Source organism: Streptopelia decaocto (assembly GCF_964273445.1).
Source record: "Streptopelia decaocto genome assembly, chromosome: 20".
In the NCBI taxonomy this organism is placed as follows: domain Eukaryota; kingdom Metazoa; phylum Chordata; class Aves; order Columbiformes; family Columbidae; genus Streptopelia; species Streptopelia decaocto.
Window position 1 is genome coordinate 3223480 of NC_138675.1, and position 66565 is coordinate 3290044.

A 66565-nucleotide genomic window follows, 5' to 3' on the forward strand; every position below is an offset into this window, starting at 1 on the left:
CATAAGGAAAGTTAAGTATAACAAAATCCCTCTCTCCACAGGGAAACCATCACAGCACAGTCAATCAGCACTGGGGCATTCCCAGGTAAATGGGCTCAACCAGGTTATAAAAGCTACAAGGGGAGGGGGAAAAAGAATAAAATTCCACACTAAAACCCCTTTCCTACTTATTAGGCAAAGCAGCAGGTTCAGTCTGCATTTGTGTTTTTATGTGGATAAATATAAATGTATTGTTGGCCACGCTTAAAGTATCGGACTTCCGGATGTATCTGGAATACACTAAACTGCTCAAGATCTGTAGAATAACTAGCATTAGATGGAATTAGGTTCATACAGTGAGATTCTCGAGAAGCTCATTTGTATTTCAAACTTTCCTGTGTGTACTTTGCCATCAAAGCTGGAGATTATGTTGCCTTTGGTATTTTCCACGTGGTGAACACCGTATTAAATGGGAAGAAGATCCACATGAAACCACAGCATTCATTTTGGCCACCTCTGAGTCCAAAGAACATCAAATTTCAAATAAACTGCCCCCTGAGGCACTGCACTAGATCCAGGCCTCAACTGGACTCTGCCCCATTGACCACGACTCTCTGGCTTCTTCCCTTCAGCCAGTTCACAGTCACCTCACTACCCGCTCATCCAGACCGCACTCCCTCAGTTCAGCTGTGAGGGTGCTGTGGGAGACTGTGTCAAATGCCTCACTCAAGTCAAGGTAGATCACGTCCACCGCTCTGCCATCATCCATCCATCTTGTTATGTCCTCATAAAAGTCAATGAGGTTGGTCAAGCACGACTTCCCCTTGGTGAAGCCATGTTGACTGCCCCTAATGACCCTCTTACCCCTGATATGCCTTGAGATGGCACCAAGGAGAAGTCGTTCCATCAGTCTCCCAGGGATGGAGGTGAGGCTGACCGGTCTTTACCTAAAAACAGGCTTTTGCTAGGAAAACAGGGTCCGTACAGAGGCTGCACTGCACAAGGAGACACCGGCACAGCAGCCACTGGGGGTCAGCAGCACAGCACAAAGGACATTTATTTCACAAATACCAGGTTTTCTAGGAGAGAAAACAAACAAACCAACCCCATCGATTTCTTCACGTTGTGGGTACCAGCCATAGCCGTGTACACATTGATGGAGAGCTGTGTCTGAGAGGCTGGATTATTTAATGAGATTTTTTAAAGTCACAGATGGAGCTATTTATTAAAAAGTCCTTTGGTATCATTACCTGCCTGCAGGTGAAAGAAAGAGGAGGAAGCCCAATTCCTTTGCACTCATAAAAACGACACATTGATGTAACCTGTTGTTTAACTGGAACCTTCCCAGACCAAACAGAGCCCTTGAAGCGGACTGGAGATCTTTAACACAGCAGGGAAAATCCCACAGCTCTCCTGGCGACCTGCTAATGCACTAGCCAGTGAAACTGGAAACCTCTTTAACAGTTACTGCAAGGAATAGCCCCCAAAAGTGCCTGGAAAGACCTTGCTACCTCAAAATCAGGACCAGTGGCATAAGGAAAATTTTGCAGACAAAATGTAATTTGCTCCAAGGGCAATTCACATGTCAGGGCAGGGTAAATACCTGGGCTAGGACGGGTGCCCAGAGCTCCACCTGCGGCAGCTGGGAAATGAGGATAAAAAACAGTAAATTAACCCACCCAGAGCTCTGTGCTGCCACAGCCAGGTCCCTCTTAATATTTCCAGTTCACTTAAGGGAACAGAAACATCTTTGCCCCAAACTACACGTGCCCCACAAAGCTTCCAGTCCATTCAGGAAAGCACTAAACCCTTATTTAAAACCTACAGAAATTACGTGTACACTCCCAGTAAAGCACACAATTGCTGTTTATCATTGAAACACGAGGTCTTTGTGTTAGCCGTTTGTCAAAGCAGCCTTGAATATTAAACAGAGACTAATAAAACCAAGGGATCCTCTACGTATAAGAGCAATCCTGGCAACTGCGGCTTTGGCAGATTTAAGCGGGGTTGGAGGGGTTTGGAGGGTTTGTCCTGCCCGGGCAAACTGCAGCTGGAGGATACAGCTCTTACCTGTAATTCCCAGCCCCTCCAGATATCTGATTTTGCAGCTCTTAACAACCATATAGTTACATTATTGCTCAAGACCAAGAAAACAAAATTGCTGTAATAGCTGTGTTTGAATCAAGCATTACAGAAAATACCATATAATTGGGTTCTGGAGCGACAGCACAGAAAAATGAAGTACATCCTCCGGAGGCGTGGAACAGATGGAGAATGGTATATGAACAGAGAAGAATCCATCGGAATTCTGCAGGTTTGCTTTCCTTGCCCTGCACAGCCCCAGCCAGGCTCATGTCTCTTTTCCTCCCCCCTCTCTGGCCGCACAGAACCCAACATCCCATGGCCCTTTTCCTTTTGCATTACCCACTCTTGCCGCTTCACCTTCCCGGAGGTGTCGCAGAGTCACGGCTCCATAAATCAGCAATCCCCAGCGCTATTTTTGGCAAATCTGAGGCTGAGCTGTCGAATTTCACAGCCACTGAAGCACACTGTACCTTTGTTTCGGTGCCTGCAAAAATCAAGCTAATAACAAGCACCTCTGTAAGATGATAACCTGAACAGCTCAAGTGAGGGGCAGCAACTATTTTTATCCATGCAGAAAGATGAAGTTTTATTTTGCTGCAAGCTCTGTGAACGCTCAGGGCATCAGATGCCCTTTGTTTCGCCTCTGAATTCCTGAGATTTAACTTATTTATATTCTAACCATTTAGTTGAGGGCAGGAGTTTCAGCCTCCTCAACAAACAACGGTTGGCACTGGCTCAGGAATATAACACATTGTGCTGCGGGCAGCAGGACAAGGGCACTTGGTCCCTGTAACCTGGACCCAGCAGCAGATCACAGCACATAAAGCTGGTGGATGTTGAGCACACGTACAGCAGATCATGTGGCATAATTGCATTGCTCAAGTAATTGGGTGATTAGGGGAAAAAAGGAATAGTAGAAATACAAATAAATTTAATTACCTGGAACTTACTCTCAAGACAACAGGCAGCAAAGCCCAGTTGGCAGAGCAGCACTAATGTAGAGCTTGTACCAGGATGGATGAATGGTGTCATTAACCAGGCTGGCGGCAATTTGCTGCAAGGTCATCATCTCCAGCTGCTTTACTGGGAGCTCTTAAAAGTGCTTTTTGGACCATGTCTTACAGAATGATATTGCAAAAATGCCCAGTGTATCAGCTGATAACACACTCCTCATTTGCAACCTGTGACCCTTGGGACACAGCAATATTTTCTCTCTCTTCTGCAGAAAAACCATCATTTTCTCTATCCTATCCTGTTTTCTCGTTACCACGCTTTCCTTCCCAAAATAAATGGAATTCAAATGCGGTTTCCTCATCTCATGTGTCTTCACATATTTTATTTCATTCAAAGCCAGGATAACATATAGGTATTTCAAGAGTATTGTATTTTGGCTCTGTAGGAATGATTTGGCTCGGAAAGGCTCAGTTTCATCATTCCAGCCATTGCATTAGTCTGGGTGATACAGCACAAAGGCAATACCCCAGCTTTGTTCATTTGGATATGTTCTAGTTGAATACTTCCACTATTTCACATCAGAATTTGGGCAACTTTAGAATATCCACTTCCACAATTCTAAAAAACCCCACCTTCCATAAAATAGGATAAAGCCACAGCAAAGGCAAATATATTGCTTAATGTCTTTTATTCCACTTTCCTTTTAACAATGCATGGTCTTAAAATTGCCTCAAAGACCTCCAAAGAAAGGAAGGATAACTAATTCATTTTCATAGCTGCAAATCTAATCATACACGTGTTTTCAGTTCATTATTTTGGTGTCATAAAGATCTGATGGTTTCTTTCATTTTGAAGGAATTATTATATCCTTATACTTTGCTACTCATGAACATTAATTGACAAAACCAAATTTGTCCATCAGGAATGCAGATGAACACTACCCATAATTTAATCAGGAGCAAATCAGCTGGCATGTGGCTAGTCCACAGATGCTGTAATCACTTGTTCTCTCTACTGAGATGGCAGGGAACACGTTATATTTAATTTATGCAAATAAAAATATTTTCAATATTTTCTTTCTGTTATCTGTCATTGGGGTTTTTTGTTTGTCAGATCCTTAATGGCATATGGCAGTCCTAACATTCTGGAAAAGCTTTTCCTCTCAGTTTGAAAAACAAACCCCTCCTGCTTTGTATTGTATGTGTAGATGTAGGTACATATACAGAATTTCAGACTTATTAGGATGCCACAGTCACTTGCCCCCTCTTTTGCGCACTGAAATGCAGTCTCCATTGACTTCCCATGCACTTCACATTAATATTTCTAAAGTACTTTAGAGAGCAGCGTAGGGAAAGGGACCTGGGGGTCCTGGGGACAGCAGGGTGACCATGAGCCAGCACTGGGCCCTCGTGGCCAGGAAGCCAATGGGACCTGGGGTGGGTTAGAAGGGGGTGGTCAGTAGGTCAGAGAGGTTCTCCTGCCCCTCTGCTCTGCCCTGGGGAGACCACACCTGGAATATTGTGTCCAGTTGTGGCCCCTCAGTTCCAGCAGGACAGGGAACTGCTGGAGAGAGTCCAGCGCAGCCACCAAGATGCTGCAGGGAGTGGAGCATCTCCCGTGTGAGGAAAGGCTGAGGGAGCTGGGGCTCTGGAGCTGGACAAGAGGAGACTGAGGGGGGACTCATTAATGTTTACAGATATCTAAAGGGGGAGTGTCAGGAGGATGGAGCCAGGCTCTTCTCGGTGACAACCAGTGATAGGACAAGGGGTAATGGGTTCAAACTGGAACACAAGAGGTTCCACTTAAACATGAGAAGAAACTTCGTCTCAGTAAGGGTGACAGACACTGGCCCAGGCTGCCCAGGGGGGTTGTGGAGTCTCCTTCTCTGCAGACATTCCAACCCGCCTGGACACCTTCCTGTGTAACCTCATCTGGGTGTTCCTGCTCCATGGGGGGATTGCACTGCATGAGCTTTCCAGGGCCCTTCAACCCCGACATTCTGGGATTCTGTGACTGTCACTGTCTTTTGTGCCCTGTGCAGCACCCACGTCACCCACAGCTTCCCAAGCAGAGTAGCAAAGGCACAATATTTGTGTGATTAAGAGGAGAATTTTGTAAAGCAATGAAAGATCTAAACAGCAAGTGAACTCCATCCACAAGGCCTGGATCGCTGTTTTCCCCCTGGGGATCACAGCGCTACCTAACAAAGTGAAGAGAGAGATAAATGTCACTTTTTTATATCCCTGTAACAGCTTATTCCACTGGGTGGAAAAGAAAAATATTAGTGATCTTCCCGTTTCATTTCTGTGGCCCCTTAATCTATTCAGCTCATGCAGGAGCACATCAGCTGTCAAGGAGGATTTTTAGTTATTGCTTTTCTGGGGAGAGGTAAATGACTTTTCCTCCTAGAGCCGGAGCTGGTCCCAGAGAGAATCACATTATCCTGCTCTCCCCTAAACCACAAAACTCAAAGGGCTTTTGGAGTAGTTTGTTTCTGATACATTTCTTGTCATCTCAGGAAAAAATAGAGGTTTGGTTTTGATAAAAAGAGACACCTTTTTCTACACCAACACACACGGTTATTTACCGTGACAATACCATGCACGAGAAGTTGGCAGAGATTGCGCCTCCACGTTCTCAAGGACCATAGGGATGGGTGCAGAGATTTATGCTGGTTTCTATCAAGTGGCTGAAACCTGCGATGGCAGGACGTACAGTCGGCTGACAGCTCCGGCCCAAGGGAGCAGACATCTCCAAGAGCAGGCGCATTTAGTTAAAGCAAAGAAAAAGCAACGTTCCCCCCCTTGCCACTGAATTTCTATGAAATAACAGGCCCAAATTTTGCAACGCTGCAGTAAATGATTTTCTGTTCCAGCTTTCTGCCAGCAGCCCAACAGCACCCAGTACCTGCACCAAGCATCACTGAGTTCACCTCACCTCCCTCACCTGATCCCTGCTCCTTATTTCCCCTAAAAACCCAAAATCCACTCCTGCACAGACCTAACCTGCGGCACGCTAATTAAACAAGACCGTTGCAATCATATTTGCAAACAAAGTCACTTTTTGCTACACATCATCTTCTCTCGGGAGAGCAAACGAAACAACTTGTTTCCATGAAAGATTTATTACTGACTAATGCACGTAGGAAACCTAATGCGCTAAGTAGCGAGGAACGCGCTCCCAGCCCCGACTCGGTGTGGCCTCAAACCAACCAACCCAAGCAGATTTTATGCTGACTTGTTTTCTCTTGTTGTCCACGGGAGTCAAGAAGAGCTGTCACAAAGGTCTGAGCTCGTGTTGTGCTTAAAGAAAGGCAGGACCAGCATACCAGGACACCAAGGAAAACTTCATCCAAATCACAAAGTACATAGCATATTGTTTTAAAAACCATATTCAGACACCAAAAAGAAGGAGTCTTATGTTGCACATACGATGCTTTATTTGCAGCAAGATGCTGGACCAGATGAAATTCCAGGGGTTTCACGCTGCAGGACAAATATATTGCCCTAGGTAATGCTTCGTGTCTCTCTCCTCACATTCCTCTTGAGAGGAACTGGATCAAGAGCTAAACTACAAATTGAGGGGACAAAGGCAAAAGCTTTGAGCTATGTTACATTGATTTCCATAGAACTACTGAGAACTTTACATCATGTCCTTAATTTTCTGCTTGGTAGCCAAACCAAACTCGCATCCATTTGTGGAGCGACCATCAGAGGGAGATACACATTACCCAGTATGTATATTTTGTATGTTAAGGAATGATAACATGTAAAAGTTTCAGTGCAATGTTTTAAAGTCTGGATGATTTTCAAATTACTTAAGCTTGCTTGTTCATAGCAGTCACATCTTGAACTGAGTTCCTTATTTCATAACCAACGGAAAATTAAATGGCAAGATATTAAAAATAAATGGAGAGTCTAACAAGTCAGCAGCATCTGTGAGCCAAAGATTTAATGAAAATGGCAGTTAATCTAATGGAGCAGTAAGGCAGAGAATAACACATGTCGATAAGTTCAGAAAACTGCATTATACCAAACAAATTGCTTGGAATTTGCCCACGTATAAAAATAGTGGTTTATGTTCTAATCCTAATTCTGCAAGAGAGCCCCCAACTCTCCTTGAGATCGGGTCTCGCTCCACATATTCAACACTTCACGGGAGGGCAGGGGGGAAATACCCTTCAAATTCACAGTCTCGCTCATTTTTAGGTCTAGTACTGCCAGTCGTAAATCTTTCAGACTTTTTTAATTCAGAAACTGTCAAAGGGAAAAAAATATAGAGCCTTTCATTTTGGTTTTAGCAAAATTGATAGCATGGATGTGTGCCAGATTCAATCCTATGCTTCAAGCAAGAAAGATCCTCCAGCACTGCCTGGCAGACAGGAATTTCAGCTGAGATCAGGGAGATTTAGGACCAGGTTCTGCAGCAAACCTCTTTCTCAATTACTCCTTTTGGAAATCTCCAGATGAAAAGCCAACCAGCCTACCCATGAAACACAAACCTTCTTCTCTGAGCAACCCCAGATAGGAATTACAGGCCCTCTTTGGAAATTGCCCTCCCCTGAAAGGTGACCGTGCCCCCAGCCAACACCCACACATCTTTTTGGGCACCAGGTAAATTTAATACCTGCAACCGCAAGGATTTACTGCCTTGGGAAACTGGAGCTTTGTCAGATTTATTACCTTGGTAAGGTAAACAGTAGCAGTATGGCAGGGTAAAATGAGAAGATAGAAAACTGATTTTGAAAAGAGCATCCTACATAACATACAGGTAAACCATGTTCCAGAGGTAAAATAAAGAACAGGTACTTGTGCAAAGGGCAAATCAGTTTTGGAGCAGGACTCCCATAGAACAACATACTCTTTACACTAATATTGCAAATACCGTAGTACATTCTAGAGTATTATGCAAATCTACTCAAACTTTGCATGAATAATCAGCCAATCAAGCAGAACCAGCTGAGAAGTCAACTTCCAATATATTCAATAGTGGTTTTTCAGGGCAAGTCACTGAAGAGCCGCGTTGGGCAAGAGGGGACACACGTTTGCACCAGGGTGGCACGGTCCCCCTGGGGACAGTTACTGCTACACGAAACCTAAGGCACATTCTGCAAGCAGCCCCCAGCTCTTCCTGCAAGTGCTTGGGAGGTAAAGAGTCCCTATAAAGAAGGCAGAAGCTATAAAAAACATGAGATCATTCCAGGTGGTACCTGGAAGTTGTGCTGTCAAGTCCGTGATTTATTTAGAGTTCGGCATTTCTCCAGGCACATAGTTTGACATTTAGTTAAGGGCAGGACTTCACCGTTCAAGCACATCGCGGTGTTGTCAAAAAAGCCCAAATGTCACCCACAACAGTGATGTGGTACAGGGTGTCTACAAGTCTTGTTCATGAAATTTGGAGCATATGGGTCAGAACTTGACTCCACAGAGCTCTTTAGAAATTGTTGTTGCAAAAGAATCACAGGGGGCATGATTTTATGGTTTGCAAGGGCACCTGCACAGACCTAAACGATGCAGAACCATTTTATTGCTCTGTCCCAAATACTGTTTATTCGGTGGCATGGGACATAACCAAGTAACCAGAGCCTGGTGTCCCCGAATGTCAGCGATGTTCATGGCAGCCACCCTTACATCGCACCACACCTTGTACCTGAAGGCTGAACACGCCTGAGACATCTAGAAAACCCTACTAAAATGATCCATCAGAAGGAAGAAAATCTTATGGTTGTGTTACTAAGGTGGGATTCACCAGACCCAGACTCATAGGCTTCCCCTCTGGCATCTCCCTGGGAGAAAGGGAAAGGAAAAGCAAACAACACTAAAATTACCACTTGTGTTTTCCCAGCTGGTTGGTCTTACGCATTTGGCAAACAAAATACTCGGGACTGGGGCTTTCTCACATGTCTCTTCTTGATGTAATATCTGACCTAATGGATCCACAGCCTTTGGACTGATCCCAGGCCATATAATATGAAACATTAATACCAAACCCTCTTAAAAAACTGCCTGACATTTCCTTGGAGGCAGCAGCATGATCGCAGGCTTGATTAACTGAGTAGTTGTCAGCTAACAAGTCGTTCTCCCAACTCAACGTACAAGAGACACAACAGAAGTCACAGAGATCTGCAGCAAAAAACTAATACATCGCACTTTGGATCTCACCACATAAATCAAAACACTACAATCCAAATATCATTAATTGCAGAACTGGCTGTGAAGAAGAGAAAGACAGGACAGAACACTTTGGTGCATGTATCTTAGCAAGTATGTTCTCATCACAGTAATAAGAAAGGCCCAAGTAAAACAAGCCCTCAAGATTCAGAGCAAGTGTTGTTACAGCATCTTCGCAAAAACTCAGGTTTTCTCCACAGCCACAAGTAAATAAATCCATCCATTCTCAGCCCTACTGTGAGCAGGGATAGGAAGAGACTGCAAGTCATGTGAAATTCATTACGCCAATCTATTAAACTTGGGAACTCAGGTATGAAGGAGGATGCTACTACAAAGCATTGGGCACTAAATGGCCTGGTGCTTCAGAGCACCTGTGCGGAGCAAATTAAAAGAAAAAGGCAAAATTGGAAAAATTGGGTGTAGTCATGTTACACTCCCCCTCCTTAATTCCCAAAAGGTGCAGGCAACAGATAATCAGGGACATCTGTAAGGATATTGCAAATGGACAAAAGCAGCTGGGAAAAGGAGCTTCTGGTGCTACAGTAACACAAACAGCCAGAAAAAGCAAAGGAAAAAGATATTAACACCTTGTGCTTCACAGAACTGAACACCAAAGCAGAGACCCCCATACCTAGAGATGCAACAGTCAACTCCAAATCAGCAAATCAACCTCCAGTTTGAATATCATTATTGTGAAATTGGAATAATTGCTATACATGTTGTGCATGCGTCTAAACGTAACGGCAACTTCCACTGTCAGGGGAAAAGCATCTTGTTCCAGTCCCGTTAACCCAAAACACACAATCATCCCAACCCTGGCCTGTCATTTGTAACTATGTGGACACAAAGCTTTTCAAGTGGATTTGGGAGAAGTTGAGGCAGCTGTGCAAACGCAAGAGGGGTCACTGCAGCTTTCCCTTTGGCCAACACGGGGCTTTGGGAAGGGCTTGGGAAACGAGGGCGGGAAGAGCCGAGGTCGTACACGCGTGTTCCGCTCTTACCTGCTTCCATCAGCTGGCACTGCTGCCCGAAAACCTGCGAGAAGGTGACGGGGCCTGGCGCGGAGCTGGAGGTCACCGGGGACGCCTCCATCGCGCTGGTGGCTCCGTGCTGTGGGTCATGGGTGGGGAACCGGCTGCGGGGAGACGCCTCCAGTGCCCCACAGGCCCTCAGAGGGCTGGAGACCCCACTGAGCTGCTCCCCAGCTCCAAAAATGCTCCTTTCCCTCTTTTCAAGGGTGAGTTACAGGTACATGGTCTCGGGTGGGCGTCGTTAGTATTCTCAGCGTGATCTGTCTCTTGCAGGAGTTTTGTGGGGTCCTGGGCAGGGCTGGAGACCTCGGGCTCTCGTTAGCACTTGGCAGGGATGTCTGACCCCCCCGGGGTCTCTGCCATAGTTACAGCAAAGGTAAGAGTCTTTTTTCTTCTCCTCAGGGCACTGAGATGTCTAAACGCAGCAGCCACCTTGTCCGTGAGCGTGGGCACATCCCCATTCGAGGAAACGGGGGAGTTTCCCCTGTGTGAGGTACCGGGGCCGCACGTCGGTCTGTCCGTCCGTCCGTCCGTCCCTCAGCCGGGGCCGCCCGGCGCACCGGGCAGATCTCTGCCTCTCGCCGCGGTTTGCAGCCCAAGGAGGTAAGAGGAGGTTTCCAGAGGGTGAAGCCGAGGGCTGAGCGGCTCCAAAACCTGCGGTCCTGTGCCCAAATGGTCCCCGCGGCCGTGGGGGCTGCGCGGTTTCCCACCCCCGCTGCTGCAGCCTCCGCTCCCGGGGGCTCTGCCGGGTCTCAGCATCAGCCCCCCCGCGGTTTATTCCTGCCTGCCAGCCCGCTCTCCCCTTCCCCCAGCAAAACAGGCGAGGGGGAGGAGACTGGAGCCGCCGTTAAATAACATTGCCCTGCTGCAGTGTCCCTCCCTCTGCCCCTGCCCCGATGCAGCGGCTGCTCCGGGAGCTCAGCTGGAGGCGCATGGAGCGCGGACTCAGCCCGGCGGCACCGAGGGGACTTAACCCCCTCAGTCCTGACACGGCCAAGGGAAGGGGGCGACCCCGGCCCCCGGACCCGCCGGGGTGATGCCCGTGGCTTTGCCGCCCATCGCGCTACGGTCACCACCTTGCTGTGACCCCTTCGGTGTCAACACCAGCCAGGGCTGTTTGCAGGGAAGAAAGGCCAAGAGTTAACTCTCAGGACTAAGCCTGACACAGCTGATTCATCTTCATTTTAAAAGCTCCCTCTGATGGAGATGCTGACTCCAGGCGCTCTGCATAATTTTGTCCTCTGTGAGTCATCGGCGGTTTCTTTGGGAAGCTGCTGGGAAGAAGGTCAGCCAGGCCCAGGAAAGCACACGCCGTGACCTGGGCGCAAATACAAAACTGCCAGATTATAGCAACAGAAAGCCCAGGGTACATCATACAGGTCACCTGCGGGTAGCTCAAAACCCAGGTGAGCCAGGGGGATGTTTTTAGCCCCTTTCTGCAGGCAGCTGAGGCCGAGAGAGGCAAAGGGACTTGCCCAGGGCCACCTGGAGAATGTTGAGCAGCAGGGAATTGAAGTCCCATTTCCCAATCTGTGCTGCAGGCTGAGCAGCTCCCCCAGCTCAACTGAGAACTGGTGATGCCCACATCATCTCAGATTTATCATTTTATTGTGTCTACTCCCTCCAGTCCAAAGAAATGGGTAGATTTAGCACTTTAACAGCTGCTAGATTGGTTCTGTGCTGTGAAAGCTTCGTCTCCTATGAGATTGCTCCTTCCTATGATGCTTTAAATGGCCACCTCTAGAAATGTTTTCCCCCTTACCTGTTTTTGAAGGTCGTCTCCTTCCAAAAAAGCCACAGCTCTCATAAAAAGGAGTAATTAGCGCTGCTACACGTGACAGCACAGACAGATGAAAGGGGGTGTGTAGCTATTTAGTTTGAGAATATTTCAGAAGATTCTTACGTGGGGAGAGAATTACAGTTCAGCAACATCTCGTCACTCAAAACTTGAGTGAAACTGAACGCTGTTTAATAAAACCAGGTGGGCCACAACACCGCCAGAGGAGGTTGGCATGGCAAGACAATGCCGTGCTATGGGGACAACAGCGATTTCTTATTAACAGGTCGGATTTATAATGCATAAGGAATCTTCAGATTTTCTGGGGCAAAAGAGCCATTTTTAGCCCGTGTGAAATTAATATTAATACCTATACTTCAGCTGTCCCCAAACCTGTTTGTTTCATCTGCTATTTTTAAAGAATGTGGCTGAATTAATGCACCAGTGATGAACGGCGGCCCATGGAGCTCCCTCAACAAACACGCCAAGTCCCGCAGCCCCGGACAAGGGATAAAACTCCCCCTCCAGGCTTTGTGATGGAGCATGTCCTGTAACAGCGATACATGAAACAGGGACCATTTCTAGGAAGATAAAACCCTCCCGTTCCGTGCCTTGCTCAAAATTTCTGCTGTAATTACCGTTAGTGTGCACAGAGCTTGATAGACCAAGGTGACATTTCCATCTCCTCTCCTGCAGAAAATCCCGAACCGTTCAGCCGTTTCAGAGCTCAGATATATTTGATTTCTACTTTGAAGGCTGCCTTTGCTGAAATAATAACAAATATCTCTCTTACGCGCTTTGTCACATTACTTTATTGTTGTTCTTTACATGGCGGACGGACAACAGAGCTTTCCAGAGCGACGTTGGGAACCCGAGCGCCAACCAGGTAACACCACATCTGCACACAGGTTATTTTTAATGAGCTTCTCGGCGTCGGCAGCATCAGGAGAGCACTGCAGAGCTACCGGTGTCAGCCTCGCAACATCCTACATGCAAAACCTGAGCTTCTTCCCCACCCTCTCCTCGAATTTTCACAAGAACTTGTGACATTAGTCAAGGGCAAAACTTCACGTTTCATCAGCAGGCACGGGGGAGGTTAAAAATTTGCTGCAAAACTGTGAAATTCTGCCTTGGAACAAAAAAAAAAATGGCATACTTTCCTGAATTGAGTGCGAATAAAATATCCTCATTGTTCCAGAGAAATGACACCATTTTGAATTGATTTTTTTCTGCAAGAAAAATCAACTCCCCCACCCTTCCAAACACTTGTTATTTGAGGGAAAATGATGCAACCATGGGTTATTTCTTGTCGGTGGTGTGGATATTCTTCTGCCACAGCTTGAACCATAAGGGATCCTTCAAACAGAGCGGTACAATATAAAGCTGTGTGCTGTGGTCTCTTGGCTTGAGTAACATGGTATAAAACTTTAAAAACGGAGCATTTACAACCAGGGACATTAAGACGTGCTTTTAAAATTGTAAATACATATTTACAGGCTTGTGTGATAAACCAGAGTTTCTCTGGGAAAAAAAACGTTCGTCTATCACAACAATTGACACACTTCTCTCCTTGAGTTTGTCAGTTATTATAGTTAATACCGCTCTAAAACAGAGCAGCGAAAATAAATTGCACAAAAGTGACCTTACTAACCTCATTGGTATGCCTTAAAGGCACTAAACTCAGCAGCATCCGTGCCAGAACCTCTGTGATTTAACTCACTGTCGCTGGAAGTCGAGTGGGTCTCAGCAGAACCGATTGTTTAGAGCAGGATTTGGGCTGCATGGCAAGAAAACTCTTCCTCAGCAACAATCCTCACGTGACCTGTGCAAATTTATACAGTAAGTGTCATTTTTGAGGGAACGCCTAACAAAGCTGCGCTGGGAAAATCAAGGGCATGTCATATCATACCGGTCCCTTAAGACAGAGTATATTGGGGCTGGTTTTTACTCGCGCTGTATATTCACCTTGCAAATGATGTCCAGACACGCAGGAAGATCATTCCTGTTTGAAAGAACAGGGTTTACCATACTGATGCTAGAGGATGAGAAGGAGGAGAAAACGTGGAGAGAACATAAAAAGATAACGCACAAAACTAAAGCGAGCCGAAGTGATTGGAGAGCTGTGTGCGCCCGCCGGCTCCTTCGAGATACGCGTAAGGCCAGGAAACTTCATTTCTGTGCTTTTTGATCACGATTTACCAAGCTGCCCAGCAGATTTGGATACTCACTCCCGACTAGTTTTAGTGAATCACGAGAATCTCAGTCTTCCAAGGCTGCTACGGAAAATTTCAGCCTTCACTTGGAATTAGTACATCGCATATTTCAAGAGGAAATTATTGCTAGCCAAAAGCTCGAGGGGGGACAAATGGAGACTCCTCGCTCTCGGTGGAGCAGCCGGCAACGGCACAAGTTCAGACCACAAACCTCCGTCTCGACGGTCTCGCCGTCTTGAACTGGAAGCATCGCTTCCAACTGAGGAGGACACGGCGTTTGTTATGGCTCAGCCAGTCCTCGGCATCTCAGCCTTTGCCCAAACCACAATTGCACTTAGAAAGACTCCAATAGGGGTTTATCCGAAAAATCTGTCGCTAGATAATACGAGATCCCAAAGACCTTCTCTTTCTAACTCGAACGACATGTAGCTAAAACATTTTGACAGTGAACAATACCTATGTTTTTATTTAAAGCTTCTGTATTCATTTTGAACAATTTGATTTTAATCAAAACTATAAAAAAATCAACTGTTTTCAGCAATTTCATACATATATATATTAATATATATGTCATATATATAGATATATATATAAAACTGATCCTTTTTTTGACTTTTGCAGGGTGGTGGGAAGCAGTATCAACTGGGCACTTGTTTCTTTCTCAACTAATGTGTGCGTACACAGATGTCTGCTGATCTGTGTGGAGTGCAAGACAAGGAGAGGAATTAATGGGCTGAAATAAAGGGGAAACAGGGCAATCCACCCCCGTGGCCTCCTTGAAAAATCCCAAACCCGGACGGTAAATTAGAAGCAATCTTGCGAAAACTTGCCTTGCCAGAAGGAAGCCTTGATCTTGGAGGTGAAATCTGCGGGGCCCCAAGGAGCACCCTGCCAGGTGATGCACCCATGTGTGATTGTCACCGTTTTGGGCCAAGAGGTAAGAGACCTTTCTGCACTGCATTTTACCAACCTGTTTCTTCAACTTGTCTTCACTGGCTGCCTTCACCGCTACCTTCATGATGTCCTGTCCACAGGACCGTGGAAACCAGGCAGGCTGGTATCGAGGGTCGCAAACACAAGGTTTGTATTTAAGGAAAGCGTTGCTCGATACTGCACAGCGACACGTGTGTTTGATCCTCTCGCTAAAGAAATCAAACCTGACCGTAACAAGAGTACCAGACTGGCAGCAAATGCCATGGCAGCTTTTGAGGAATGGATGCTGGTCCCTTTAGGGAACTGGGCTTTTTCACGGAGATGATGTAGCAGGTGGTCTTCAAAAAAACCATGGGTCCTGACACCCTTGGAAAGCAATGGCATCGTGCCCGTTAAAGCTAATGGTACGAAGTGAAGAGACTGGGGTACCCACAGGCTCTGGAAACCTCAGCCAAACCTACTGCTCCCTTCAGTGGATTTTTGCGGGATGCCCAGTTCTTTACCCGTTAGGATGTAAAGTAGAAACTAAAATGATGTAACAGTCTTTTCAGAATTTAATTGCATAGTATGTTAAACCCCTCTGTGTTCTACCAGGAAGAGGAGACTCATCCAGACCCATCAACCCTCTGGACATGGTTAATCTGCCTGCAATTGTCCCAACATTTCTCCACGCTATTCCACTGGCTGTTGATGCGTGGACTCCATGGGACCTCCAGATCCCCCTCTCACCAGCATCCCCAGCTCATTGCTCCTGGAGAAGGCAGGAGCCCTGCTCCACGTCTCTCCCTCTGGAAGGGAGGACAAGATGACACCGTTGCTTCCAGCAGAAGAAACCTCTGTCCCTGGCGTCTACGGAGGAACCGCTCTCACCTCATTCGAGACAAAGCAGGAGAGGATAATGCTTGAGGATCACTTCACCTCGTCTTTTCCAGTCAAAAGTTCCTAGTACCTGCAAATACACAGGGAATTGCGGTTAGTTGGAGTCAGCTTCGAGACGAAGCCGAGTACCAGCCCTGTGACAGCAAGCTGGAAGCGGGGCCATCAGCGAGTGCTGTGCAGGAGAAATGCCCACGATTCAACTTTTGCTTGGGTTTCCCACAACTCAATGGTCTGTGCTGCAGTCAGGGGTGTTTAACATTTCGTTAGCAACCACTCCCCTTATTCAGGAGATAGTAAACTTCAGAATTTTACTAACGTTTCCCTCAAATGTTATTGTTTTGAACATATTTAACAAAGAATGAATTCCACACTGCAGAGTGTTGATTTTGCTGGCACTCATTCTCACCTTTACCTTTATACACGTTAATTATAACGTCCATTAGCTTTACACTGGTATGAAGGAAGCGATTATTATAAGTGGGGAAATGAAGCAGCAGTAGACAGTATCTTGTTTAAAGTCAACCAACAGGAGATCAGTTCATTTTTACGAGTAACACTGGACCAGATCATTAACCTATCAAAGCCCAAATAGCTTCATTACCTCAGTTTATCTCGCCAAAACCCCAGAGAGGCAGAGACGCGCCAGCTCTGCGCGTCCTCCGGTGCCATCGCCGTACCTGGTTTGCTCGGCCATGTGGAAGAGTCTATTCCTTGAAGAACTGGGATGCTGCGCAGTTGGGTTTCTTACACTGCCTGGCGCTGGTGTTATGCGAGGAGGAGGAGGGACATCTAGAGGCCATGCGGAGCCTGTAACTGTACAAAGAGGCAGAAAACACTCAAAACGTGTTAGGGAACCGGGGCAAAAAATCCCCAGCCAAAGAAACCAAAACCAGAGACATGCTTTAGTGGCCCATAGGGGCTTTGGTAAGTGATGAGACACCCTTCACTCCACCCACTCTGCAAGCACTGAGAGCCACTTCTCAAGGCAAGAGGGGCTTTTTACCTTGTTCTGAACTTACCCTGCGAGTATTTAAGTAGGAAACAGACAATAGCAAGTGGGAGCAGCGTCCAGCCCCCCACCCCACGTCCCAGCCAGAGACCCTCCAACTGGGACAGACACACAAACCCAGATATGTGAAGAGCAACTAGAAGAGTTACCATCTGTTTCCTCAGGACACTCCGTATCGGGTTTTAAATCACATACTTAAGGGTAATACCCCATCTGCTCATTTTCCCCAGGGTCAAAGCCTGTGGGACACTTTTGCCGTGCAGCGAGCGCTGCAGTGTCTGTACATGATACGTTATTTCACTTAAAATTCTAAACTAAGTCCAAGAATGCCAAAGTGAAAAGCAGAGATTTTAACTGACAGTGTTACACCTCTGCCGATGGTGATTTCGAGAAGAAAACATCACTCAAAGCAAAGGCAGCAGAAAGACTCATGTCATGTTCTGAACATACAAACTGTAAATGTACACCCAGGCTAAACTTCCTTACACCGAAAGATTACAAAAAGTCCCTATTTGTTTTTAAATTCAGCCCCTTTGGGATCTTGCACGTACTTGTAGCTCCTTGGGGCGTTCAGACACGTCTGCTCCCCGCACCCCGTACGTGCGGTGATCACGTACCCACCTCTGCGCAAACCCTTCCCAAGTCCAACCAAACACAGCTACTCATGTTCTTCCAAGGGAACAGCTTTTGAAATATAATTTTATTACATAACAACACACCTACGACAAGCGAAAAGTTCGGGTTTCCTCCAGGTTCTTTTAAAAGTTCAATAATCCCCTTTTTCAAGGGGATTTCGGTTATTGTTCGCCCTCACATACAGATTTTGTTGTGCAGTGTAACTGCCGGTTAGACAAAGAAGTGCAAAGTTTTCCATTACAACAGAAAAACAAAACCACAGAAATGTAGAGAAGTAAGAAATTCGATTATTTCCCAATTAGAATTTGTGGTTGAAATCATCTGCTAAAGTTCTGCTATTGTTCTGTGTAAATCGTGCTCTCCAGCCGTTGTGAATTGAACACTGGAGCATCCGTCTCGTGCGCAAGATTCACAAAGTGCTGATGAGGGAGTCAACAAAAGCCACATTTTCTTGTCCCATATAAGGACTGTTACCAAGGGAAACTGAAGAACATCCAAAATAAGTTCAGTTTGTTTGGCTTCACTTCTTCACTACAACTAGAAGAGATAAATTTGAGTTTCTTTTTATTTAGAATGTTTCCATTTAAGCAACGCTTAACGTCAAAAAATTAATGATGACTTGCAAAGGTTCTTGGATAATGGGTAACATCTGCGTGTTATTGCAACGCGCCAATGCCTAGATCCTGTGGGAAACCTTAAAGCCTTGAATCCAAAGAGACGAAGTATCTGAGAAAATCTGACCAAACGCGCACCCCTCGTCCTCCCACGAAACAACACGCTCCCTCACCCCCTCATCTCATCTGGGTTTAAAGCTAATAGATCATTGGGTCGTTACGCAGAAGTTCAGGATTAGAGGACCAAGATAAAAAGGGATTGTTTTTCTAGCTAGAAATTGAAATCGAGTTCTTAATGGAGTTTTACTGTTGCTTGCTGCTCTCAATTAACCGCGCATGGAAACTGCGCAGCAAAGCAACGACAGCGACGTTTGCTCTACCAAAGTGGTTTAGAAATCAGTGCCCTCCTCCACACCGACATTAAACCGAAGTGGGTCGAGACTTGAATTTACAGAACCTGTTTCAAGAACTGCAGGGACGTCTGGGTGTTTGAGGAGGAACTCCCGGCGTTTGCCGCCTCGGAGGGGCCGGGGAGCTGGAACACCCCAGGAAGAGCTCTGGATGTTGCTATTCCTGGCGCTGTCACTTCGCACCTGCTCTCGCCATCACCCGTGCTGGGGTAACTGGAGACCAGCGAGAGAAAAGGAATCATTGAGCGGCCTGTGCTGACGCTGCTGTGCAATAAGGATTGAATAGGGGAGCCCAAGGGGGCTGCACCCCGGCCCCAGCGGACACCCAGCAAACCCCCCGTGCTTGCAAACCCCCCGTGCACATACTGCACTTGCAAGAAAAAAGCACAGGAATCAAACGGTAGGCAGCAGGAAGGACTCACACTGTTTTCTCTGTCAAGTAGGATTTTTAAATTAGGATAAACAGTTTTGGTAAATATTAGCTATTCTATAAATTCAAGCCAAACCGAAAGTTTCAACGATGCTATTTTTTCACATGTAGACGGGGCCCAAAGCGCTCGCTTTTGACTGAAAGCACAGCCCAACAAGAGACAAACCACTGAACTTGGTGAGACTTGCTGCAATAAATTCACTGAGGTCGTACAGCCTCCCATCCTTAGATCTGACGGTGGTTTATGGTGAGTCAGGACCAGAATCCCCGTTTTTCAGATGCAGAACTGAGTCAGAAAGAAAGTGATTTGCCCAGGAAATCCGCAGTCTGGAACTGGGGCAGGAGCCGAGACCAGCGTTCCCCTGTCAGACTGAGCCACTGTCCCCACGTTAAACTGAATACTTAAGAAATTTCACCTCGTTTGTCTAAATCCAATTCCTACGTCCAGACACCCTCCTAGGCCACCGAGCCTTGAAACGAGCAGCACAAACTAGAATGCAAGTGACAATTCCAGCTCCTGGCACACACCCTCCCCTCTGACATTCTCCAAATACATCAGGTATTTTTAATGCAAATTCCCTTGTCTCCTATCACACTTGTGCCATGAACATTCTTCCTGTGGTGAGTTTCACTCGCTAAAAATGCCCCAGAAAAGGCACGTTACTGTGGGAATGGACTGAACCGATACGGTCGTGGTCACGCCGGTGAAATTCAGTGAACAGTCATCCCAGCGCGTGATCAAACATTCGGGTAATTTAGGTTCACAGTTGAACCTCAATCAAAGCGTGTTTTTCTTGCAGGGCTTATACATCTATGCTCCTAACCTAAAAAACCCCCATGCATATGGTCCGAAATCTCAGCCCCAGGCACACACACTCCAACAGAGTTCGGAATAACAGGCACATTTTCTATCCAAAGTGTTTACTCCTCTTAAATAAAACACAGACTGAGTCCTAAAATAATTTACTGCCTGCAAAAAAAAAAAAAAAGAAGATAAAAAGGTGTGGATGATTAAAGGTAAATTCCTGGCTTTGCAGGACTAGGCGAGGTAACTTTACAGGCCAGAAGGCAAGTGAGAGCGCTTGGGGATAAATGAGACTGCTGGGCGCTCTGCTCCCAGGCAGAGCTAACCCATGTGTTGCTAACCTCAGCGGCATGTGCTCTCTTGCACCAGCATATTGCTTAATGAGAAAATAAATACACAAAACAAGGGCTTGGAAAAACATCAAGCACCAATTACATGTTGTTTTTTTTTTTTTTTTTAAGTGAAACAAAATATTTAGCAAAAAGGCTTGTGGATACAATGTTGTTGAGGAGGATGCAGAGTCCTGTCTCTCTGTATGAAAACTGGGGGAGCAGCAGAGAGCAAAAAGGATCTTAATGTGCTGGGCTATTGCAAGATTTAAGTGTGTTTATTTACGAAAGCAGTAAAAAAAGCTGAAACACGTCGGGATTTTATCTCGCAATCATGTGATGCTAAAGGACAGAATGTGAATATTATGATTTTATGGTCAGGCCTTTCATGAATCTAAACTGGAAAAACCTGTTGGTGCAACCCTTGGTGTTCTCGGCTTTCAAGGTGCTGAGCAGCACTGAATCACAGGGGTTCCAAGAACTTCAGAGCAGCATCGCTGCCCCGCAGTAACACGGAAACCGTTTCATGCACATGCTCTGGAGTTCAAGTTCCTTCATTGCCGACCTGGTTCCAGCCCCAGGAAATCCCGCTTCAGACCATGATTAACTGCAGTGACCAACGGCCGAATCACCACCGAGAACTGTTGGAAAAACTCTGACGCCGTGTCTGCAGCCCACCTGGGGAACTACCTCACGTTCAGGGATCAGTATCGCTCTACTTGATTAGATTTTCCAAAGCAACTGGTGACCTGAAGTAGCCACTTTAAAGGGATTCATCACTGATGGCTACTGAGCTCTTTTGGAAGATCAGTCTCCTGGATGCTGCTTCCAAATGGAGCTGGAAGAAATGATTAGTCACTTTAAGAAATCTTGGTCTAGATCTATACATTTAGATGTATAGTATCAGGTCAGCAATTAATCTTCCTGCCCTTTTAAGGAAGCCCAGAGCATCGTGCAAGCCAGAAGGTGCACAATGGTGCATTAAAACCAGCAGTACTTAAGGTCATTCACAAGCTATTTGTCTGTCACAGGTTATCACTTGCACCTCAGCTTCTTGAACCTGACTCGAGGAAGAGCTGGAACTGGCCCCTCGGTTTTGGAAATGAGGTCACAAAGCTCCGTAAGCAAAGGGAGAGCTACTCATTTCTACATTTGAAGTGGAAAATTGACACATCACGCTGCCAGGATCCAGCTTGCTATGATATCTCCCTCGAGAAAACCATCGGGAACAAAACCAGAACACTTTCAATAAAAGGATCACAATACGAAATGCCAATAAAACATCGTAGCAGACACAGCAGCATCAATCCCAGCGCAGGTGCTTCACACAAAGGGCAGAAACCAGCACACACGGGGCCTGGCCCATCACTGGACCTTCCTGCAACGCCTCAGGCCAAACACATGTAAGACAATCTCTGATATAAGCTGGTTTTAAACCCTTCTAGCAAACTGGATCATGGGGGAAAAGAAAAAAAAGATAATCAAAATCACAGAATCACAGAATGTCAGGGATTGGCACTCACCCTTTAGATATCTGTAAACATGAATGAGTCCCCCCTCAGTGTCCTCTTGTCCAGCTCCAGAGCCCCAGCTCCCTCAGCCTTTCCTCACACGGGAGATGCTCCACTCCCTTCAGCATCTTGGTGGCTGCGCTGGACTCTCTCCAGCAGTTCCCTGTCCTGCTGGAACTGAGGGGCCACAACTGGACACAAGATTCCAGGTGTGGTCTCCCCAGGGCAGAGCAGAGGGGCAGGAGAACCTCTCTGACCTACTGACCACCCCCTTCTAACCCACCCCAGGTCCCATTGGCTTCCTGGCCACAAGGGCCCAGTGCTGGCTCATGGTCACCCTGCTGTCCCCAGGACCCCCAGGTCCCTTTCCCCTACACTGCTCTCTAACAGGTCATTCCCCAACTTAGACTAGAACCTGGGGTTGTTCTGCCCAGATTCAAGACTCTACACTTGCCCTTGTTATATTTCATTACATTTTTCCCTGCCCAGCTCTCCAGCCTGTCCAGGTCTCTGGATGGCAGCACAGCTTCCAGTGTCAGCCACTCCTCCCAGCTTGGTGTCATCAGCAAACTTGCTGATAGTGCACTCTATTCCCTCGTCCAAATTGTTGATTAATATATGGAATAATACAGGCCCCAGCACTGCCCCCTGAGGCACTGCACTAGATCCAGGCCTCAACTGGACTCTGCCCCATTGACCACGACTCTCTGGCTTCTTCCCTTCAGCCGGTTCACAGTCACCTCACTACCCGGTCTATCACGCTGTGATAGATCTCATTGCAGTATTGCTGTTTTCATTAAACTGACATGGTGTTTGATCTTGACCAGCGTGTGTCAGCCTCTGTAAACAGGACAAGTTTAATTGTTTTCATTGCCTGTTTGGATGGGTTTCAAAAGATGTCAGCACTTTCTGGGCATCGTTACAGCTTTATTGTTGCATTTAGATCGTCAAGAGGCAGTTAGAAAAGCCACAGAGATTCAATTATGCAGATGAGATGCAATAGGAACTAGGAGAGCTGTACATTTTCTGCCTGTGGTGAGCAGCCTATTTAGGAAAGACACTTCTGTGATGATTAGGGCTCATTTTGGAACAGATCTGCATCCCATAGCACATCACCTGCAAACACGGGTGAACCAGGGTGGGGACACAACAGGATTTAACAGCCCAGCAGAGAAACAGTAAAGAAAACGGCAATAGGATTTCTGCCATAATATTAAGGAGCTAGGGAAGGAATAGGGTTTATTTATGTGCAGCTTTGCACCAGATTTTCCCTATCTGTTCCAATTCAGGGAAAACTTTGTTATGGAGAGAATAACAGCCAGGGAATGACCTATCACGTGAGAAAATACACAGGGAGCTCTTGTCAAAGAATCTTACTCAAACAGAAGCATTAATAGATAACTACATAAAATATTAAATGGCTACTGGATTAGTAGTGAATATGCTAAGAAATGGGTCACTGTAATAGCGCCAGTCGTAGCGATGGTGCATTGTTCCATCCGATGTCACACTAACATGGACACAGATGCCGCCAGCTCCACTGCAGGGGACAGAATGAACGTCTCAGTGCTGGATACAACACCCCAGAACTCTTTACATGTATTTGTTTACATTAAACTACTCCACAAGTTTAAAGCATATAAAATTAGAACATCATAATATCAGAAAAAAGTTGAAGACGTGTGCAATTTTAATTAAAATAGTTTAAATTTACTGTGTCCACAATTAAAAGAAACAAAAATATCTAAGACTAACTCCAAAGCGTCAAATTGGTACAAACTCGTTTCCATGAACTGGGTGTAGACATGGAGAGGATGCAAGCAGACTTAATTCCCTCTAGATGTACATTGTTCTGTTTGCCCTGGTACATCTGGTTTCCATACAAAAGGCGAGTTTCCCACAAGTTTTCCAAAAGTTTGCTTTATTGGTTACAGTTATAGAAAATGTGTCATGATGGTTCCATCTAGTTGGTCATTAAGTGCTTGCAACACCACAGAGACTCTAATACATCTCAGGCTTACGTGATATTTGAAGAGGGATTATTTTCTTCCAGCATGAAATACAGTTGCTTACCTGCATTTACAGGCTCTCCAGCAAGGCTACAGCGTTCAAAAGCAACGACAACCCCACTTTTATGTCAAATTGTAATTTTTAATGTTTGCATTAGAATAGTCTTTATATCACTCTCCAATAGAAGAAACAATATAACTAACAGCAAACTTTAATACAGGAACATGCTCCAAGATTAACAACCCAAAAGGAAAACAAAATGAAATTAATGTAAAATGTAAATCACATATAGTACAATTGAAGTGTCCAAAACAATTTAAATAATTTTAAATATTTTATTTTTTTTTTAAACTTGCTACAAATGCTTTATACAATATTTCAACAGAAAGTCCCCATAACAGAAATGTAACAAAATGGGAATGATAGTGAAAGTGAAAGTGGCACAAATTCACCAAACGAGTAATAAACTACAAATTTTAAGAGGTAGATTACTTTTTAAGTCAAGAACAAAAAAGAAAAGGGGTGGCTGGATAAAGAAACTAGTCACGTCCCATCAGTTCCGTCGTTAACCTTGAAAGCTCTATGAACACATGACAAACGGTATTTCCATTAAAACTGTTATGAACAACAGACCAATTTGCTGTCTTAAGTTATTAGAAGTGTACGACCTTTTAGAGTAATTATATATTTAACTTTCAAAATATACAGGTACGTAGTCCTGGTCTAGCCTTCTTATCGATAAAAAGATACACTGCATTCATTATATATATGGTATTTAGAAATCGATATCAGTATCTCACCGCTATATAAAGTTTCATTTGCATGTATAAATAGGAATTTGGAAAAATCCATAAAACATCCCAACAAGGCTTTTTCCCGCTGTGTGCTGGACATCTAAAAGACTCAGAAAGTGAGGAATAGGTGGGAAGAAATGAGGTTGGGCTCTACCCATTCGCTTCGACAAAAGGCTTTAAGGGACTTCATACGTGACAACAACACCGAGTGCAGCAACATCTGTTGTCCCTGAATCTCCACTGAGTTATTGACCAAACGAAGGAACCTGCTTTGCCACAGACAGCCGGGACAAACCAGGACCTGCGCAAACACCACAGCAAAAGGTTTGCTTGAGTTAATCGCACCATTTCTTTTGATGGTTTCACAGGTTTGGTTTTTAATAGTACCCTTTCTCTTTTATCTGAATCATCCCGTAGCCCAGTGCATGTGTCAGGCACGAAACAAAAAACCTCTACCCGCCACTGAATCTTAGCAAGAAGCCCGCAGGCAATTTTAGGATTCTGAGTCAGCTGCAGCTGGTTTCGCAAGCTTGCTGGATTTCACATCCATTGGCGTAGTGCTTATCCTAAGTGGAGCATGCAACAGCTCTACCATGGCATTAAAGGATTTGTTTGTTTGTTTGGTTTGGTTTTTACAGGAGATTCCTAGAAAATAAAAAACAAAAACTGAAGATAAATGACAAAACCAAGTCTTTGTGAACGGAGTATGCTTACACAGAGAAACGGAGAGGTGAGAAACAACCGTGGAGACAAGTATTACATGAAGCAAGGCTTAAAAAAATATGAAGATTTCCTGGGAAAAGATAAAACCAACAGTGCCGACATAGCACAGAACCAAAGTCAGCCTCATAGAATCCCAGAATGTCAGGGGTTGGAAGGGACCTCAAAAGCTCATCCAGTGCAATCCCCCCATGGAGCAGGAACACCCAGATGAGGTTACACAGGAAGGTGTCCAGGCGGACATCATCCATCCACCTCGTCATGTCCTCATAAAAGTCAATGGGGTTGGTCAAGCACGACTTCCCCTTGGTGAAGCCATGTTGACTGCCCCTAATGACCCTCTTATCCTTGATATGCCTTGAGATGGCACCAAGGAGAAGTCGTTCCATCAGTTTCTCAGGGATGGAGGTGAGGCTGACTGGTCTAGAGTTACCCAGGTCCTCCTACCTGTCCTTTTTGAAGACTGGAGTGACATTTGCTTTCCTCCAGTCCTCAGGCACCTCTCTCGTTTCCCAAGACTTGGCAAAGATGATGGAGAGCGGTCCAGCAACAACCTCAGCCAGCTCCATCAGCACCCGCGGGTGCTTCCCATGCAGACCATGGATTTATGGGTGTCCAGATTGCCTAACTGCTCCCTAACCCCGTCCTCATCAACCGAGGCAAACTCCTCCACTGTCCTGCCTTCCTCTGGGGCCGCAGGGGTACGGGGCTCCTCAGAACAGCCTCCAGCAGAGCAGACAGAGACAAAGAAGGTGTTCAGTAACTCTGCCTTCTCTGTATCTTCTGTCACCAGGGTACCCACCTCACTCATCAGTGGGCCTGCATTGCCTCTGGTGTTAGTTTTATCTGCCACGTACTGGAAAAAGCTCTTCCTGTTTTCCTCGACCCCTCTCACCAGGTTTAATTCTAAGGAGGCCTTTGATTTACAGTATCACAGTATGTTTAGGATTGGAAGGGACCTCAAAAGATCATCTAGTCCAATCCTCCTGCTGGAGCAGGAACACCTAGGTGAGGTCGCACAGGAACATGTCCAGGCGGGTTTTGAATGTCTCCAGAGAAGGAGACTCCACAACTTCCCTGGGCAGCCTGTTCCAGTGCTCCAGATTTCCCGGTTGCCTCCCTACACCCTCTGACAACAGCCTGATATTCTCCCCAAGTGGCCAGCCCCTCCTTCCACGATCTATAAACTCTCCTCTTCCACTTGAGCTTACCCAGCAGTTCCCTGTTTAACCACGCAGGTCTCCTGGCTCCCTTCCTTGACTTCCTACGTGTCGGGATGCTCCGATCTTGTGCCCGGTAGGAACAGTCCCTGAACACTGACCAACTATCTTGGGCCCCTTTACCTTCAAGCAGCCTTGCCCATGGGATTTCCCCCAGCAATTGCCTGAAAAGGCCAAAGTTTGCCTTGCTGAATTCCAGGGTTGCAATTCTGCTTGCTATCCTGCTCCTGCCACAGGAGATCCTGAACTCCAACATTTCGTGGTCGCTGCAACCAAGGCAGCCCTTGACCTTTACCGCTTCAACCAGACCCTCCTTGTCAGTGAGGATGAGGTCCAGCAGTGCACCTCTCCTAGTCGGCTCCTCCACCCTTTGCATCAGAAAGTTCTCGTCAAGGCACTGGAGGAACCTCCTAGACTGGGCTGGCCGGCCGAGTTGTCCTTCCAACAAACATCAGGGAAGTTAACTAACTCTTCATTACCAGTGAGCTTTGTGCAAGTTAATCAATAAATCAGACACCTATTTCTAAGACACTCTTGGAAAGCTCCATTTCAATATCACCACCGGGATCCTATGGGCAGACAGGGCAGGAATGTGCTAATAAAGTCATAAACAGTTTGCAAAATATCCTGTTGATTTGAGAGACTACATGAAGACAGAAGTGGGGACTCAGGCACGTAGATTAAGATTTTATTTATTTATTGAGGTATTACCCTTTCCTGTGATTAAAATGCTTCTTGTCAAAAAGAAACAGAACTTTAATTATAAAATTTGTTTATACTGAAACATAAGAGTGTGATACTTCTAACAAATTTACATGTTCATATATTTTTTCTTACAAGGCTATTTACCTTATATTAAGTATTTAATGATCTGACTCAATTAGTATGTACATACACTTCTGAAGTATTTGGTCATGGCTTTTTTTATATGATATGCAGAGCACGCTTTCTTGATAGAAAAACCAACAATGCGAGTTATTTTAGTGAGTAAAAAACGCAGTCACGATTTTTAGCTTAGCAAACCACCATAAACTAAACCAAGAATGATCTGGGGCCACCATACACATTAGATATCAAATACAAGGTTGCTGTCTCCAATAACATCAAGTTTAATGACGTTAAGTTTATTTGCACTTGGGCACTGACATTTTTTTCCAGAGTTTTCAATTCAGTTTATAGAGAAAGCCACTCTCTGTACAAACTACATATTATTTCATGACAAAATGCATCAAGTATGTACATCGTACCCCAGCATCACCGAGCTACTTAACCACGTTCGAGGAAACGCAACCTTTTTTTTTAATTTAAGTATGAGAAATTCAAAAACAAAGATCAAGAAAATCAGCAAAACAGCGAGCAACGCGCTCCTGTGTTGCTTCAACTTCAAATTAAACGCTTACCTGAAATCTTTTAGCTCTTGCTTTGTACTTTCGTCTCTTTTGTTTTCCGCCGCCTCTGCGTTTGCTGCCTGCTGCAGGCTCCGCGTGATCGGCCCCCCGATCCTCTCGTGAGACTTGACAGCGAACCTGTCTGCCTTTTTCTTACTCGCCACAGCAGATTTACTTGGCAAAACCGCTTTATTATTCCTTTGTATTCTGACGTGCAATTTGCGGGACACTTTGCTTGAGATTCCAGAGGAATTGTTCTTAGCAACCACCTTAGTTTTTTTCCCATCAACGTGGGACATTCTGGACACTCTCACAGGACTAGAGTTCCTCAACGACGAAGAGGAATTTGGCTTTTTAGAGCGAATCGAAGACACGAATTTCACGTTTTGTTTGGATTTGAAGGACGCGGAGGGCAGCTGGAGCTGCGCGGGTCCCGAGGTCCGCGCTCTGGTCTTGCCCAAGTGGGGCTGCGTGCTCTGCATTTTGATTTCTGCATCCGCCGTTCTCCTGCGCAGGCTGTTGCCTTTTTCGCTGCTTGCAGGTGAAGGAGAACTTGCACTTTTTTTTGAGTTCTTTTTAGAGGAGGGAGAGATGGGTTTTTTGGGACAGCTGTATGATGCGTGCTTATTCAAACTCCCGATATAAGTAAACTCTCTATTACAGTAGGGGCAGATGTGAGAGTCTGACTCGGACGGATTATTTTTCAGCTCTGCCTTCTGCTGGGCAGATTTCTTTTTTTGCAAGATAGCCTTCTGGACAAGCTGGTTTTTCTTTTTCAATGCACTTATTTTCAGTTTATTTGAAGACATTTTGCTAATCTCAACATTGAAATTAAGTCTTTTGGGCTGACCCATTCGCCTGAAGGCGTTCTTTCCAGGGCCGGCTATGACAACCATGCCATTCTTTGGCTGCACCGTTTGTTTCAGTGGTACTGGATTCTTTTTAGGTGTGTATCTCTTTTTGTCACTGGCAGATGCACAGGCCAATATGTGTTTGTGTAACTCAGGCATGTTATCAACACTCTTACCGCATTTTGTGCATCGAATGGCAGTAGTAAAAGTCTGTGGAATATTGTGGGTTGTGAAGTTTGTTGCAGTAACTCCAATACCCATAGGATTCCGGTGGTGATATTGAAATGGAGGTGGTTTAAAGCTTGGGTAGTGTTGATTGAGGCCCATACGAACATCTGGATCTTTCGATTTGACTCCAGATGCCATTATTTTTATAGTAGTATAAAGCTCTTCAGAGGAATCATTCAGATCTTCATCGTCCTCCTCTTTAGAAGGTTCCAAAGAATCTTTGGGCAGGCTCTGCATGTGCTCCACATTGGCCTTACTGGGGTCCGTAAAATTCTGGGGTCTCAAAGTCCCACTTTCAAACTGATGATGTGTGCACTCCTTGTCTGGATGGAGATCCCGCTGATGCTGTTGCAAATTGCACAAAAAAGCAAATTCCTTTTTACAGATGGAGCAAACAAAGATGTTTCCTACTCCGTGAAGCAGAAAGCGATGTTCCGACAAGTCCGTTTTATCCCTAAAAAGCTGTACACAGAATTCACATTTGAAGGGCCATTCTTCGGCATGAATGGATAAATGCTTCGTTAGGTCTTTAATAGAAAGAAAAGGTGATTCACAGACATTGCACACAAAGCTTTTATTGAATGTTTCCTGCACTACTGATTCACTTGAAGTATGAGGATCTTCTCTTGCTTTCTGTTGCTCGTTTTCAGCTTCTTCCTGTTTTATTATCGGCAGAGTATTTTCCAGATTATCAGCGGAGGAAACGACAGAAGAAACTACAGAGAGAGGAGGCGGAGACGGAGATGATGAAGATGAAGAGGAGGAGAAAGAGGAGGAAGAGGAGGACGAAGATGAGGAAGAGAGTGTGGGAGGACCAGGTGAAGCAGCAGAAATAAGAGGTTCAACAGAAGGAACGGGAGATGGAGAAGGAGAAACCGTGGGCGAAAGAACTGGCAGCGGGGACTGGGTAGTAGTGTTAGAAAGAGGAGATGGGCAGGAAGAAGTGTTAGTGGCACTGGCAGAGACATCTGGAATTGGTAACGGCATTGTTGGAAGAAGGGAAGGAGGCGATGTAGCAACGGTTAGAACAGGTGGGCAGGGCGGAGGGGAAGGAGGGTTGGTTGGCGTTAACAAAGGAGGCAGCTGGCACATGGAAGGCACAGCAGCCACCTGCGGCACAGGGGAAACTGAGGAACTGAGGGGCTGAGTGTCAAGAGAAGATGCAGAAAGAGCGGGATCCACGTCAGGGTCAGCCTGAGGCTCCAGGGGTTTGCTTGGGCTCGCGCTCCTGCTCACGCCAAGCGCGCTGTCTGCGGCTGCGTCCGTTCCGTTGTACTCATTCAGCAGAACCTTCTGTAACATGCAAGTGGTTGGTTTCTTCTTTTTAACACCACTACAGGTTGGTTGTATGGAATTTTCTTTGTATTCCCTAATTTCGGCATCACTGCAAGGCTTCTTATGCACACTTAAATCTAAAACAGATTCCCAGGGAACCTGATTCTTATTTTTGACATCGGACCTCTGTTTCATGCCACTAGATAAATCCAGCGGCTGCTGGTTGCACACGTTGCCAAAAGTCGGAGCTGCTGTCCAGTCTTTTGATATTTTATAGTCTTCAAAGCACAGAGTGCTCAAAGTCTCTTTTTCCTCCCTTCCAGTCAAGTTCCAAGCAGGTGAGTTGCTGTGGCTTTCTAACTTTGGCATTTTTGAACCCCGAATATTATCATTCCACACAGTTTTTCCCTCACCTGATTTGACAAAGTCTCGAAGAACTGGACTGTGCTGGGGAGAACTGGGAGGAGAGCTGGTCCTTCTTTTAAACCTGCTGGATACTGGAGGCAAAATAGGGGATGATGTAACAGAAGGTCCTAGTTTAGGGATTTCACTTGGAGTCATCTTCTTACTGTCCTGTGTCTGAAGAAGCTGTTTTAATTTTGATGACAAATAAACACCTTTTTCTTTATGAAAAGGCAGGCTTTCTGTTGAAATGCTAAGAGGAAGATTTAAAGAACTAGTAGGAGTTACGGGTTCTGGGTCTACTTCAGTTTTTATTTTTGGTATGAGAGGAGGGCTGGCAGTTCTTCTCTTTTTGGATTCATTGCTCCCACTGCTGGAGGGTTCCTTGGGAGGTTCATTCACATGTGTTTGTGTCACCTTTAAATTCGGGGAGATTTCCACCGTAACTGGACTGATTATACAATTAAGTCCATACAAGTCTGCAGAGTTGGACTCCATCTGAATCACATCACAATTGCTAGTGCTGCTGTTGGACTGAATTTTACCATCAATATAATAATTTAAATTTTCAGAGATATTGCTGGAAATATCCATGATATAAACATCATCTACTTCGCCTTCCTCTTCGATTTCTGTACTTGCTATGTACACGCTCTGGACTGGAGGGGCCTGCTCAGTCTGAAGCGGTGGCTCTTCAGTGAAGAATCCTTTTCTTCTGACACCTTTGGGAATAAGATGACGCTCGTGAACCCTACGCTGGTGCCTCCGCATGTTGGTGTGAGTTCCAAAAACCTTTTTGCAGTATTTGCATGGGTGCAATTCTTTGGGTTCCTTATTTTCCTCAGCAAAAGCAGAGTTTGACATTTCTTGGGAAACTTTCTCAGAATCCAAGGCAACAGAGTCTTGCACAAGACTGGAAACATTCAGATCATCTTTCAGACCATCATCCACAATCACTTGGTTATCAGCAACATTATCCAAGTGTTGTGATGACGTCAGTGTTAGGAACGGTTTCCTTTTTGGCCCTGCCTCGTGGCGTCGCTCATGTCTTCGCCTGTTAATTTGAGTACCAAAGGCTTTCCCGCAGTATCGACACCTGAAGGCATGGTTGAAAGTAGAGATGTGGATGTGCATGTGGCGCTCAAGTCCTTGCTTTGTTGTAAACTTCCTCTCACAATGCTGACAGGGAAACATGAACGTTTCCTGAACATCACCATTTGATTCACCTCTCGCTTTTGGAACTTTCACAACAAGCTTTTTCTTTGGAGAGCTTTCTGGAGATTCTTCTGATGTACTCTTTTGTTCTTCCAGAGAGTCTAACTTTTCTTCACATATCAAAGGCATTTCAGCATCTTCTTTAGGCATATTGATATCTTCTATCTCCTCTTCATCTTCCTCTTCTTCATCATCCTCCTCTTCATCATCATCTAAGTCATCTGAAGCACAGTTTATTGCTTCTCCTTGTTTGTCTTCTGTCACCATTTGTGGTTCACTGGTGGGACTGGGGACCATCAGCTTTGGAAGAACCTCTTGATTTACCATTTCCTGAATCACAGCTGTTTGCTCCAGGGACAGCACAGCAGAAACAGAAGGTGTTTCATCTTCCTCTTTATGACCTGACACAGAAAGTATGAAAAGAAAAGCATGAAACATTTTTACTTAACACTTAAAGTGTGCTGCACCTTTCTTCTGCCTTTTCCTCTAACACAATGTATCCAACATTCATGACTCAACATAAAACCAATTACTTCTGCTGTGATTCAGTACTGAGAGTAAAACTGTATCCAGAAATTTCCTTTCTGGAACTTCAGCAAGATGTAGGCAACTGCCTGTACTTAACAAAGAATCTTTGGATTGAACGTTGTGGCCAAGAAACCCCAACCAGCCGGAAGAGCAGCGGGACATTTCAGGCAGACTTCGGAACGTTTCAGGAAACCTCCAAGAAACTTTCCCTGACTTCTCTTACTGCGAATACATGTCAGAGAAGTTCTGCAATACATATAAAGTAGACAGGAAGCCTGTCGAGCCAATTTTGGATTTTGACTATTTTCCCCACATTATTAACATCCTTCCCATTCCTTATACCTTATTTTCCTGCAGCCATTGCCTGAGTGGCTATTCCTACACTCCTGAACCAGAGCCCGCATGCATCTCATTTACTTTATTTTAGAATAAAGACCTTGCTCTTCTGTTCTCAGGAGTTTGGATTTATATCTAGATTTTACAAGTAAGCTTGTTTTTCCTGTTATCAGAGCTACATGTTTAATGACATACTTCTCATATCCAAGTTCCTTACTAAAAGTTTGGGCAAACTATATAAACACGTACACTTTGCTACACTAACATAACATGCCAACATATTAAACATGACCACAAGTGGCCTTTGATTCAAAGAGACAGAAGGAGAGAGTCAGACACTTGAGAACTCACCCTCTTTAGAATCCCTCATATCTGCAGAAGGAGAGTCCAAACCAGCCTTTTTCTGGTTTGTATCCACTGCCTTCTTTCCCTTGTTTTTACCTTCCTGAGTCTTTTTCTTTCCTAGGGAAAAAACAAGGAACATTGATTATTCTTGTCCAATAATTTTTAGTTTTCATATTTGAGTGGCACAAATTAAAAATCACCAGCTTTGGAACATAACACGTTTCTGTAGAAACCCTGTTCTCCTGAGGAATACAAAAGATAGATCAGTAAAAAATATATAGAGTTCAAATCAAGCATTAAGTCTCTATAGAGCTCAGAAGAAATGAAAATTAAAGATAACAATGAGTTTCCAAAAACCTAAGACTCCAAAGTACTTTACTCTCTCTCAAAGCAAGAACAGACGACAACAGAAATGTATTTTCCAGAGTTAACAAGTTCACATCATACAGTTACCCAATACCTTCGTATGGCTATTAAATTACTGTATCAGAGAATCACAGAATATTAGGCATTGGAAGGGACCTCGAAAACTCATACAGTCCAATCCCAAGCTACAGTAAAAACAATGAAGTAATAATATTATGAGAACATTAAAAGCAGCATGATCTTGACCAACAAGGCAGAGACAGTAAAACCAAATTAAATGGAACTAAGTAACAGTAAAATACAAAGTTATTTCATCATGTCCACTGACACAAATACATTTGCTAATGCCTTCTATTACCAAAATTAAGCAGCACATATTAGTTGCACAGAATGAAGAACACAATGGGGATCAGGGCAAACTGGCACTATGCAAAGACCTCACCAGCGACGCAAGACGTAAAGATATCAAAAACTTAATTTACCAATGCGCTACACAGTTCTACTGCTGATTGTTTCCATTAAAGATTCAGTCCTATAATGTCGAAATTATGATAAGGACTGTGTAATAATAAAATGAAACTTCAAGGTCTTCCAATTCAGTTCATCACAAAGACCAGGTTCTCCATACACAACGGGTATTTTATATATAACACTGAGGTTGAAACACCAGATTCCTCTGAAACTTCACACTTCCAATACACACCACCTCTCAGAGAAGAGAATTGTCCAGAAGCAGCCATCCAAATTCCTCCTTTGCTCCCTCTAACGCACAAAATGCTATTTTTTAACACACTGACCCTTCCCTCTCATCAGCAGTGTGCACCATAGCCCTAAATGCAGTTCTTATTTAGAAGCACATCCCTCCAACTCACAATCCTGTCAACAAGTTCCTCCTTTTTTTTTTCCCCCCTCTCAAAAATATTTTTCACATCCTGAGCCAAGAAATTGAAATGCCTTTTAAAAAATGTTCCTCTATTCAAACTGAAAACTGCCAAGTACGCACCCGTCCAATGGAACGGATCAGAGACAGGTCGGCTTTCAAAGGAAATGCCTGTTTTTACTTGAACATTCTATTCTATTTAGATAATTGTATTTCCTCTCAAGGAGCTCAGATTTCACAGGCTCTCCCCAAATTCCAGTGTGGTTCATTTTCACGTGTGTAATTATCTTCTTTTTTTTGCCTTCTTATTCAAATTTAACAACTTTTAGTCGGAGAAAAAGTGACTTGGAATGACTTTTTGTCACCTTTGGAAAATATACACACATCCTTCCTAAAGTGACCTAGGAATCATCCCATAATATCCTCAAATATTACAACAATCCCTGTGTCTAAATTTGCCATAAGGAAGCAACAGCGGTTTATTTGACAATACAATATTCAACTGTATTTTATACCGAACACCTGCAAGTTGTCGGAAGATTCAGCGTGTATTTTAGTGTTCACACAGGCACAGGGACCTGAAACGCATCTTAACCTGACAGGCTACTGAATGTTCAATTTGAACAGAACCTTATATTGTTACCATCTCTAATGTTTGTAATTACAACCTGCAGTACTAAGATCTGAGTATGAAGGATTTCAAACCAGTTTCCAGAAATATCTGCCAAGCCACCTGAAATCCCTCTTGAAACACAGAGTAACACGATCAACAAACAGCTCCATTTCTAGGTAAAGGATCCAAATATATATTCTAGGGAATCAAACATGCATCACACTCCACCTTAGGAGTGATGTAACTAAACACACTGAATTGCTAGACCTCTTAAGAGTTCTCCACTTTTTGCAGACTACTTAGCATTTGAAGACCAACATCACTATTGTGACTGAAGTGACAAAACTCTCTATTCATCTCTCACTTCCACGTGTGAGATGGAAAGAAGGAGGAAAAGATTGATTCACAGGCCCCTCTCCCTGACCCTGCCCAGGGCTACAGACCAGATTTTACCAGATGGTGCAGCCTGATGGTTTTGCAGATGAACTCACTGGGCGATTCTACATCCAGTTCTACAGCAGCACTGAATTTCACAGCATAGTGACAGGTTACTGTAAAAGGCTTCAAAGCAAGACCAGATGTATTGTTTCTTATAACAAGATTAGAAATCTACTGCGCTGTTCAAAGCGTGGGGTAGAATATGTAAAAGCAATGACTAAAATCACTCATAAATGCTAAAGTAGGTTTTCCAAAGTGTCATCCATTTACAGAATATAAAATTTATGGTACCTGAAATTCAACTATCACCTGGGAAAGCACTAGAACAGCAGGATTTGTATGCAAAATTGAGTTACTTAAGTCACAAACTTCCTTATGCTATTGATGGAAATATGATCATTTGCAAGTTTTTTTGTCAGTCTCCTCAAAAAAACCCAAGATGCAACCTGCTCACAGATATGACTGGAAATGTTTCAAGTTCTTGGCCTTTAAGCACAAACACATTTGAAGAGAGGATTCATTTAGCACTTACTTGCCCTTATTCAGAACAGCGAGCAAAACTGCTTGCGTACATACACGCATCAGATCGATTTCTGACACACAGCAACTAGAGATGCCAACTGATTTTTGGTATTTTCCTTTTAGCAGCTTTAGCTTGTTCATTTTCTAAGAGGTAGGAGGTAGCTTTCACAGAATCCCAGAATGTCAGGGATTGGAAGGGCCCTGGAAAGCTCATACTGTGATACTGTGTGATACTGTGTGGTCTCCCCAGGGCAGAGCAGAGGGGCAGGAGAACCTCTCTGACCTACTGACCACCCCCCTTCTAATCCACCCCAGGATGCCATTGGCCTTCCTGGGCTCAAGGGCCCAGTGCTGGCTCATGGTCACCCTGCTGTCCCCAGGACCCCCAGGTCCCTTTCCCCTACGCTGCTCTCTAATAGGTCATTCCCCAACTTAGACTAGAACCTGGGCTTGTCCCTACCCAGATACAAGACTCTACACTTGCCCTTGTTATATTTCATTACATTTTTCCCTGCCCAACTCTCCAGCCTGTCCCGGTCTCTGATGGCAGCACAGCTTCCAGTGTCAGCCACTCCTCCCAGCTTGGTGTCATCAGCAAACTGGCTGATAGTGCACTCTATTCCCTCGTCCAAATCATTGATGAATATATTGAATAATACAGGCCCCAGCACTGCCCCCTGAGGCACTGCACTAGATCCAGGCCTCAACTGGACTCTGCCCCATTGACCACGACTCTCTGGCTTCTTCCCTTCAGTCAGTTCACAGTCCACCTCACTACCCGCTCATCCAGACCGCACTCCCTCAGTTCAGCTGTGAGGATGCTTTCTTTGTAAAGAATAAAAGAATCCACTATACTCAAGCATGGCAATGACTGTCCCAGATGCATCCATTTCATGGCCCTGAGTGTTCAACAGCAGATGCCCAGCAAGAAAATTAAAGAATAGAGTAACAGTGATATTTCACTGGTATGCTCTCCCAGCTTTCATTTATCTAGACTTCTGGAACTTTTGAAGATATTTAACAGCTTTGATAGACTTTCCTGCATGAGTTTGCAAAGTGCTTTTAAAATCCATGTAGACCTGCAAGATTTGCATCTTTTTCTTCCTGTAGATTTCCAATTAAAAACACGACCTACTAGTCTGATATAAAGAACTTTAACGAGCAGCCTGAGGTCTGTCCCTTGATTTTTTTACAGTTCAAGAACTAACAGAGCCCCAAAGGAGGGGGAAAAAGCCTCAGAATCCAGAACCTGGTGGAAGCCTGAGTATAAGTACACACGTGCACTTACCATCAGGTTCCTGAAGGGTCCTACATGGCTGCTACTGCCAGCTGGATCCTCCACTTGGTCTAAACAAGAAAGATACAGGAATGAAACACAGGGAAAGTGAAATGGAAACAATGACAAAAGAATAAATGAAAGGTAGAACTTAATATATGCGTATGTGCATTAAAAGAATCGCAAAAGAAAGATGCAAAGGAAAATGAATGGAAGAAACAGATGGGAAGTAGCTACTTGCCTAGAACAACAGATCAAAGAGGAATGCATCAATTTTTGTCTTGCAACTTAACTTTTAAATATGGTTCTTTTTCTGCCCTTTCCTTCACTTACATTGTACATAGGTCAGCACAAGCATTATTTGCCTGTACACCTGTACAGTACCTGTATAACATTTAGCACAAGCATTGCAATAGGCACAGGAGATCTCATGCTGCTGCCACCGCCCAGATAATTGGCTGATACTTATGCTGTAGTCCCACCTATTTCAGAATAGTTCAGATGACAGCAGAGTAAGAATTTAAAAGACATAATCTTTATTAGCCCACACTTCATTTTACTGATCAAACCAAGACATCTCTAAACAACCTACAGTTATCTGTGCTCCTGTTTTTGCTGTTAGCCAAAATACTAATGGAACAGTAAAACAACTGGTGGGATGGGATAAGCATGCTCGGATACTGGGGGGAAAAGTTAAACACAGTCTTTCCACACACCTGGAGCTGAATTCTCTAATTAAATATTGCTAAATTGTACAAGATGCTATTACCTTTAACAACCTTTAAGTGCAGCACCAAACCTGCTCACAGTTAAGATCACAAAGTAAGGAGGACACTCACATCTGATCACTTACAAGAAATATGAAAGACAGACTTGTGCCTCCCCAAAAATCTTGGGTTAATAAGTGAAAAGAACACAGCTACCCCACGCCCCGTCCGTGCTGTTCCTTACAAGTACCACAGATACCCACCCACATCTCAAGAGTTCTGGAAAACTGAGAAGCTGCCTCAGAGACCCCTTGAGAAGTCCTCTCAGAGCACAGACATACACACCATACATATACAACAGAATTTTAACTTCTGACTCCTGAAAGCCATGAGAATAATTCAGAGCTACAGAAGATCTCAGTTCTCTGTTGTCAATCTTCCCAAATGTAATATACCAAACAATGTAAAAGGTGGAGAGGCATAATTCATATAGATATATCCTTTGGAAAAATCTTGGAAATCATCTACAGCCAGTTCCTATTCCTGTACTATAACAGAGCCAAACTGGCAGGAGCGGTGCACACACACATGGGCTGTCCTGCAACAGCCTCACCTGTGCCAAGCGATGCTGAAGGGACCCAGGAGGGATCTTTCCAAAGCCAAAATTCCAGAAGCAAAGTCTCTGAAGAGAAACTGCACACCCCGTTGTTTCAGATAATACTTTCCCTCGCTGTACCTCACAACTCAGTGACCAGCACTACTGCTGTGTGGAGACCACAAACAGCAGCAGCAGAGATAAATGGCTGCTTGACATGAAGAATAAAAGCTCATTCAGGGAGCAAAGGTTCTTCCGTAATTTTTTCCAGCACAATTTGCATCTCTTCTTCCTTAAAAAGACACTTCCGAGCTTACACGGTAGAAGCAGGAGAAAGGGGAACAGAATAAGCATGAAAGACAAACTTCGCGGTAATTCTATTAATATCAAACTGCCCTTTGTATAAACATATTGCTACACATTAACCATCACTTCACATACAAATAGTAGCATTTTAATCCCTGCGTTTTCCAACCAGACTATAAATGTTGCAATAAGGTCTCACCTTGGGAAGTTATTTCAGTACACCTGAAGACAGATGCACATACACCTAACTGTATTTGTGTATTAAAATATGTTTGTGCCAAGCACTGGATACCCGCTTTGCAGAAAAGAAACAGAGCAATGCATTTACAGAGACTGTTAACATGACATTTGCATAACAGATGAACTTGTTGCCATGGAAAGTGTAAGAAAATTCTGAGCTGGGCTATTTAAAACACCAACTTCTGCAAATGTTTGGCAAAGACTCCACTTTAATGATAGCACTGAAGATCATGTTACTGTATCTTCTTGTTATATTCATCTCCAAAAATTGAAATAGGAATTGTCTCCAGTCTTTTTCATATTCCTCAGGTTTTGGAAATTAAACTACATAACAAAAAGAGGGTCCAAAAGTAGTTTATGTTATCTGTTTGCAATAGTATGCCAACCACATTTGCAGTACCTCATTCAAATCCTTAATATGTTGTGCCTTCTAACCTGAGTATAGACCATGGGAAGTCTTAAGTTTATAGACTATGAGACTTACTCATCCGTTGTGACTTCAAGTAGTACAGAATGTTACCTAATAATTACAAAGTATGGCAAATAAACACCCACAGGGTTTAATTCTATGCAATTTTAACCCACACGAGAACTGTGATAAAACAATTAAGTGTAAATAAACACAGAGCTTTTATCTTAGTAAGATTTTAAAAGGTTATTTCTGCCTTTACGCCGATATTTCTAAAACTAAAATAGCAGATACAGAGTACACAACACGCAACCGGACTTGCATTAGATTTTCTCAATCGCTCAATGTAGTTGTGATTTTCTACCTCCTACCCACCCTAATAACACAACCACCCACCATTCGCTACTAATTTCTAGCAAGTTACTTAATAGCAAACCACAGCTACCACGGGCACAGCCAACCCACTGCAGAAAATGTAATAAATACTCTGCAGTTACGTTCCATGAGCTTTTACTTTGCCCAGTATTAAAACAAAAGAAGCAGCAGAAGAAATGGCAGCTGGCATACACATCTTCCAGAAATAACTGGTGTGGCTATATTTAGCCAGTGTTTATGTACAATTCAGTTAAAAATAGAGCATCCACATTTTGTATTTAAATACAGAGCAGTCAAAATCTAAATCTCAACTTTAACAAATGAGCTTTTACTTGAGTCCAGAAAATGTTGCTTCTACATTCACTTTAACTCTCCCTGACATGTTTTTCTAACCCTGAAATTAAGCTACACTCAGATAATTAAGAAATTACATGCATTTTGACAGCATCATTTGCAAGATAATGCCAATGGGAGACCTCCCATGACTACTTGTACCACAAAGTTTAAAATTATCACTATTAGATCAATCTGCCTTTACCTGTAGTAAATAACCCCAATATTTGTCATAGCCCTATTTGGATCACTAAACATTTGAGAGAGTTAGATCCAAAACCCAGTCAGACCACAAATGTATTTGTTTTCCACTCAGTTAACTGCTACATTTGAGATTAACCCGTTTAGATCAAATTACACTTTAAAGTTGTAGAAGTTTTTTGCACACATTTTCATAGCATAAAATGTCAATTAGAACAGAATACAAATATAAAATGTTACTGAAAAGCAAAATAGACATTTTAATTTGCAGGCAAACAGCCAGGAAACACAGAGCTCTGGTGTGCGAGTGGCGGCTGACGCTCAACAGTGAAGGATTTGGGAGCTGCGAGCGAAGGTTCAGCACAAAGTCCACTTTGCTTCTGTGATCCCTGACAAGCGCCCGTAAGATCGGAAACACTGGACACTTTGCTCTTTACCTGTCACTTGAAATACAACACTCTGCAGGAAGTCTCTTTTTTTTTTTTGCCGAAACTTAGTATGACCTACTCCTTGGTAAAGGCCCAAGACAACTCTAACACTTGGCAGCGATACCACCGTTTCCTTTTCAGAGCATGACGCCACGGCAAAGGTGTTTAACAGCCTGATACCAGTGCAGATGAGCTGCTTTGCACCAGAGCTTAATCGCCAGACATTACGATTCCAATTTTACCAACAAATTAAGGAAGTTTGAATTGGACTTGGTTCTAAATAAAGGTGACGCATGAGATAATTGAAGAAAATTTGTATGCATCAGGTCACTTTCAGAAACACCAGGTCTTTCCCATTCAACAATCCAATTGTTTCTTATGGATTGCCAAAGAAAACAAGATTCATATTTGCCTAGACTCAAACGAGCATCTGGATCTCGACGCAAGTTAGAATAGATGTAGAGCTGCCTGCCCATTTCCACGGCATTTTGCAGTAATAATCATCAAGATGATAGATTTTCAGCTATTACAGTACTCTCACTAGAGTAAATTTATGTCAATCATCGCATTAATAATACTGCCTCTTTGAAGTCTTAAAGCATTAATCATAGTCTATCACTCTTGCAGAGCTCTGATAGAAAGTGTAACAACAAAATTAGCTCTTAACAGCAACCCCGGGAAGCTCAGAAGAGCAGCTGAGGGTTTCACTCTAAACAGCTCACACGCACTGGTGACCCAAATAAATATTGTGCTTGCTTAGTCCGGGGGAAAAAGTTTATAAAAGCTAAGTAAATATCTGCTAGTGAATATCTGATGGTCAGGCATTATCTAATTTCTCAGCTACAAATATTGAAATACCCGTGAGGCTTATTTCAATAACTGCTAAACCCCAGTAAAAACTCAGACTGCTATAACGTTTCCTTGAGGAACTTGACACAGCGAGTGTGGGCCAGTGAGAATTCTTCACAACAACATCATTCCTGTCAATCTGTGTAAGGTTTTCAGAAAGAACAACAAAATCAATCTGAAGGTTGGACAGACTGAAAAAAATAAATACACTCTGGTCTGACAACCATGTCTCCTTTTTGTTCATTTGGAAAATGCGCTAAGTTAAGCAGTGGAATATAGAATTTCTTTGCCATTTTGCAGTTTTGTAATCCAGTGACATGAGAGACTTTACGAACAGGAATTACCTTACAAAGGAGATCACACAATTAAAGAAAACAGCTCTCAGACCGTGTTCCCCCCCAATGGAGTCTGCATCTCTTCCCATAAATAAATCAGCTATCAAAACTTTGTAAGCATTTGCTTGAAGTTAGACATGCTTGACTATCACCACATAACAGATTACATGGGGCATCTGTAGATAAGCCCTCAGTGTAAGACGTTCACAGAATCACAGAATGTCAGGGATTGGAAGGGACCTTGAAAGCTCATCCAGTGCAATCTACCCCAGGATGCCATTGGCTTCCTGGCCACAAGGGCCCAGGGCTGGCTCATGGTCATCCTGCTGTCCACCATGACCCCCAGGTCCCTTTCCCCTACGCTGCTCTCTAATAGGTCATTCCCCAACTTAGACTGGAACCTGGGCTTGTCCCTAGGCAGATACAAGACTCTACACTTGCCCTTGTTCTATTTCATTACATTTCTCCCTGCCCAACTCTCCAGCCTGTCCAGGTCTCTGATGGCAGCACAGCTTCCAGTGTCAGCCACTCCTCCCAGCTTGGTGTCACCAGCAAACTTGCTGACAGTCACTCTATTCCCTCGTCCAAATCATTGATGAATATATTGAATAATACAGGCCCCAGTACTGCCTCCTGAGGCACTGCACTAGATCCAGGCCTCAACTGGACTCTGCCCCATTGACCACGACTCTCTGGCTTCTTCCCTTCAGCCAGTTCACAGTCACCTCACTACCCGCTCATCCAGACCACACTCCCTCAGTTTAGCTGTGAGGATGCTGTGGGAGACTGTGTCAATGCCTTACTCAAGTCAAGGTAGATCGCGTCCACCGCTCTGCCATCATCCATCCATCTTGTTATGTCCTCATAAAAGTCAATGGGGTTGGCCAAGCACGACTTCCCCTTGGTGAAGCCATGTTGACTGCCCCTAATGACCCTCTTACCCCTGATATGCCTTGAGATGGCACCAAGTAGAAATCGTTCCATCAGTTTCTCAGGGATGGAGGTGAGGCTGACAGGTCTAGAGTTACCCGGGTCCTCCTTTTTGCCTTTTTTGAAGACTGGAGTGACATTTGCTTTCCTCCAGTCCTCAGGCACCTCTCCTGTTTCCCAAGACTTGGCAAGGACAATGGAGAGCGCTCCAGGTGTGGTTGAAAATAGCAAAAGAAAAACATGCAACAATTTAGAATTTGAATTACCAAATAACGCTTGTTTTAACAAAGATCTGATAACTACCACTGAGTCCTATGCTGCATTGCCAACCACCTTCAGGCCACGTGCTGAATTCTTCTAAGAAGTTCTGCATTCTTACTGGCATCACCGGTCAGATGCTTGTGCAGACGAAGCTGGGGCACCACAACAAGGCTGGGGTACCACAACCATCAGGTGTCTGATCCTAGCGCCAGTACAAACACAAATACAGGATAACCCTCAATAATGGGGACAGACCCCCCCCACTGCCACGAGCACCTGATGGCACCTGGGCACGGCCATCACCACCTGCACACGTGCAAACGTAAAGGGAACGGAGCCACATCACACATCTGAGGCTTCTGCAGAAGAAACGAACCCTACAGCCTTCCCCAACCTTATAATTACAGCAAAGAAGTAAACAAGTTTCTCACTGTTCACAGAAATGATATAACCTGACTGCAGCAAAACCCACATTTTTTTAAATAAAATATCTGATGGTGCAAAACCAAAAGTTTACACTTAAAAATATGGAATTTTAGGGATCAATGCATGCAATTTGGTGCTGAATTTTGTTTTTTCTTAATACATAAAATTTCTTTCTTTTTACATTTGAAATGAAGGCTTATCTTCTATTTTTAAAGCTGTAGGCAGGAGCAATGCTGGAATGAATCATAGCAGCTTCACTCTGCTGATGGGGAAAGCTCAGAGCAGCAGCTATCACAGAAACTGGGGGTGTTGCTCTAGAAGATGGGAATTTAAAGTAATACAAGTCTCCTATTCAAAGGGCCCCATTTATGAGGGAGAAAAGCAAATTTCTGCTGGTTACAAGACCTCAAATACATTAGATTTTCACCAGATAGAAGCTGCCATGAGAATGCCTACAAAAGTATTAACAAACAACTGCAAGGATTTCTGTGGTCACACAATTTAACCTGCCCTTTTCACCTTTACATTTCCCATTCCTGCAGCAGCAATTTGACACTGTTTCAGCCACACAGACAACAGAAAATCCAGTGTAATTACAGCACTTCTTTAGAATATGTGAAGCAGAAGCCTAAAGGTTTACATAGGTCTGAATGCAAAGTGCAACAAGGCACAATAATTTTTTACAACCGAAGATAATTGATTCATAATTTACCCACCTTAATCTCACACTATCTCTGGGACAGCACTATTCACCAAGAGTTACACTATAGTTTGTACTCTCCCTGAAATCTGATAAGAGCCATGGGGAAACAGCAACATTATAACAGCAGTAGTGCCATTTACGGTAGTAAAGTTTTAAAAGATTAGCAATGGTTTGAGACTTCAAAACTGTACTAGAATAAATAACCATCAGGGGCTGTCCAAGATACAGGCGAGCCCAACTCAGGCGTTTTACCTGCGCTACAATACAAGACTCTATTTTCAGAGGTGACACAACTGTTTTATTAAGAGGTCATTTGGTTTCGTGACAGGTTCTCACTCAAGTTGCCTTATGCAGCACGTGCTTTCGGTAAAACGAGATTACATGCACATTTAGGAAAAAGCATAATGCAGTCTCTGATTTACCGAGTATTACTTATAGATGGTGATAAATATGCTTTTCATTACATGCAGCAAAATAAAAATCAGTGCTTGAGTTTCAGTTTGTATTAGCTTAACCTACAAATTACAGTACAAAACCAGAACCAATTGCGTTGCACTACTTCTCTCTCCCAGCCCCCTCCTCGATCTCTAAAATAAAAAACCTTACATAATAACCATTCTCCTAAATAGTTGAGCTTGTTCCCAATGTGAGTTCCACAGTCAACTGCACTGCAAGTAAGATCAGGCCCTACATTTTAAGTTAAAAAAAAATTACTATGATGCCATTAAAAATATTATCTCCTTTCCTTCTTTGGTTTATCACCTCCAGAGAATTCCAAAATACAAATATTCACTTACAAGAGGAAATCAATACCCTTATGCTACAACTGCAAATATTTCCTTTTTCTCTTTATTCCCTGTAAGCGATAGCTTCTATTGCGATTTCGGCCCAAAACGGTAGTCAAAATGTCAGTTATATAAGCCCATGTGTGCAGGCACACGCACTCTAAAAAATATTAATCACGGAACAAATACTGGATGTCTGGTTTGACATACACAGTCACATAAGGACTAATGCAAAACCCCCCCGAAATTCTTCTCCCATCTGCCAAAGTCAGCCAAAACAGTCACCCATGTTGCCTGTAAAATGTCATCTCCGATACCCTAAAAATAACATTAAAAAGAAAAAAAAAACCCCACACAGAAAATAAAACCTTATTTTTTCGTTTGCAGCAGCACTCGACTGAAGTAAATCAGAATCCTTGCGCCTGACAGAAACTCCTTCCTCGGCGAGACCTCCCCCGGTCACGCTGCCTGTAAATAATTTCGTCCCCCCCGCCGTTCCCGTGCCGAGGAGCTCACCCGGCCCGCACCTCCCGCAGGCCCCGCACGGAGACATTTTCCCTCCCCGCGAACCGCCCAGCGCCTCTCCCACCACCTCGGCCAACTTTTCCAGCCGGGCCGGGCGGCGCCACAACTTCCACGTTCCACCCCGCGGGCTCGGGAGGCGGCGGGGCCGGGGGGGGGAAGGTCACGGCGGCCGCCGCCGCCCACCTGGCAAAAGTTTGCGTGTCGCCCCCCCGCTCCCTTTGGCCCCGCTCCCCGGCGCCATGGCCGAGCGCCGCGGGGGAAGCGGCGGGCGGGGAGGGCCGTACCTTTCTTGGCTTTCGGGGAGTGCCGCCGGCTCCGGGCGCTGGCTCGCTCTTCCTCAATAGCGGCGGCTATCTCCGGGTCGTCCTCCCCATTGTACCACACCAACAGCTCCTCGCCGGGCGCGATTGGCTGCCGGGAGAGAAGAGAGAGGCGCGGAGCCAATCAGGCGGCGGTTTGTTGGCGGCGGGCCGGGGGGGGGAGCGAGACGGGGCGGGGGGAGAGAGGCCGCGGCGGCGCCGACGGCGCTGCCCCGCGCAGCCCCGCGCGCCAAGGGTGCTGCCGCTCAGCGCCCCCTGGCGGCCCGGAGGGCGCGCAGCGCCGAGCTCCCCCCGCCCCGTGCAGAAACGGGGCAGCACCAACAAGCCCACCGAAAAACAGCTTTATCTGCCAGTATTTTTAATTAATAACATAATACACCATTATTAGCCTTAACTACAATCCCCCTTTTTCCAGGGCTTAATGGACATTGGGCTTGTGGAGATAACACCCTATTTTTAGGGTCATGACATTAGAGCCAAGGGTATCCTTACACTTCTTTCAACTCTGAAGCCAAAGGGAATTTTTGTATCATGAACAATAGTAACATTTGCTTCTTTTAAAGCACTTTTTTTTTCAGTGGGTCTCACAGCACTGGATAAAGGTGATGGTATCTTTATACCCCCAGACACTGGAACAACAAGAGTTGCAACAATTATGTTAAATGTTTAAGTTATAATATAAGCAAAGCCTACGGTTTGGCTTCCTTAACAGTTCCAGAGGCTTGATAGGATAAATAGTGGTAAAGTTATTTGCATGGCCCCGTCTTGCAGCTGTTTAGCAGAAAGGAATGAAGAGTTGCCTAATGCAAACAGCTTATCATCTCAACAATATACAAACTCAATGAAAAGAGACGGCAAAAATTTTAGGCAATGCAAACACAGGATGATAACGAGCGTGTAATTTGTTAACTGCATGGCTGGAACTACCATTTGACTTGATTAATTTAGTTTTGGTGTAACGACTCCAGAATATAAATTAAATCCTATAACCTTGTACTTTATCACCAAATGGAATTCCCTTTAAATTTGTTAATTATTATAAAGATCAGGAAGGATCTATGTGCACATACCTGGGCTGGTAAATTCACAACAGTTTCGACATGGCAGTGTATATACCAGACACATAGATATAGAAAGAGAAGGACTCCCTGAATAAAACTGGCAGGGTATAAAACCAGCAACATTTGTTTCATGAAGCTACCTATAAAAACATCTTGACAACCAATCCTCGTTGTATGATGCAAAGCCCGTAAGAATAACCAATATCTGAAAAAAATACTCAGTGTCTCCGTATCTCCAGAAAAGGCAAAAAAAATTTATGTAATCTGGTGTTTCATTTTAGTTTGTATCAAATTTGGTGCTATAGCAAATCATTAACCAACGAAACAGACAGAGTGTTCATAGGTAACCTACATTTTAAAAGCAGATTGTAGTGTCAACTGTATTGGCACAGAAGAATTTAGACCAATGAAATGCAGCATTGCAATGTTTTAATTGTATTTCATAGAATGGTTCAAAAATTGGTTTAATACAAATAGTAAAAAGTAGGATTTGAATAAAGGGAAATAAAAAGTATTAATAATAATATGTAACACAGCAGTAACTCATTCTTCAGATACTGATACCTTTAAACTTTTGTAGTATATGGTCCTGTTGATCTCCAGAGGAAACAGATTTTGCTCCTTTCCTGACCGTGCCCAGTTTATATAGCGCAGCCAGTTCCCCTTCTCTGGATCCGTTGCGTCAACACACATCCAGCCCAAGTTTGGGTAATACACCTGCGGGGCAAAAACGGCGTTAAGCAAATGGGCAACTCTTGCCACTCAAGCGTACCTGCACTACAACATTACACATCTCAAAGCCATACAAAGCAGCAGTGATCAGCGAACGACAAGGGTAACGCAGGATATGAGCAGAGGCTGGGATTTTATTGGCAGGGAATGATGCTGGACTTCTGCAATCTTTTTAGTGGAACTGGTACAATTGGGAAAAAAACAAACAAAAACCCGCAAAAACCAAACCCACCCACTTTTGGCCTGCAAACCCTTCTCTAAAAGTCAACACACTTAAACATTCTCTGGTTTCTTCTCAGTTTGGCAAGCCAGAAATGATTCTCTAGATTATGCATTTAGTAAAACAACTGATTTTAAGATATGAAGGCAATGGAGCTTTATTTTTACTATCTGATGAACTGGGAAAAATAACTATGCAGACACACAGAACTCAAGTTATTCAGAATGATACTCCAGCACGACAGTTCTAAAGGATTCAAATAGATGGGAGATGCCAGCTTTTAGAAGCCTTTTTCTTCAGTTCAACTTCACTCAAGAAACAAATGGGATTCTTTTGGAAAAGGTTGCTCTCCCAGTTGGAGTTTCATAGACATAACTACTCCCCCACACCACCATCCTCTTACAAACTATCTTTTCTAACAGTCAGGATTCTGGAGTGGTTTCAGATTTCAGCATAAGGGGCCAACTGCTGTGGGCTCATTTTAGCTTTTTTAATTCCAATATCATTATTAAAGTGTCAGGAGGATGGAGCCAGGCTCTTCTCAGAGACAACCAATGATAGGACATGGGGTAATGGATTCAAACTCGAAAACAAGAGGTTCCACTTAAATTTGAGAAGAAACTTCTTCTCAGTGAGGGTGGCAGAGCCTGGCCCAGGCTGCCCAGGGGGGTTGTGGAGTCTCCTTCTGTGCAGACATTCCAACCCGCCTGGACACCTTCCTGTGTAACCTCATCTGGGTGTTCCTGCTCCATGGGGGGATTGCACTGGATGAGCTTTCAAGGTCCCTTCCAACCCCTGACATTCTGGAATTCTGTAATTCTGTGAAATACAAAATATTGACCTACAGACAGATGTCTCTTTCCATTTACAAGCTGTTTCTTACCTCCCACATGTACACATTGCTCTTAACTTGAGATCTCTTTTTCTTGTCACCAACAAATGGTCCAAACTTCTTGCCTTTTAAAATTGATTTTGTTGCCCAGACACCTGAAGAGACACAGATCAGCAGTTAAAACTAATCTAACTTCTCAGGCAAATCTTCTACTCACAATTGATATTTCTTAAGATTATTATACATGTCTCTCTCAGACTGGGGAGCATTCCACAATAGAGAGAGCAGTGTAGGGGAAAGGGACCTGGGGGTCCTGGGGACAGCAGGGTGACCATGAGCCAGCACTGGGCCCTTGTGGCCAGGAAGCCAATGGGACCTGGGGTGGGTTAGAAGGGGGTGGTCAGTAGGTCAGAGAGGTTCTCCTGCCCCTCTGCTCTGCCCTGGGGAGACCACACCTGGAATCTTGTGTCCAGTTGTGGCCCCTCAGTTCCAGAAGGACAGGGAACTGCTAACTCTGAAGACAAAGCCTGCCTAGATTTTTCTTGTACTTCAGGTGATATTCAAAAGAGCATTGCAGGCTTTATATCGTAAAGTCCCTGATTTCAGCTGTTTGGCTGAGTAAACATGTTATCAAAACAAAAATCCTATTTGCGTTCTCCAAAACAACGCCAGACAAATGAAGCCCTCATAGAAGTTGTGAGCCTAATTAATAATATATTTTGAAGCAAAAATCATTTAGGATTGGTTAAAATCTGTGCATCTTCCCACAGATTTGACAAGATTTAAACAAACTGAAAATGGACAGCTGCATTTCATGCTTCATAGCACAAAAACTAACAACAGATTAATAACTGCTAATTAAACATAACATTCTCATTCAGATCATGCTAGATCAGGTTAATACTATAAAATATGAACCTTGCTCCAAAGAGCTTATAACCTGCTACTGATAGTAATGTATCTATAGTCAGGTTTATGCCACCTTTCAACATCAAGTATCCAGTCTGCAATGCTGACTTCCATCAGTTCTCACATGCTAAACTCTGTTAAAACAGCATTTTGCACGTATCACAGAAACAACACTTTGCTCCATGCAGCAGCTTTCAAGTCCGCACTAAACCCGTTCTTATAAATTCAACGTTTTGTATTGATTGGAAGTGAGATGCAGCATTTTAAAGAGACAAGAGTAAGATAGTCGCAAAACGCAAAACTGGGAAAAGTGCAAAGTGCTGTAAGTGAAAGAGCAGTGAAGTAGCACATCTTCGTTATCTTTCCACTCACCAAGCCGCGTCTTGTCGACAGCAGAGGGGAAGAGCCTCACGTCCTCAGGAAGCCCCCGAAGCACGTGCTCAGGTACATCATCCAAGGTCTCCACAGCGACAGCAGGTTCAGTTGTGTTCTATGAGGCAAAAAGCCAAAAGGGCCACAACCATTAACGGATCAAAACAACAGTGCAACCAATGATCAATCCACACAAGCAACAACACACTGAGGATCATTTCACATATATTAGCAATGCTTTATTTCACAGAATCACACACAGAATCACAGAATGTTAAGAATTGGAAGGGACCTTGAAAGATCATCTAGTCCAATCCCCCTGCCAGAGCAGGAACACTCGTCTCTTGTCAGCTGTCTCCCCAGGGCAGAGCAGAGGGGCAGGAGAACCTCTCTGACCTACTGACCACCCCCTTCTAACCCACCCCAGGTACCATTGGCCTTCTGGCCACAAGGGCCCAGTGCTGGCTCAAAACACTATTCCTGATAAAACAGACCAGAATTTCAAAGTTCCAAGCATGCACAGTTTCCCATTAAAACCTGACCACATTAGGAGAGAACTGTGCTCAGTGAGAACCAGGCTTATGTTGGACCACGTGCAACAGCCCTATTAAAAAACAGTACCTGCCCTCTGACAGTGAAATTTGGTCATTCTGGTCAGAAACAAATTCTGGTGGTGATGGCAGGAACTACTCCTATATGAAGGCTGTTACACCAAAGCTGTGAATGAGCTTTAGGAGGCATTAAACGAAGAGAGAACAACAACTTGGACAACACTACAGTTATTCAAGTTAACCCCAACTTTCTGGAAATGATCCTTGGTTTTACATAAAACCATAAAGCAGAGATAGGATAATAGTTTCTGAGGAATACTCAGAACATTTTCCATTGAGCACTTACGAAATATATCGTGCTGAAAGTTCACTGGAAATATATATTTAAAATGCATCTCTTTATACAATCAAATTTAAGGTTTTTATGTCTAAAGCGAAACAGAAAGTTTCTCAACCTTTTCTACTTAGTACCCTCTCTTTATGAAGGTGCTGCATATGGCAATTATTGTCCACGTTTCTGAATGTGAGTTGCTAAGTTAAGTTAGAGGAACATGTCTTCTCCCAGCTTTAACAGCAACAACGAGAAAAATGATCAAACTGGAGTCATAGCAAGGTTATGCTGTTGCTGCCTTGGTAAGCCCTGACAGCTGCACAGACACATCCTAGACAGCTATTTGTAGGGCAGAAAGACCCCAAATTGGAAACCATGGAAGGAAAAGAATGCCAGAAATCTCTTCCCATCTAAAAGAGTGAAGAGAGCAGGGAAGAAAAAAAAAAAATCCTTATTCTTTAGTCAGAATAGCTGAAGTCTATTCAAAGCAAAGTTTTATTTTGCTTTTCCAACAACGCAAAAGGAGAAATAGTGCTGAAAGTAGTCTGACTGTCAGACATCTGTTAGCCTTGAACTGATATGCCAGAAGCCATGTCGCAAACACAAAAGAAACGCTCTGCTCAGCATATCAAACAAAGAAACCTAAATATCTTCCTAGCACATTACACCATGATTTCAGTAGGGGAGAAACCAGCCCATTTTGCACAGTGGTTTCTTACAAATTCCATACAGGCACAGATGAGGAGGACTAGAGAGAGTGAAGGAGACACCCATCAGAACAGTGCCCTCCAAATTTAAGCTAACAAAATGAGGTGGGGTTTTGGTTGGGTTTCATTTGGGGGTTTGGTTTGTTTGGGTTTTTTGGTTTGTTTTGGGTTTGTTTGATCTGGGTTTTTAGTTTGTTTGGGGTTTGTTTGGTTTGGTTTTTCACAACCATAGCTGGATGAGCAGTTAATCTCAAGCCTGCAAGTGAATTTTAACCTACCAAAACTTTAACAACCAGACAGTACAACACTGTGTCACATCCTCAATGTATCTGGCATATTCCTTAATAGTCACAGCTGCTTTTAGCCACAAATATCCCCAAACTGTTCTATCATTTATTTGCATGAATATACAACCAGAACTTGGATTTGCATCTACCTCCATAAATCAAGGCTTAGCAGCTACATTCAGAGAGCACAGCACTCAGACTCATTCAACACCTGTCGTACGAATGGATTTCACAAATACCAGAAAACTGGATATGGCCTAGTAAATAATACATTTCACACCTCAAACGAATGGTAATAAGTAACCAAATATTATACAGTAAAATAAACAACAAATCAGTTCAGTCAAATCAGTGCAATCTCATTTTATTTGCAATTTAAATCTGGCTACTTAAAACTTTTTCCAGATCACAACTTGTCCCCAAGGAATGTCTGTCTACCAAATGAAGAAATACTACATTTCAATCCCTTTTCCACCAACACTTAGTCACATTTAAATGGACTTTTCTGTTTAAAACATTCACCTCTTGATAAGGATAGTGCAGGGTGGGTGTCCTACAGTAAACTTTCCCATTGAACTGAAGTCCTAATATGGTATTTTTCACTCACCCCGAGACTGCAATTTTGAATACAAAAGCACTTGAAGCTTATTTCACTTCTAAGCTTCTTACTCTGAAGCTCATCAGAAATATTACACTGCTAGAGTTCAAATTGGCCGTGGTGAGGCGACTTAAGTGCAGGTGTAATTTATTAATGTATGCCTTCACCATGTGTTAAATAACTGTCCATGCAGTTTTCCAGGTCTTCCTACTCTATCTTAAGGCGGTCTGAGCTGCAGCGAGTGCAATCAATCAAAACCCCATGTCTGCTTGTGGTTTTTTAAATAAATTAAACAGCATATTCCAATGAAGTAGTTTACACATTAAAGGAAGATCTCTTTAAAACAGATAGAGAATGCACACTGTATCCTGAGACAGCGATCTCCCAAGAAACCCAAAAGTATTCATTCCAACAACAGCTGTGGGGTTTTTTTTTAATCCTTCCTCTCCTTACTACAAGAAGCCCATACCCAAGTATTTATGAAAGGGATTTCCTTCACTACTTCAAGATTGCTATGGGATAAACAACAAAACTAGCAGTCTTTTCATACAAACCAAATTAACAATAGCCCAATTAGTTCCAGGGTCACTGAAGTCACACCAAAAGCAGAGATAAGGAGCATGAAAGAAATACAAGAACAGAACACTTGAAAGATGTTTGGCATCAGGAAAAACATTGCTCATACAGACCTGGCACTACAACTTGTCAACAGTGAATGAAATGACAAGGGCACTGCAAGAAAAAACACCACAGGGTTGATGCTAAATACACACTTAATATGAATAGTAATTGAATAATAAAAAGCCATATGAGCTCTGTACACTTGGGAAACGAAATGTGAAAGCCAAAAACACCAAGAAGGACTTGAAGCTACTGTAACTATTCCCAGGGGCAGCGTCATCTCGTTATTTAATTGTAAGATGACATACATCACAGCACTGCATAAGCAATATTAAGCAGTCACAATAAGAAAAAAGAAGACTGTTTTCATACAGCACAGAAATTTTATTCTAGAAACAGATAGGGAGAAATGGATGGGACATGATGACAGGACATGAGGGGACACGGACACAAAAATGGGAAGAAAAGAGCCAATAGTAACAATTAAAGATCAGGATCTATAGCTTTCAGAATTTAGCAGAATCAAAAGCTTCTCTATTTCCTCGTCCTGCATTGCCTCTGGTGTTAGTTTTATCTGCCACATATTGGAAAAAGCTCTCCCTGTTGTTCTTGACCCCTCTCACCAGGTTTAATTCTAAGGAGGCCTTTGCTTTCCTAGTTGCGTCCCTACACCCTCTGACAACAGCCTGATATTCTCCCCGCGTGGCCAGCCCCTCCAGCTGATCTCAGGAACTGAGTGCTGGAGTTACTACGGCTTTTAAATTACCCGCCCTCGCCGCCGCAGCGCCCGCTGCATGCCAGCTGAGCTCAGGAACTCAGAACAAACCTCACACGCAAAACAAAATTCAGTCACAATAGAAATAAATTGTGAAGCAACAGTTAACCCGGTTACCCCACAGCAGGCTGCTAGTTCTTCAAAGCATGCTAATGCAAATGTTATTTGTATTATATATATATATATGATAATTTATACTTGTGTATAGATACAATACAAATATGTCTCTTTTTTACAATACATATTTCAAGCGTCTGATATTTATTTCGCTTTTTCCTTTTAAATTTTCTTTATATTGAAAATTTTTCAATTTAAATCAGAGGAAAAAAGCAATAAGAAACACCCCACCAACCCATTTCACACTGTAATTGCTTACATTATGGATATACTTCTATAACTTCAGTGAAAACCTACTTCAGCAAAGTGCTAATTGTATTCATGGCTGCTGAAATAAAGGCACAAAGGGCAATAAAAGCACTCATTGTACACAGGCATCAATAAAAAAATAAGTATACAAAACATTTTACATGACTGTGGACCATGGCTGTTTCTGGCTAAGAAAGCTTCTGCTCATAGCCAATGTTTTTAGCAAATTAAACCTGCATTCCTTCAGTGTAATATCCTACATTCCCATGCCAAAGGGACTTTGTAATATCACCCAAAGAGAGGAGTACTTATGAGAAGAAATGAAGGCAACACCTACTTTGCTTATAATTATCTTTAAGTAATACAACTGTGCATGATAAACCTAATTCCTACTTGGACAGACAAATGCAAAATAAAATCATGTACACTTGGCATTGATTAAAACAACACCGTCCTGTCAGAATATTCTTGCATCCATACAGCAGAGTCCAGCATCACGACAGAAATGTGTTTACCAGTCTTTTCACTTAGTTCTACGGGAAATGCTTCAGGTTCTAGAAAAGTGTGAAACTTCCCCATCAATCAGTTCCTGTGACAGATTGTTTGCTGCACATTTGAAATGGTCAAGTGGTTAAAAAAAGTAAATGGAAGCCTTCGATTTTCGGGCCACTTTTATAGGAAGCTGAATTAATACCAAAAGCCTCATGGTGAAACCGATTTTTCCGGAGTGGTGTTCTTATAAGAGGTGCCAGCAGTAATAAGTTACATACTGCTAATCACACACATAAAACCTAATCCATGAAATAAAATAAATCTCACAAGCATATATGTTGTGGAAAGGAAGATTATGAAATTTAAGGACAATGAAGATTTTAAATAACATTTTTTTTTTAGTTTTAGATTTACCTTTCTTACGAATCATTAACTGTTGTAACATCTAAGTATTTTGATAGTATTACATTTATACTCACCTGATTCATTTTGAATTCCTGTTGTGTTCTGAAAAGACACACACAAAGAAACTCCTTTGATTACATGAGTCCTAAAAAGAAAAACAGACAATTGTAACATGTACCTACCTACAAATTTACATTGAATTGAAAGTACATACAGACACTAGTTTCTCTTCCTAAAACATTTTGCACAAAGCAGCATATTGCTTTATTAAAAAAATCTGTTCCAGAGTTTACAGATCATGGAAGGAGGGGCTGGCCACTTGGGGAGAATATAAGGCTGCTGTCAGAGGGTGCAGAGAGGTTCTCCTGCCCCTCTGCTCTGCCCTGGGGAGACCACACCTGGAATATTGTGTCCAGTTGTGGCCCCTCAGTTCCAGCAGGACAGGGAACTGCTGGAGAGAGTCCAGCGCAGCCACCAAGATGCTGAAGGGAGTGGAGCATCTCCCGTGTGAGGAAAGGCTGAGGGAGCTGGGGCTCTGGAGCTGGAGGACACTGAGGGGGGACTCATTCATGTTTACAGATATCTAAAGGGGGAGTGTCAGGAGGATGGAGCCAGGCTCTTCTCGGTGACAACCAGTGATAGGACAAGGGGCAATGGGTTCAAACTGGAACACAGGAGGTTCCACTTAAATTTGAGAAGAAACTTGTTCATGGTGAGGGTGGCAGAGCCTGGCCCAGGCTGCCCAGGGAGGTTGTGGAGTCTCCTTCTGTGCAGACATTCCAACCCGCCTGGACACCTTCCTGTGTAACCTCATCTGGGTGTTCCTGCTCCATGGGGGGATTGCACTGGATGAGCTTTCCAGGGCCCTTCCAACCCCTGACACTCTGGGATTCTGTGATAGTTTTGTTATTTTAGCTCAAATGTGTAAGAATAACCTCAAGACAGATCTCTGCCATTAATCTTTCTCCCAGTTTTAAATGATGAAGCAATAGAAATATGCTCAAGTAGAACTGTTTTATTCTTAAAAACAAGTTAGCTTGTGCAGGATTTAATAGTTTTAAGAACTTTAGGAGTCAGATCTCTTTAGAATTTAATATCAAAGGATTATAATAGACCTTAAGTGGTCTTCAAATTAACAGAATGCATGTATTTGAGTCTCTACTCTCCCATATTAGAAACAGGAAACCCTTCTTTAAAACATCTGAAGAAAAGCATTCCTTCTGGAAGGTACTATGACAACTTTACCTTATTTCAGTACATCTGCCAAATACAAATGGACTCCTAGGAATGATAAGTCCCAAGCATTTGATTTTTCTTCAATTTTCTGTGATGCTGACAGAGAACACAGTCAACACCAAGAAACCACCGAGCAAGCAGGGAAAGCTCCACAGGTTTCATTACAAGTTACAGCCACTCCTGAGGGTGTTAAATCTTGTTCACAACAATACTATCCCTTTGTTTCTTAAATTTCTCATGCCTTAGCACACAGTTGTTCTCACCCATCTTCCGCACACCCTTTACTTCCCTTAACCTTCATATCTTAACTCGTTTTCCCTCCTGACAAATCCGATTTCTACTTCAGACGTTTTTACGCAAATGCTTCAGGCAAATGGTTTCTGAAATCCGACCCACAGACTGCCCGTCGTCTGCTCAAAGTCGCCTTAGCACATGTCAATGCTGATTAAAGAAAAAGCAAAAGCTGGAGTCGGTCTGAACTTCAGTACTTGAGATGAGGGCTGAATAAGAGAGAAAAAGCCAGTGCTCTTATTCATTGTTCACGGGGACAATACCCACACAATGTCAACCTATAAATGAAATGTTTCGGATAGCAAGAGAGGCATCAAAACATTTCCTAGTGTTTAAAACTGCTTATTTTTAGTTACAAGTGTCCTGCCTTTCTATATTGGCTACAAAACCAAAAACGACTGCTCACATAAAGACGACAAAAGCCAGAACCTTTTACCGACGTGATTTCAGAGCCTGATGAGCTGCGATGGCCACAGCACACAAGTTTAAGTGGTTCTTGCCTCCAGCTGCCTGTTTCTACCTTTTCTCCTCATTTAGTGTAGCATTCCTAGGCTACACTAGGCAGTCTATCTTCTGCTTTTATAAGCCATATTTATCATTTCTGTAGGGGAAGGGGGTCCTAAAAAAATCACAGAATCAAAAGCACTGTGAAAGACAATGGGGCTTCCAATTCAGAGAAAAGAAAAACCAGGCATAAGAGCATGAGTCCTATTTTGGAAGCCGAAAATGGGCTGTGCATTACGTCACCGCTCCGGTAAAGACTTGTTCGTTACAACCAGGAACAAAACTGGAAAGTCTCAGCGGTCTGCTTTCCAAATGACCGGGGATCAGGCTGGGATACCGCGGGGCTTTGGAAATCATCGTCTTCTTCGGTTTAGTGTTCTGTTGCTGCACATAATTTTTTTTTAAATCGGGAAATTTTTAAATTCAACACCGAAATACTCAAATCCAAAAATGTTCAATGTATTAGGTGAAACAAAGCTTGCAAAAAAATGAAGTTCTTGTTAACTCCGAAAGATTAAAATATGCATTTTATAGAAGCAAGAAGCACTAAGGGCACTTAACTGCAAAAACATTTTGAGTTATTCAAGACTGCCAGAATAACAAGAGAGAAAAAATAGACAAACAATTATTTTCTCAACACTGAAATGTATTACCTATTGTCCATTAAGAAAAAGGGCCTTGCTAGTGCCACGTAGCTAAATAAACTGTTGTACCTTAGAAAGGTTTATTCAGACAACCATGCCAAGAAAAAAGCCGCACAAAAATAAACCCCAAGTTCATTAATTAAACAGCCACTAGTCAAGAGAAGCAACAGAAAACCCCACATCTCTAACAAACAGCAAATTCACAGAAACACCATTCCAACCTCCAGACATAAGGTCACCTTTTAGTTCTACCTGTATAGACAGTAAATTCAAATGAAAATGTCCTGATTTACTACTACATGAGGAAGTCTGTTTCTGTAATTTCTTTTTACAATACAGGACTTGGTCTCCCGGTTCTGCCTACAGGCATGTTTTACACAGAGGCAGAGAAGAAATATTTTCCAGCTGAGAATCCAATGAGAGAAAAAACATATTGATAAAAAAATGATTTTATTAGAGAGAAGGCATTAACATCAGGATCACACCTGCCCTTTCACACACTAACAAATTCAACAGCAAATACATTGCAGTGCTTTACCAAGGTCTGTCAATGTAGATATTCAACACACAAGTTTATGAACGCCAGCTTTTTATAAATCTTTGATAAAAAACATACAAGCAGCAGCTCCAAACTCCTCCAGTAAGCAATGACTTGTGATGACCAAGGTACTGTGCTATTGCTATAAGCCATTGACTAATATATATATATTTTTGTTGTTGTTGAGATACTCATTCAAAGGTCTTGCAGCCACACTGCAAACGAATTATCAACTGCCTACCAACGATCCAGAGATACATCACCACACTGGTCATCTCTAAGTCTCTCTGAACTTCAGTTTTCAACAAACAGCCACCAAGTCAGCAACAATATTCAGATCTCCTTTTTATATCTCTTTTTTATATACAGTTACTTGTTTACCCCGAAGGATCAAGGCTTCCATGTAAAACACTCAAAGGGGGACAACACTGCACTGCAGGAAGGGCTTCAAGAAGCATTTTAGTTTTTACAGAAAAATAGTAGGTCACTTTGACTTCCTGCTTTACTTCTCTTCCATTTCCAAGTAAATATTCATGTAGAAAAATAAGGAAGGATTATACAAATGTACATAAGTACTTCAGCATCCTTCCCTCATCTTCTATGCTACTCTGGAAGGCTCTTTGGATCCCCAAACCTACACTGCAATTCAGGAATCTCCAAACACCATACTCATCACAGCATTTCTATGTAAGATATATTATCCAAAGTGATTATTTGCCTTCTATTTAACATAACTAGGGTTTCACTATAAGTGAAAGTTGGTCTCATTTATATGGTCTATGCCATGGGCAGACAGGCTCTTAAGACACTTCTGCCCTAGCAAATCCTGGGAGCTATATGCTTGAAAACCAACATGGTTCTCGCTGCCTACTCTACAAGTCCAATAGTTCTTTCATTTCTTAATAGTCATACCCCATCTATCAATGACCCATTTCTCTATTTGAATAGAGCCAGTGCTATCACTGATTCACCATCACACGTTTCAACAGCCACACAGCTGGAGGCTTCTCTGTCTATACCAAGGGACACATACCTTAAGAACTTAATTCCTAACACGCATGTCATTTTTATTAAAATGTGGCAAACATCAAGACACAACAACATAATTACATATCACACTGCTATATATGCCCAGTTCTCCTCATCTACTTAATATGCGTAAATAAACTGAAAAAGATTTTGCACCCAAATAACACACCCAAAGTCAAGATCACAGGCTGGGCACAGCAACCTGGAGTGGCACCACAAATGCACGTTGTTCTCAAGAGCTGTCCACTGTCCACTCAAACAGAAAAGAAGAGAAATATTTCTTTTGCCACTAAATGATCAGCAGCAGGTGCAGCCACATCACCTTCCCTTCCTTTTTCAACAGCTGAAAACAATTTAAAGTTTTCTTTACAGTTTCAAAGTGGAAATTTTGCAGCTTTGTATGAATTTGAAACCACTGGAAACTACTGAAAACCTGAGCTACCCGCTCATGAGATAGTTATCAGCAACGCTCCACACGCTGCTCCGGCTTCAAATATAAAATGTACCTGAAGGTTCTACTCTTGATCTGTCCTGAATGCCTTACATGCAGATTTTCTCTCTCAGCCCAGAAATTCTTCCCCCTTGGTACCACCCTCACGAAGAAACCTCTGATTTACGTGAAATGTCCCAGGCAGCGCACTTACAGTGAAGAAACCAATTCTGAAATTAATTTCGCCAGCCCCCTCCCACCCGCCTCAGCAGCCGCTCGATGGGCAGCGAGCTTTAAGGCGTGTGAATCGCCAAAACTTTTGAAGACTGTGTATTACGAGCTGTGTGGAATGCAACAGTTGTCTCACAGCATCAGGTAGGCAGTGGTTACAGACCCAGCCAACACCCCCGAGCCAGCATTTTCAAGAGAAAAACCCGAAAATGCAGCCGGGGGATGGAGCATCTTCCTCCAAACGGCTGTGCCGCCGCCCTCCCCCGCGACCCCCGCTCTCCTCAGGGCACGAGTCCCACACTCGCTCCTCACACCTGCAGCCGCTTCCCGCCCGCCCACCGTGCGGCCGCGCTGCCCCCTCCCTGCGGGCCCCACTGGGCGGCTCCCCGCCCCCGAAGGAGGCTCCTCGGCGGGCCGGGCCGCCGCCATGGTCCCCTCCTCCCGCGCCGGGCCCCCTCCCAGCCGCGCCCCCCGGCCCCGGCGCCGCTGGCTCTGCCCACCGCCCCCACGCCCCGTCCCGCCCTCCGGCATCTCTCCGGGCTCCGCCGCCTCCCTCTCACCTGCGCCGCCGCCTGCGGCCCGGGCTCGGAGCGGCGCGGAACGGCCTCAGCTCCGGCACCGGCCGGGCGCCATTTTGTCTCCAGCCTCGGAAGTGACGTTGGGGGGAGGCCAGCGGGCCGGTCCCCCCGCCGCGGGACCCCCCTCGGAGCGGGGCCGCCCCCGCCCGCCGCCCCCCGGCTCCCCGCAGCCGCCTGCACCCCCGGTGCTTCCCCGGGAGCGCCTCGGCTCGTCCCACCTGCCGCAGCCGCGCCCCGCACCGCCGGGCCCCGCACCGCCGCCTCCCGCCACCACCCTCATCCCAGACAATGAGCTGTGGAGAAGAGCAGGTTCTCTTTCCCTCTTTCTGGGTGGTTTGTTTTTTTTTTTTTGGTCTGTTGTTCTTCTTTTCGTAGTAACGCAGCTCCGCAAGGGAGGTGGTTTTCTCGCCTCTGACTGAAAAATAATTTAGAAAAAATGAAAAAAAAAATCAGTGTCTGAGGGGAAATAGTTTGAGTAAGTGGAGGTGGCGCACGGAGGGACCCTCAGAGCCCTGAGAGACGCGGGCGGCTCCTCTGACAGGCCGAGACCCGTTTCTGCTGCACAAATAATGTGCTGACCCCTGGAAATCAAGTTTTTCTCACTGTAGTTCCTAAACAAGTACCTGAGAGGAGAAAAGAAATCATGGTTATCTCCCCGGAGATGTGCCTATTTGTATTGCAGGGCATAGCAGTGGCTCCCTTTAATATGAAGAGCAAAATAATTGTATGTCTTACCGGAATTTTCTATTCATCCTGCTGTCAAAGAGATGTAATCCTCTTGGGCTAGGACTCTTTTTTACATGGAAGTGTCAAGAATCTTCAATTTTTCCAAAGGAAAAACCCCTGACTTAAACCCACAGCGGGTGGGAGTCATTAAAGGTCTGAAGTTCAGAAAATGTTTTACATTTCTTTGATTATTTTGTTTTCACGTTCACTGTGCATGTACATCAAGGAGTAACAATAAAACTGTGGATGAGCATCAACACACAACGTGTTCATGTGGTACCAGGATGGAGGAGTCTCATTCTGTAACACTGGAAGGTTTTCTTTACAAGCAGCCAAGCAAATCTACCTACTCTTGTCAAACTGAAGCTTTTTAAGACAATCCACCATATTCCCCACAGACGTAGCTACAAAGATAACCTCCCAAACGCAGGGAAAAGGTGCACTCCAAAGGCAGAGAATTTGAACACCTCTGTGGCAATATTTCACTTAACAGCAGGCTGAAAAATAACAGGACACAGTGATCTTCCCACCTGGGATACACAGGATGCATTTGTACTTTAAAACATTGCTTAGACCTACCCAAATCATGTTTGAAACCTCTGTGTTTAGTAGTAACAAATCCCCTATAAATGTTTCAACTGCTTTAGCTTATTATGGCAAATAATTGAATTGTAGTTTAGTTATATTAATATTTAAATTTATAACTAAGCCAGACTAATTACACCTGTGTAAGTTTGAGGTTAAGAATAACTAAGGCTCCCATTATACCAGTAACAGAAAACAAAAAAATACATACCATATCAGCTAGGGTACAAACCTTTCTGCCTTCAGGTTGTTAAATATAAGGTTTCCCAAAAGTATCACAAATAATACAAATTATAACTTTCTTCTAAATAAATTAGCCTATGACCTTCTTGAAGTTTTTTTCTTCTGTTCTGGAGGGATTGTTATTGAGATTGTAAACCAGGCAGGGCAAGTATCAACAAGCTAACTCACAAACTTATAGTACTACCTACAAAAGGCTGATATTTTAACACTTCCTCTGAGCTTATTAATTTTATCTTGCTTTATAACTTTATTTCTACAATATCAATGTTTACTTATACTCTTAAGGCTGCAAAGAGTAAATGCTTTTGCTCAAATCTCAGCATTACTTCTCTGCTCCTTCCTGGTTAAGGCTGTTGCGGCTTCAGAGGCTTCATTTGAGGACTCACACTCCTACTGATCGGCTCCCATGTGCGTGTACCAAGTGGCCTTTCGGCAATTCCCATATGACTGACTTTAGCACAAGGGGGATCTGATGGGGCAGGGTAATGGTGGCAAGTTAATGAAATCGATTCACTACCTCTTGATCACAAGCTATGGAACTCAAGACTTTATTTTCTCCATTTTACAGAACAGATGACTTCCATCTAAGACTGAACAGAAATGCTTCACTTGAACACTGCCCTCTCCAGAACCTGACAGCTGCTGAGGTCTTAAATCCATCAGGTAAGTTATATAGGACTTACTACCCATTACCTGAGTACTACTCCTACTAACTGGCTAAAACGCATCAGTGTCAATTAACACCAGCAGTGGCAGAGGGTTGAAGATAAGGTCCGTTTAAGTCTAGATAATTTTAAATTGGATGGTATCCATTGTAAATTGGTTTGGGATTGACTCTGTAAACTGATTCAAGCACTATAGGACTGGGTCCAGAAAACGGATGACCATGAGTTTCTTAGCTGAATTAATCACTTATATATTTTTTTGTGCTTAATAACGTTTATGTTGAGATAAGATATTGGCAATACTCTGTGGAAGGGAATGCATGGTAAGAATGGTGTTTAACTCTTGGCTACCTACTACCTGAGTAGTGACAAGCTGGCTCTGAGGATGAAAGAGCACTGAGGGTGGAGAAAGCTTCTGGGTGTTATCTGTACTCCTGCGTCTTCCAACTCCTAGTGACTGAATCAGTCAAAAACAATTGAGGTGCAGCATAGATGGTGTAGGCATACGCTGTAGAACTGATAAGTAGCTTTGCTTGAAAGATCTTAAAAAATACCATTAGGCTTGGTGGCCAGGAGACAATTGATAATGATCTGAGGCTTTTTTATTATGAACATATTCATTTTTCTTGTAAAAATGCCTTCAGTAATTCTTACCACTAGCTGGTGCTAGGATACAGTTTACTGGGTGTGCAGTCATGGTGCATCTGCATTATTAGTCTGCAGTGAGGAGCCTTTCACTTTAGTATTCCGCTTGTGTATTTCTTTATACATTGCTTCTTGTCAGGTGTATCAAATCTTTAGTTACTTGTGGTTCTTCCTCAGTTTTCTGTGTGAAATGCAAGCATGCTTTACATTTGCAGGTACTTCTGTTACTTTCCACTCAGTCAATCAAGCATGCTTATTGTGGAAGTAAGCTAATTATTAATCACGACAAAATGAGTGAGAAAAGTCCATTAGGAAAACTGTTTTCAAGGAGTAACTTCATAATTAGGAGTTAACATTTCTTAAGTTCAGCACTTCTAGGTTTAAATGAACAGATTCCAGGGTTTGCCTCCCTTTGAGTTGTGGTTAATAGCAATGCATGTTTTCATAATCTCATGAATATTTGGTCTCTTACAAAGAGACACATCTTAGTGCCAGCAGTAGTTTCCTCAGGCCAAGTCCCGCTCTGGATCACAGAGGTAACTTTCTGCAGCAACTTAAACCAAGTAAATTCTTTCACTACTTTAATAATAAAGTAAAGGCTGCCTGTTAAAAACATAAGCTGTATTTTGTTATACAACTCACATTTAAAGGCTGGATTTTGGGTCAAAATCTCTTGTGCCATCAATTTCTACAGCTATGTCTAAGTTGTAAGAAACGGACTTTTCTTAATTCTCTTTGTATAAGCAGTTTGTGTGGGTGTAGGCAGGAAAGCACTGACAGTTCTGGTTGTCTCTTACTTCTCAGCAAATTGCACCAGTGTTAAGTGCGCAGGAGAGGACATGCCTTCAAGAAGGAAGTTAGCATGTGTGTGCTATGCTCAGTTTATTCAACTGTTTATTCAACTCCTGTGTTTTTTTGCAAAATGGTAGATAGGAAATGAGGAAATTTTTTGTTTTCTACAATAAGGCTGACATCTAGTAACAACGTACAGGCAATACTGACCAGCAACTGAGTTCAATCATTGACACGAAGTGGATGAACCTCAGTCCTAGTTAAAACTCCTTTTCCTTCCCTCTGTAATACTGCAAGAGCAGCCCATGATGTATGAGGTGGTTCCTTATCTTTGTGCTGTGACATCCCAGAAAACACTTTAGAACCTTGATTCTATGAGAGCTTGAAGGGTAGACCAGAAAAAGATCAGATTGATCAGATGGATCAGGATTGATCAGAATTGATCAGGAAATACAGGCCAGCCAGGCGTGGTGGTGGAGTTGCTCTTTATGTGAGAGAGCAACTCCAATGTATTGAGTATTGTCCAGGCACGGATGAGGAGTGAGTTGAGAGTCTCTGGGTGAAAGTTAAGGGGCAGGCTGGCAAGGGTGATACTGTTGTGGGCGTCTATTACAGGCCACCAGATCAGGGTGAGGAAGTTGATGAGGCCTCTACAGACAGCTGAGAGCAGCCTCACAATTACATGCCCTGGTTGTGGTGGGGGATTTTAACTTCCCTGATGTTTGTTGGAAGGACGACTCGGACGGCCAGCCCCAGTCTAGGAGGTTCCTCCAGTGCCTTGACGAGAACTTTCTGATGCAAAGGGTGGAGGAGCCGACTAGAAGGGGTGCACTGCTGGACCTCATTCTCACTAACAAGGGGGTCTGGGTGTTACTGCTCCAGCAGGGGGATTGGACAACTTGTCCAACCGCTTTCTGCAAAAGGAACACAACCTTGAAAATGCGTGGAGTGTGCAGTACTCCTTGCCTGCTAAGACACGTGCCAGTTTAACATTTACCAGAGTCTGAAAATGTGACTTCTCCAGCCTGGAATAGCCTAACAAGCTACAGGATTGAATGGGGATCTTTGTGCTGCAGTTCAAGTGTTCGTTGCAGAGCAGGGGGAGCTGTGGGTTTGGTTCGATGCCTAAATCCACAGGGCCTGGACAAAGACACATGGCTAGTGTGGTGCTGGGTTTATTTATACATAAAATGCCTCTGCGCTGCAGCTGTGAAAAATGTACAAAGCACTAATTCAAACTTCTCATTATGGCACCTAGTGTCAAGTTGCATACTCACTGTTACCTTCTGTGTCTGTCAGTGGTCGTCTAACAAAACTAGATGCTGAGAACTTTGCATGATTAATACTTTAGGTTAAAAAAACTGTCTGGGAAAGGATGTGTATGGTTAATCTGATACTTTGTCTAGTTAAACAGATGAGTATAAACAAGTATAACAATGTCTTCAGGTATGGTGTAGGCCAGTTATGACTTAAGCTTTAAATTGCAGTGGTACTGTAGTATCTACACTACAAAACTTCAGATGGTGGAGGAGAAACTATTTTTAGATGGAGTGTTTTTTCATCAAAACCAGTTGGAGCTGAGGGTTCCTGGTAGATTCAGCAAGTTGCTTTTTTCCTCGTGTCCTTAGTTGCCACCTTATATTAAAGAATAGTGAGGATCATGTTATCATAAAACATAATGGAGCATCACTTCATTTGAACTAATGTGAAGCTGTGGCAGGACTGATGTTTAAAGGCGGCTGGGTTGGTGGCTTTTCTCTTACCTGTGGTCATAACCCTTGTCAAGTCATTTAATCTGTGTATCATACCTTCCTGAACTGGAGGTCTCACTTGCCGTCCCCATGTGAATGATACAGCAGTGCTTTTTGAGTTTGAGCACTTTACAGACAGTGTTAATGTGCAGGTCCCATTTTTTAATTAAATAATATATGGTTAAGATATTTGCAATGGCATACTGCAGGTTCTCTTAAAATAATGAGTAATTACATTTTGTAGCATTTGCTGCATGTTTTAATTGGTATTTAATTATAAATGAACACTTTTAAGGTTTATAGGACTAACTTGATCTCCATAATTCTCTGGTTCATACTTAATTATTGCTAGTTTTATTGAATCAATTCTTCTGGTATTTTCTGCTTTTCTAGTGAAAACATACTTTGGATGAACTCCTGTAAGAATTGCTGTACTGATGCCTGGAAGTATTATAAATATTGATGCATCAAGTCATTGCTTTCATAGTATACCACCACTGTATATCCTCCTCACAGAC

At 43.6% G+C, this 66565-nt stretch overlaps 1 protein-coding gene across 6 annotated transcripts; it reads right to left on the reverse strand.

Annotated features, from left to right (window-relative positions):
- Positions 1-12802: 12802 nt before the first annotated feature.
- On the reverse strand, positions 12803-60727 carry PRDM2 (PR/SET domain 2). Of its 6 annotated transcripts, XM_082070077.1 has the most exons (11): positions 60623-60727; positions 55234-55304; positions 53190-53232; positions 50027-50144; positions 48797-48900; positions 47526-47678; positions 45865-45991; positions 33084-33194; positions 27910-32269; positions 16699-16834; positions 12803-16091 (listed from the first exon to the last, which is right to left on the reverse strand). In XM_082070077.1, exons 5-10 carry the CDS (start codon positions 48803-48805, stop codon positions 16726-16728), a joined length of 4869 nt encoding a protein of 1622 aa, XP_081926203.1. In that variant the 5' UTR covers positions 48806-48900; positions 50027-50144; positions 53190-53232; positions 55234-55304; positions 60623-60727; the 3' UTR covers positions 12803-16091; positions 16699-16725. The 6 variants fall into 6 exon arrangements, with proteins under 6 accessions (XP_081926203.1, XP_081926201.1, XP_081926204.1 ...); XM_082070075.1 differs by lacking the exon at positions 53190-53232; XM_082070078.1 differs by lacking the exons at positions 55234-55304; positions 60623-60727 and adding an exon at positions 54273-54310.
- Positions 60728-66565: the final 5838 nt, after the last annotated feature.

Bases quoted from the DNA above. Each gene is read 5' to 3' on its own strand.
- PRDM2 (XM_082070075.1), bottom strand. The intron at 45,992-47,525 runs GTATCAGTATCT...CTCTCCCGGCAG, and splicing joins TATACTACAAAAGTTTAAAG to CCAATCGCGCCCGGCGAGGA. The intron at 16,835-27,909 runs GTAAGCGTTTAA...CTCTTTGTACAG, and splicing joins CAAGAGCTAAAAGATTTCAG to TTACAGGCTCCGCATGGCCT.